General features: G+C 38.7%; 4 protein-coding genes and 1 pseudogene across 6 annotated transcripts; 2 read left to right on the top strand and 3 right to left on the bottom strand.

Moving 5' to 3' along the window:
• Nucleotides 1-2,860: 2,860 nt before the first annotated feature.
• On the bottom strand, nucleotides 2,861-6,423 carry LOC121808820 (putative transcription factor bHLH041). The gene is made up of 8 exons (XM_042209393.1): nucleotides 6,305-6,423; nucleotides 6,096-6,208; nucleotides 5,918-6,033; nucleotides 5,774-5,788; nucleotides 3,996-4,058; nucleotides 3,555-3,920; nucleotides 3,095-3,472; nucleotides 2,861-2,923 (listed from the first exon to the last, which is right to left on the bottom strand). Exons 1-8 carry the CDS (start codon nucleotides 6,421-6,423, stop codon nucleotides 2,861-2,863), a joined length of 1,233 nt encoding a protein of 410 aa, XP_042065327.1.
• A 6,589-nt stretch (nucleotides 6,424-13,012) lies between these two features.
• On the top strand, nucleotides 13,013-15,308 carry LOC121806789. The gene is made up of 7 exons (XM_042206940.1): nucleotides 13,013-13,152; nucleotides 13,319-13,441; nucleotides 13,557-13,639; nucleotides 13,716-13,837; nucleotides 14,472-14,636; nucleotides 14,701-14,794; nucleotides 14,891-15,308. Exons 2-7 carry the CDS (start codon nucleotides 13,328-13,330, stop codon nucleotides 15,099-15,101), a joined length of 789 nt encoding a protein of 262 aa, XP_042062874.1. The 5' UTR covers nucleotides 13,013-13,152; nucleotides 13,319-13,327; the 3' UTR covers nucleotides 15,102-15,308.
• A 2,241-nt stretch (nucleotides 15,309-17,549) lies between these two features.
• On the bottom strand, nucleotides 17,550-19,722 carry LOC121808819 (annotated as a pseudogene).
• Nucleotides 19,723-33,309: 13,587 nt separating this feature from the next.
• On the bottom strand, nucleotides 33,310-37,193 carry LOC121809316 (translation machinery-associated protein 22-like). 2 transcript variants are annotated; one of them, XM_042209877.1, is made up of 7 exons: nucleotides 36,945-37,193; nucleotides 36,753-36,809; nucleotides 36,185-36,243; nucleotides 35,620-35,701; nucleotides 35,447-35,514; nucleotides 35,280-35,363; nucleotides 33,310-33,579 (listed from the first exon to the last, which is right to left on the bottom strand). In XM_042209877.1, the coding sequence occupies exons 1-7, from the start codon at nucleotides 37,090-37,092 to the stop codon at nucleotides 33,523-33,525; spliced, it is 555 nt and encodes a 184-aa protein (XP_042065811.1). In that variant the 5' UTR covers nucleotides 37,093-37,193; the 3' UTR covers nucleotides 33,310-33,522. The 2 variants fall into 2 exon arrangements, with proteins under 2 accessions (XP_042065811.1, XP_042065810.1); XM_042209876.1 differs by having other exon boundaries at nucleotides 36,185-36,246; nucleotides 36,945-37,191.
• Nucleotides 37,194-45,334: 8,141 nt separating this feature from the next.
• On the top strand, nucleotides 45,335-57,549 carry LOC121806349 (zinc finger CCCH domain-containing protein 64-like). 2 transcript variants are annotated; one of them, XM_042206358.1, is made up of 11 exons: nucleotides 45,335-45,459; nucleotides 45,545-45,818; nucleotides 53,100-53,229; nucleotides 53,363-53,479; nucleotides 53,995-54,112; nucleotides 54,291-54,739; nucleotides 54,870-55,155; nucleotides 55,458-55,551; nucleotides 56,542-56,687; nucleotides 57,233-57,374; nucleotides 57,471-57,549. In XM_042206358.1, the coding sequence occupies exons 1-10, from the start codon at nucleotides 45,382-45,384 to the stop codon at nucleotides 57,359-57,361; spliced, it is 1,821 nt and encodes a 606-aa protein (XP_042062292.1). In that variant the 5' UTR covers nucleotides 45,335-45,381; the 3' UTR covers nucleotides 57,362-57,374; nucleotides 57,471-57,549. The 2 variants fall into 2 exon arrangements, with proteins under 2 accessions (XP_042062292.1, XP_042062291.1); XM_042206357.1 differs by having other exon boundaries at nucleotides 57,233-57,549.
• The last annotated feature ends 5,795 nt before the right edge of the window (nucleotides 57,550-63,344 follow it).

Below are 63,344 nucleotides of genomic sequence, written 5' to 3'. Positions count from 1 at the left end.
CTCTCTAGATCATCTCCTCCTTTACCTGGGTTATTGGTGTACCCGTATCATGCTACATAACCTCCATCAAACCATTTCTTAATTTTGAAGCAATTGAGTTTATTAAAGGGCAAATTGCATGTAAAATCATGAACTTTCAGAATAATTTGATTTTTCTCGTGAATTTTAAATGTTGCATGAAAAGTGATGAACTATACTGTACTGTGTAAATTTCTCATCCGACCCGATCCGATAGATTTCCGACACAAACTTATTCTACGTGGCATGCCGGAAGCGTGACTTGACAAATGATAAATTTAGGGTTCAATTCGAATTGTGAATTAATGCTACTTTTATGCTGAATTCGATATGTGAAAATCGATTTGTATGTTTTTATCTGTGCTACTTGTATGTTTGTGATAAGTCCAGGTTCAGAGATTGCAAGATAAAAGATAAACAATTAGAATTGGTGGAGTTTTGCCAAGTGACACCTTCGACGCACCACATAGGATAAGTTTGTTAGGGTTTTGTATACTAGAAATCACCTTTCGAGTGATTGCATACTGTAAAACTCTAATGGTTATTTTCCAATAAATGCAACAGATTCTTTTTGTCATAATGTTGTTATGTTTTACATTTAATGGTTGTTTATTGCATATTTAAATGTATAAGCAAACGTAACAAAGTCTAAGTCTTTGTTTTAGTAGACCGGTTTGGGCGTCGTCCAATTTAAGGTAACACGGTCAGTTCTAAACAAAGAAAAATAAGAATTTCACAACCTAGATAGGCCTAGACTACCTATCGCGAAAGGTTGCAATGTCAGTCCGATTATTTCTAAGCCTTATTGAAATAAGATGACGTTGGTGTGGTATAGCACTGAATGGATCTAATAGCAAGACGAGTCTTTATGCTATCTACTGAAAGACGAGGTCTTGATAATTAATTTCTTAATCAATGTACGTTAGCATTGAGCATACGATATTGAGTATCCACTACTTTGACTTACCAAAGGTGCGGGTTTTTCGTAACCCAACGATCCAGGTATATTGGGTAGTGGTGATCATTATCTAGAGGTGTTAGTATTGCTATTATGTTGAAATGTGAGCGAGGAGAGTCTCGTTTGATAACATCCACAAGAGGAGCTCGAAACAAAGTTTTATTATTCGGAACCTAGCTAATTGGAGTTTAATTACTCTATGAATAATAAATAAGAGTTTCTTGCTAAGTCCACTCTTGGAGAATAAAATATGTTAATTAATTAAGTCCATAGCAGACAATAATTAATTAATGAATGTTTCTATCTTAAGCACGGGAAATAAATTGAACGCGAATAAAGGAAACCCGGAATACTTGTAATTTCGGATTTGGAAAGGCAGTGCAATATTACTTCTGTAGTGGCTGCTTGTAATATTCCAATATAAGCTTATATTAAATTGTGGGTTCAATTTAATTAGTAAAAATCTAATTGGGTGAGGCCTGATCCAAATTCTTCCTTAGATCCCTGACTGGGCCCAATATGTGACTTATATAAATAGGAGAATAAAGGAGACAGAAAACACACATTTTTCCACTCACAAATTTTCGTCCACTCCTTTGAGAGAGAGAAATCGAAAATTGCCTTCCTCCGTGAGCTGAGTTCTGTCTTCGTTATTCAAGTCCTAATACGTTGGTGAGATTTGCCCACACAAATATCGGCGTATAGTCCGGGACACCAGTCAGAAGATCTGAGGTCCTGTATTGAAGATCTTCACGTGGAGACGGAGCGAGCCATCATCAATTCTTGATTGAATCAACGAGGTAAATTGGCTAATTCCGTAGTAAGCATGTTTTAGGGATTTTATATGCTAAAGCATGTTTTAATTCAAGTTATGAGCATGATACATATGAAAATTGCGCGAATAGAATTTGTCTAAATAATCTGCCAAATAGATCAAATTCATGTGATCGGATATTCAACGCACGCTTCCGCTGCCAACCCCTTCAAAGTTAGTGTCGGAAATGTATGAGGTCGGGTGGGATGGGAAACTTACACAATGGTAAAAATTATGACTTTTCATGCAACATTTAAAGTTTACGAGAAGAACCTAACTATTTTAAAAGTTCATGACTTTACATGCAATTTCCCTTTAATAAACTCAACACTTTTAACATTTGGAATACTATGATGCATGGACTGGGATCAACGTTGTTGAAATTGCTCTAGGTTACTGAATCTTCACCATGAAGGTTGTGAAGCTGATTGCAATAGAAAGAATGCTTAGGACTATATATCTATGGATTTGACTCATAAATCTCATAAATATTTCACTTTGACTAAGCACAAATTTTTAAAAATATAAAAAAAAAGTTAAAAGAATATGGAAACAATAGTATTGCATTAGGAATGACTTACTTAATTTCATATGCATCGTGCCGTCGGGAAGATTTATTGGGTGGAAATGATTTGCAGTCTAAAACGAAACTATTAAACAATGAGAGAATAAAAAGAATATCTTTTTTTACTTTAATTAATAAGGGACAACTAACTATAGTGGATCATGAGGGAAAATTAGGCTTTGAGGCCCTAAAAATCCATGATTGCACCAATGTGGTTGGAAATGCAGATGTGTGAATGGGGTTAGTATTTGATCACACTGTGTGGGGTTGTGTTAGTGTGCTAACTAATTTACAGTAATAACTAATAATTTTTAACTCTGTGTATTAAAATTATCAACACAAAGATATAATTATATCAATACAACATGTAAATTTAAATATCAATACAAAGACATATGTTTATCAACACAAGAAGATTGATAAATTTATGTTTTTGTGTTGATATTTTTAACATACAAAATTGATATTTAGTTATTAGTTATTACTATAAAAAGTTAGTATTTAATCACATGTCATCAACAACTCTTCTCACTGCTTCTTGGAAACCAGACTCGTCAAATTCTTCGCCCTACACATAATCCAAATTGAAATCACAAGTGATAAATTAGTTATGTAGACTGGCCATATATATGTTAATGTTGATATCAGAAATAACCAAACCAGAATTTGACTAAACTTTGTGATTTAATTGACCTATCATCCTATTAAAGAATTATAGAATTAATGGGAAATACATTACCTCAACCTTGCATCTAAGGACTAGGCCATGAACTGGAAGTGATTCAACAAACCTGGTATTGGATTGTAGAGATAACAAGCTCACATTTCTTTCCTGCTGTTTCAATAATCCCAAAACCCTAGCAACCAAATCCGACAAGCTGCATTCCCTTGATCTCAAACTAATTCTCAAATCCAAGAATCGCGGTTGTGATGTTGATGATGGAGCCATCCTCTTGATCTCCACACTCACCCTTTGACTACTTGACCCTAATTCTTCCCTTGGAGCTGTGGAGAGTTGCATTTCCAATAAATCATTTCTGGCTTCGAGCTCTCCCAATTGAGATCTCAACGACCTTAAATACTCAGTTGTTTCGCTAAGAAGTGACGCATTGTCCTTCTATATTTGGACAAAAACAATTTAAAAATGAAGAAGATAAAAATTAGGTCAAAGTTTGGATATGGATTATATATAAATATACCTTAGAAACTTGAGGGACTAAATCTCTTAGAATTTGGAAGCTATGGTTTAGCTTCTGTCGTCGCCTTCTTTCTGTGATTGCATGGTGCATCTGAAGGCTGTTCCTCGTATTTAAGTTTGTGAAGAAGGAAAGAGATCTGGTGAATAGGCTGTTGGAGTTGCGATGAGTTGAAGCAACTATAAGGCCGGGTTGATATCTTGTAAAGGCGGAGGGAGGAGGAGTCACTTGTTGCTCTTCTGTTTGAATTAAGGAGTGATGAGTACTGCTAATAAATGGAATGTCTACTGATGATGAAGAAGAAGAAGAAGGTATTTGTTCCAGGAAATGAAGATAAAACCGGCTTTGAATCTCTGATTGCAGATTTACCTTAAAAATGGGATCATAATTGACTAATGAGAGAGAGCAAAAACTAATAAAAAGTAGTAGAGTACATCACATTACCGGAGGCTTAGTTGAGAAGCCTAGCTCAATCTCTCCGGCGGCGCAGCCCATAAACACGACGGTCTGTAATAATTCAACATGAACCATGTTTATTGGAGACTCTCTATCCTCAATTTCAATTGAAAAAGAAAAAGAAAAAATAGATAAATTTAAGTATAAATTGAAAAAAAGTAGGAATATAAGGATAATCATTTGAGAAAAATGTTAGTATTATTTTATGATGAGACTAATTTTTTTGGGCAAATCAAAATGAAAAGATGTGATGATTTTTCATAATTTTTCATCCTCATTAAATAGAAACCAAATTTCATATAGTATTACACACAAAAAATCTCTTTTTTTCTCCATATATATATATATATATATACCATTCTTAAGTGTAGAACCTAGAACTCTACATATTTTATTCATTGGATGAGGAAAAAATGACGGTCAAGATTAAAAATCATACATATTAGACTATGTTTTCACGACATTCCGGACTCAAAATGTGAAAAAACTCACATGTTGATGGAAGAATGAATGAAACGAAGAAGAGTCCATGCATGCTTTATTTTTTCACTTATCTGCATTCACCCATTAATAATAGTTTTGGTTGTAATGGGAAGTTGTTGTGCAAATCAACACCATTGGATTAAAAGATCTAACGACCTCCGTTTGACATTTGTTCTACGTTTAAGAATGGTTCTACGTTTAAGAATGGTTCTATCTTGATCACAATCCTATATATATATATATATATATATATATATATATATATATATATATATATATTTACTTCCTCTATTCTACAATCTCTTATTTCTTTAGCATAAGTTGTTTACTCAACATCATAAGTTGTAAGCTCGTTTTGCTTTTATCAAATGTCCATGTCTTATTTGGGATAATAATATTATGAGCAAAAATAATAATTGCTTGCATAATCTTGCACAATATGATAGTGGAAAATGAAAAAAAAAACCCTTATGTGAACTATTGTGATATAACAGAATTTATACAAGATCGGCGTGGACAAAATAATTGCCAAAGTGAAAATGGAGAGAGAATGATGATTTGGTATATTCTACTAACAGAATTGCAACTCTAACTTCTTATATGAAAAATAAAGTCCAGCTTCTTAATAGCTCACAAACCATATGTTTTGAGCACTAATTTGGCAATCGCAACTGAATATCTAATTTTCGGCATATGTAATTGTATTTGTATTTCAATCGTCGTAATTTATAGTTCTTTTTATTTAGTTTGCTGTTTTTGTGTTTTTTATAAATAATTTTGTAATAATATCATGTTTTAATTAATATAAATAATATTTTAGAAAATATGGAATATAATGAAATGATTGGGAGTTAATGATAAACTATCAAATAAATGTATGTACGGATTGAATGAATATTAATGATGTAGAAAAAAATAAAAATTAACTAAATAATAAAAAAGTGATTGGTTAAATTAGGTTAAGTGATTGTCACTAATAAATACTTTCTCCGTTTACGAAAAATAGACCACATTGTGAATTATACGGATTTTAATGTGGAATTGGTAAAATAAGAGAGAAGTTGTGTTAGTGGAATGTGGGGTCCATATTATTAGTAGTGTTTAATTGTGTTATATAGCAAATGTGGGGTCCTTTTTTAAACTTGGTCTATTTTTCGTGAACAACTAAAAATGGCAAATGTGGTCTATTTTTTGTGGACGGATGGAGTATGATTTGAAGAAAAACGAGTCAAATAAGTATACAATTCCAAATGTAATTGCATTGGTAAAGCCTGAAAGCAAACCTTAATCCCAGCCACCTATTTGATCAACAACACAAATAAAACACACGATTATAAGCAGTACCAAAAAATAGATAAAAATCCTAGTAGGAATTAATATTATTTAAAGCACGTACAATAAGTAATGTAGTGTATATAATATTATACCTGGTAGAATTGCATCTGCGCTGCGTTTTCACTTGTAATTAGCATCGTCGTTAGAAGGTAATCAACGTCCACCTCCATGTACGGGACGTTGTTCATGGAAGCTAATCCGGGCAACCACCTGATTAATTAATATGTATTCAAAACAATAATCAAGCAAAGGTCTAACTTTAATAAATTATTTGCAAATTATCGACGTACTTAATTGATCCGCAATATGCATTGAAAAGCCTTGTAGCAGCAAGGTTCCCAATTTTCTCTTCATCATAAAATCCATCCAGAAATAGCAAACAACTTCATGCATGTACATATAATTTTGTCAATCATATATAAAATCAAGAGTTATATAAAAAGGATGAGGATGAAGATGAAGATGAAGATATATGCGACCTGGAAGGGAGGGATGAATAAGACCAGAGGCAAATGTAAGTAGTAGATGGAAAGGACTGCATTGTATGGCGGAGAAAGGCGGCGCGCTGATCTTCACCAAGGAGAAAGATGGATTCCATTAATGAATTAAGCATTCTTAATTCACAAACTCTATGAAGAGTTTTGTATTCAAATCGCGTCATTTTATGCGTATATATAGCTCTGCAAGATTTGAAAAGTACTTGTACAATTAAGTAGGGTGTAAACAAATTGAGTTTAGCCAGTGTTGGCCAATGAATGCAACTGAAAAGTGGGAAAAGTATGTATATGGAATTATGGATGGTCAAAAGTCCAATATTTTAAGTATGTATATGGAATTATGGATGGTCAAAAGTTCAATATTTTGAAAGATGGGTGTCCGTGATAGTACTATATTATATATATGTCATTAAATACGTGGATCTATCAATGCTCCTGTGTGGTTAAAAGGGAAAAAGGGAATAGAGTGTGTGCACATATATTTCCATTGTAAATAAAAGAAACTACACAAAATTTAAATAATATTTTCCATTGTATGTGGGCCCATAGTAAACTGAATAAAGAAATGAGGGTCTATTATAATTGCTGCGTTTCAAGGGAATTGGTCTGCGTTTTAACCACCACACCTTTTGCTGTATTTTTTAAGACAGCAGAGGATTCATTCCCAGATATTTGTGTTGCTGTGTTTTTTAAGACAGCAGAGGATTCATTCCCAGATATTTGTTTGTGTTGTGATTTAGTGATTAAGTATTAACTTGATGGTGTACCAAAATAATGGATCACATAGATTTAGATGACATGCTCGTCTTCCATTTTGTAAAATGTTAACCATTTAAATACTTCTTTCCATAGTTCAACATAATTACAAATCAATGTTTTCTTTGAAAATCAACTATCTTATCAGCAATTAATTTAATTATAAATAATTAATATAAAGTAACAAGTTATCAGGTTATATAACTCATTTAGCTTAGACTTATATGACCAAAAATAAGCTTCGTACAATATTTTATTTATTTATTTATTTATCTTTCATACTAAACTGCTCCAATATTAGTTATCTTTTGTAATTTCTATCTAGTAAAAAAACTTTATTTTGCAATTATACTTCCTCCATACCTTAAATTTTGTCACACTTTAACCTGGTACGGATTTTTAAAATGTAATGAAAAGTGAGTTGAAAAAGTTAATGAGATGTGAGTCCTACTTTTATATAAACTAGTATTAACCTCCGTGCTATGCACGGGACATAAAAGTTTCAAATAATGAATACAAAATATAATAAAAATATAGAAAAGAAGAACTCAAAGCAATGTGAAGATATAAAAAAAATGTACTACTCCTTAATGAATGTATTATTTATATACAGTTTTAATTTATGATCCAAGTGGAGTAAAAATAATAAAATTAATTACAAAAAGAATATGTGTAACTAAGGAACAAAGAATATAAGTTAATTAGAATAAATATACAAATAAAAAAAATATGTGTGAGTAAAGATCAAAGAGTAGAAATTGGAATAAGAAACGTACAATAACAGTATACTCATATTAGATAATTCAAAAAAATATTTTAATTAATTAACTATAAATTTTAAAATAAATATTAACTAAAACACTTTAAAATATATAATACATATAGAGCAATCACACTTCAATGACATACCACAACTTCGTATAAAAATAGTAGTATTATTTTAATATTCAGTTAAACTCAAGAATAATTAAAACTTTCGGTCATTCAATTGAATCGAATATAAAAATGTCTTTATTTTTATGAGGATGAAATATTAAATATTTTAATTAAATAAATATAGCATGAAAATTAAATTATATATTTGTGTTGCCATTTAGTTTATAGATTAATTCAGAGAAGAAATTATTACAATTGTTTTGTCTAATTCTGGGGTTCCTCTTATAACAATTGTTTCAACGATATATCCGTCCTATATGAATCATGAAGAGTTGAGTAATTGTTTGCATGATCGTGCCATACTTGCTCCTACTTTAGAGGTTGTTGATGAATAAAATTTTAATTTTAACCCAAATAGAAGGCAAATTAAACTCTTTAGCACAATTCCAATTTTAAACTCTTTAGCACAATTCCAATTTTAATTCAAATAAAAGGCAAAATAACAATACATAAACTTAATTACAAAGATGAAATTAAATTAAAAAATATTTATACAAAGTCCAATAAATTAATAGTTCAAAATTAAACCCTAATTTTTAAAACATAAATATAATGATATATACGTAACACCCAATTTAAACTATATTTTTATAAATTTTTTCAAAATCATAAAATCCAATACAAATAAAGCCCAGATAATACATTCCTTAGACTAAAATTTCAACATAAATAAACCTAAATAACAATATACTCCATAAATTAATATTCTCTTTCTCTCAGCGCCGATTGCACTCTCCCTTCCCATCTCATCTTTCTCTCTCAGTCGGCATCGCCGCTGCAACCCTTCCTCCGGCGTCCTCCTCCTTTCTCTCTCACTCTTTTTCGGAGCTCTCTCCTCCCTCCGTCACGCCTCCCTTCTGCTTCCTCCCTCCGTCACGCCGTCCACCCGGCTTCCCTGCCGCTCGTTTCACGCCTCCGCTGCCTTGCTGCCGCCGTTGCCGGTAAAGATCGGATCTTCAAAGTGGCGGCTCACTTTCTCGTAGCCAGTCGCTGCCTTGCCGCCACTGCCCCGCCTCCATCAGCCTTGCCGCCTTCGTCACCCATCGTCGGAGCTGTCGCCGGCTTCCAAGATTCATGCTACGCTGCAATCAAAAATAAAATTTTCAGTAAATCAATCAATAATAATGCAGATTCAATTAAAGGTGTGTGTATGTATAGGTGTTTTATCTTGTTTGAGAAGCTAGTGTTTCATTAGACCAATTTTTTGTCCAATAATATCTGCCTCTTTTCTGTCCAATGTTGCCATTTTTTAAATAACCAAAAGGGTAACTCAAATAGCTTTGAATTTTCCTGCCAAAAAGGGCAAATAAGTCTTTTCATTAAACTGGCACTTTAGATTATGATAGATGTGAATGAGAATGTCACTACAAAAAATGATAAAAAGTTAAATGTGATAAATTTTGCAGGACGGACGGAAATGGAAAAATGTGACAAACTTTCAGAAACGGAGGGAGTAGTTCAAGTTGTTTATTAAGAATTCTTTATTAATTTTTTATAAATAGAGTTGTATTTAAAATGTTACTCCCTCCGTCCGCCATTAAGAGTCTCATTTATTGGCATCACATGTTTTAAGAAATGTTAAGAAAAGCGGATGAAAAATTTGTGGAATATGGATCTCACTTGTATATACTCCCTCCGTTGCCTCATAGTTGAGGTGAAATTTTTCGGCACAAAGTTTAAGGATATTGAGTGTAGAGTAGTCAACCAAGTCTAACTTCTTATATCCCTTTTGGCACATAGTGCAGAGTTGTTAAAGTAGGAAAAATAAATAAAGTAAAAGAGATGAAAAATTGTTAAGTATTTTTAAGTACGAAAATGAATAAAGTAAAAGAGGAAAAAATAATTGAATATTTAATTATTTCCTAAATTAGTAAAGATTCATTTTGCATTTTGGTTGGGATGGGAAAAAGAAAAGTGGATCATAACGGAGGGAGTACTATTTAATGCTCAATTTGTCCCATTAAAAATGAAACGCTTTTCTTTTTGGATTGTCTCATTAAAAATGAAACGTTTCTTAAAATAGAAATAACTTTATATTTTTCTCTCTCTCTTACTTTACCCTCTCTTCTTAAACTCACAAAACAACAATACATAAAATCATGTGCCGAAAAGCAAATGTTTCATATTTATTGGGACAGAGGGAGTATGGCTTTTGTTAGAAAAGATACGCTCGGATTTTGAATTCTTTTAAGTCCATTATTTGGTCCATTTTGAGTGTCAAAGACATGTCTGTTATTTGCATATTTTATCTATTTTTGTATTTTGGCATGTTTTGCGAAAAATGTGCAAAATACAGCCTAAACATATTGAAAGTCAAAGTTGGAAGTCTGGAGCCTTTGAGCCAGCCAGCGACCGCTGGCCGCCATCCACCATTGCCCACGCTGCGGTCCTGATGAGGCTCATTTCATGCATTGGCTTTAGGTTTATTTTACATAATTTTGGAGGAGATAATGCACAAATCGTGAGTTTAAGTGTGCAGGATGGATGTTGGATCAGTTAGAGTGTGCAAACTAGCCGAGCAGACGCAGATTGAGTAAAATAGAGTGCAAATGCAGAAAAGTCGTCCAACTGATCAAGAGGAGTTATGAAAAGGAGCCGTCATTGCAAGGAGTAGGATTGGTGAAGCCATTCCTCCTCTTAGATTTCATCGTCAGTTTCTCTAATGCTTGCATCGATCGTAATTGTAGCCATTGAGCTAACGGATTGACCATAATTGTAGCCATCGATCGTAATGGAAATGGTGTCACTGATGACTGTCCTTTGAAGAAGAAACGGCGTATGGAAATCGAAGAGGTTTTAAACAAGGCATATTCAGAAGACAAAGAAGAGTTCAACCGGACAATGAACATATCCTCGTCTTCGTCTTCCCCATCTGCTGTAATTTTGGGACCAAATGGTACGCTCCCGTCCAAAAGCTAAAACTTATAAAGACCCTTTTTATATAGTATTCTTGTTCTTCCCCCAATTGTGCATCATATTTTTTGAAACTCTGATTAATTTACATGATAAGATTTAGAAAAGAGCGTTTTCTCTAGATTATTAGTGACCGTCTCTTAAATAGTGAGCATAGAAGAATGTCTCGATGATAATGTCCATATCCTATAAATACTTTGTAACGGTTTACATTGTGTATGATAAGTCGTATTCTAGGCCATGATTACTGGTCAGTATGATGAGCTTAACATACGTATTCTTTGGGTGGTCCGATCTCGATCTTGGCAATTGATCTTTTGGTGGTCTTTGAGCTCGGGTCTGGACCCGTAGTAATCTTTTTAGACCACCGCTGAATCAGCAATCCAAGTGACTTGACACATCGTCAAGCGTGGCACAGTCAAAGTTGCCACGTGAGAAATCCACACGCGACACACGCGAAAGGCACACTCCTGCCACAAGCTTGTAACCGCCGACGGTTACGAATGCGCCATGATGAGCCTTCATGGCTTGGTTGACCCTACATGGTGGCTTGGCCTATAAATAGGCTAGTCATTCCACTGCATTTCACACACTGAGTATCCATCACAAGCATACTTCCTCTCTGCATAGTCTTTTCGAAGCTCTGTCCTCTTCCTCTTCCAATTCGCCGGAGCTTGTTCCAACTGCAGTGTTGCAACGAATGAGACGTAGCCGTTTTATCTTTGGGACGACGTGGCAAAACCGAGAACACTACCGGGGCGTATCTCGTCTTGCGGAAAGAGACCTTCCTCGACTCGGCTAAGTTCATCTTTACAGTTTCGAATTTCAATTGTAATTTTCGTTTCTGTTTTTTCTTTCTTCGATCTTCTCTCGGGTTGTATTACGCCCGGTTAGTGTTTTATAGCTATATCTCCAACATTCCATTGATGAAGCTTCTTCACAAACCCATTCTCTTCCTATGAATAGTTTGTGTATTCAAATCACACCATTTTAATTATGTGTATATAGCTCTGCAAGGTTTGAAAAGTATACTTGTAGTTGTACGATTAAGTAGGGTGTCAATAAATTGAGTTTAGCCGGTGTGGGCCATTGAATGCAATAGGAAAGAAGGTAGGAGATGAAAACTGAAAAGTATGGCAACAGGGAAAAGTATGTATATGGAATTATGAATGGTCAAAAGTCTAATATTTTGAAAGATGGGAGTCCTTTATACTATATATATGAGTCATTAAAATGTGGATCAATCAATGCTGCAATATATATTAGCAATAATATTTGGGTGTGTTGTGTTTTAGTGATTAAGTGTTAATTTGATGATGTACCAAAAAAATGGATTACATAGATTTGGATGGCATGTCCATCTTCCATTGCAAAGAGCTTCTATTTTTATTGTAAAGTGTTAGCCATTTAAATATTCCTCGTACTTCTTTCCAGAATTCAACATAATTACCAAACAATGTTTTCTTTAATATAGAGTTGTATTTAAAATGTTATATGAGTATTATAATGATTTATGAATAAAAAGATTTGCAATTAGTTATTCCCTATCCCATGGAAGACCTCTTATCGGGATGTACGAGATTTTATAAAAAAATTTAAGTTTAAGGAGAGAGACAAAAAAAAGTTGTTCAATATTTTAAATTAAAAAAATTAATAAAGTAAAAAATAAATAAATAAATTGCTTTGTGTTTAAAGTAGGAAAAAAGAATAAAAAAAAAGAGAAGATTGTTGAGTGTTTTAAAGAAGGGAAGAATAATAAAGTAAAATAGAGAAAAAAATAATTAATTATCTTCTAAGTAAGTAGTATAGTTTTAGAGGGATGAAAAAAGAAATTCAATCTATTTTAGAGGGACGGAAGGAGCATAGTTTTTTGTTAGTATTGAATAGGAAGCGATTATTACTTCCTCCATCTTATAAAAATAAAAACTTTAGTGATGAAACAGATTTGACTAGTTATGCAATAAACTCAGTGTTAAATTAATGTTCATACTTTTTAGGGAGGGACGGATGGACGGAGTATAAATATAATAATATAAATATAATAATGGGCAAGCAGGTGACGAAAGGCAATTGATACAACAATAATAAAGTAGTAAATGAGAAAAGACGGTGAGTAGTTGACCAACAAAAATGAAATTGAAGGAGAATTGGTGCACACTTTGTTGGATTCGCAACTGTTAAATTCAAACAGAATTTCGTCGCACTTTAATTCATTCTCTTCTCTGGTAAGAAATTAATACTACTCTTTAGTCCGTACCGTATTTGTTTTTTGTTTGGTGGAATGATGGATGATGTTGAATTTAAACGGTTAAGATCGAGGATATTCTTATCTATGCCTCTTTGTTGCATTGGGAAGGTTGAATTTTACTTGACATGTTTGTAAATAAGCAGCAGGTGATAATGCCGCAGAAAGTAACGATACCAAACAAGCATGGCAAAAATCTTGTTGGTTTATTGCATGACACAGCTTCACCGCAGCTTGTAGTTCTCTGCCATGGTTTCCGTTCCACAAAGGTAGCTTTTTTCAAGACATGAATAACCACTGCTTGAAATATAACCCCATCATTTTTCATACCAAATTTATGTATTAGAAACCTGAGTGTGGTTTATGTCATGCTTCCTTCTGCAGGATTACAAAATCATGGTCAATCTTGCTGTTGCTTTAGAAAAAGAAGGAATCAGTGCTTTTCGCTTTGATTTCTGTGGAAATGGGTATCGCTTTGTTAACCACTTCAATTCTTTATTCATTTTCTAGATTCATGTGCTTAATTGATTTGATGATTTGAAGGGAAAGTGAAGGTACATTTCAGATTTGTAACTACTCTGATGATGTTGATGACTTGAGATCTGTGGTTGACTACTTTGTTGGGTTAAAACGCTCAACGATTGCACTTCTTGGTCATAGTAAAGGTATACCCACTGTTTTCTTCTAAATGTCTTTAAATGCTTACATAACAATCTGAAATGTCCAAGATGACCAAGGACGTCGTACTCAATCCTAAAGATGAGAGTGGATAAGATTCAGCTAAACCTTTTCCTTCCATTTTGGTAACTAACTTAGATTAATAGTAATAAAACTTGCATTTTCTTGTGTCTGAATTTGATAGTCAGTTCTGTTCAGTCTTATAATTGCCATGTAACTCATGATTATTTACTCTGGCATTCAATGACATAAAGCTTACTCCTCCCTTTGATACAAAGAGACACAGAGGAAGAGTGTTTGTCAAGTATTTTACTCTGTGTTGTGTCTCTGGATACACAAAAATGTGTGAATTTCTGCCAATAGAATCACTTTTCTTGTCCTGTATTTGTAATTCTTTTCTCTATCACACAAATAAAGTTAAAATCTTACTCTACTCTTCATTTAAACCTACTAAATCTGATAATATCTTAAATGCTCATGATAATGTTTACAATAATACTCATTCTTAATTTTCCTTGAGGATAGACTCAGTGATAATTCTTTCTTCTTGAAGTTTATTCTCTTCTTTCTGATATTTTACTTTGGACAATCTCGAACTAGATAGTGTTTTCCACTTTGCAGGAGGCGATGTTGTCCTTCTGTATGCATCGAAATATCACGATATACCTGCTGTGATAAATATTTCTGGCCGTTATGATCTTAAACGAGGAATTGAGGAATGGTTTGGTAAAGATATCTGGGAAAGGCTAAAGAAGGAGGGATACATAGATGTCAAAACCAAGACAGGTAATTGTTTCGTTTTACAAATTGTGCATTTTTTCAGTAAATAAAGCATAATCTTTTTAAATAGGAGAAGTCGAATACCGAGTCACTGAAGAAAGCATGACGGAGCGACTCAATACAGACATGCACCAAGCCTGCCTTTTAATTGATGCTAACTGCAGGTCAGTTTGATCTCAATTTCTGCTAATGATACGTTTGTTTCTCAATTTCTGCCAATAAAAAATTTTGTCATCTAACTTATCCAAGTGTATATAAAGGTCACTGACAGTGTATGGATCAGCTGATGATCTTGTCCCACTAGAAGATGCAACAGAGTTTGCCAAAGTCTTACCAAACCACCAGTTGAAAATCATACAAGGAGCCAATCATGGATACACTTCACATCAACATGAATTAGTCTCAGCTGTTTTGCCTTTCCTAAAGGAAATCTCTACAACACTATCAACAGGCCAATCCTCCTCAACTTGAAAACCTGTTACTCATTCATCTGCCAGCTACACTTACTACCATTTGTGCTTAATCATTTGAAATGTGTTTTTATCAACGAATGATATATATGTATATATAGCTAATAAGTACACCATTGTTGGGTGATCTGTGATTTCCAGAAAGTCAAGTGCAACTTGGAATTCTTAATTTAATAAAAGGGTGATAGCAAAATTCATGGTTTGCAAAGGAAGTGATGCCGTTGCCTCTATTTTGCATTGTGGGGTGGAATTGCTTAATTGTGATGAGTCATGTTGTTCTCATTGTGGAAATATATTCCATCACTAAAGCAGCACTCTTGCTCAATAATAGTAGGGGATAAATTTTAAGGGATCACTTTCTCTTTTTTTGTTTGAAGAGATTAATGGATACTTTGTTAGTTTTCCAAGAACAAACCAACGCACATGCCTAAATATTTATGGGTAAAATTGAAATTTCGGGTGACTTTAGAAAAAAAGTTCGCTGGAAGACATATTTAATTATTTATTTTGTTATAGTCCATATATTAACTCTTAATATTGACTACTCCTTCTGTCTCTAATAGATGTCACATATTTAACTGGTGCTAGTTTTAAGAAATTATTTAATTTTATAAATGAATGTTAATGGAAAAAATTAACGGAGACTACTTTTATAAATCAGTTTTATAATAACTAAGATATTTACTAGAGTCTAGAAGCAGTTGAGGAACAACGAGAGAGTAAAAAATGAAAGAAGTAAAAACAGTGAGTTGGGATTGGGATTTAAACTCTAGTCTCCCTTCCACTAAAAACACGTTAAGCCAACTGAACTACATAGAATGTTGATTCTCAGCGCTAACATAAATAGTTATATACTTACTTCATTTTTTAAAATTGCTAATAGCATTGGCTTGTTCAAACACACCAACATAATTAACATTTTTAAATACACCAATGCCATTGGCATTTTTCTCATTTACAAATTGCAAAAAAAATGCCTCCCTTCAAGGAATCTTTATTTCAAACTCACCCTAAATTTGAAATTTTTACGGCCGGAACACATTTATGTAGTCAATACAGTCTCTTTGGTACATAGACAACATGTTTTCAGTGCAAAATTGGTAAATTGTGAAAAAGAAAGAGATAAATAGGTATAGTAGGAGAGAGGAAAAAATAGATAAAGTAGAAGCAAGAAAGATAAAAAAAAAAAAAGGAGTAGTAATAAATTGAAAGTAATTAACTTTCCACTTTTATTGTGTGATTAGTTTTTAAGGACAGACAAAAATGGAATGATGAGACTATTTTTTATGGATGGAGGAGTATTAAAAATACCTTCATTGAATTATACTCCCTCTGCCCCGACTAATATGACACATTCCTTGGTCGGCACGAGATTTTAGGAGTTATTGGTTAATGTGTTTAATTGGAGAGAGAAAAGGTGGGTGTAAGTAGGGATATCAATCGGGCCGGCCCACCGGATTTCGAGCCAACCCTACTCGGGTTGCGAGTCAATCGGGTGCGGGCTAATCGGGTTGAGATTTTTTCGGGATATAAAAGTTCAACCCTAACCCTAAACGCTCGGGTTTCTGGCTGGCCCAGCAGGTTAATCGGGTTGCTACCGATAAAATTAACATATGCTCAATCCAATAAATAATGACGAAAATTAGTTATATTTATAAAATATAAATATTTAATTATGATAAATTTGAGATATATACTTAAACTCAAACACAAACATGATCAAATACTAATATTTGAGATTTGTGTAAAATAAAACATAAATTTAAATATTTTAAAGCATGTTTTAAAACATGTTTTACAAGTTAATGAATTAGAAGTTTCTAATTTATTTATTTATTATTATATTAAAAAATTTTAATATATAATTTATATATTTAATATAAAATTGAATGTTATTTTTTTAGTTATCTATATTATAAAAATAATTAATGAAATTGTCCAATTAGGAGTCAAACAAATAGAATGATAGAAATTTTATCGGGTTTTCGGGCCAGCCCATCGGGTTTTCGGGTCTGACCCTAACGAGTTGCGGGTTAATCGGGTGCGGGCTAATCGGGTTGTAGTTTTATCGGGCTAGAAATTTTCGACCCTAATCCTATAAATTTGGCGGGTTATTTGGGTCAGCCCACAGGTTGCGGGCTGCATTGACATCCCTAAGTGTGAGTATTAAAATAGAAAAAGAAAGAGAGATGAATATTTTAATAGGAGTAAGAAAAAGTGGTTGGATATATTAATTGGAGAGAGAAAGTTTCTAAAAAAAGAAATGTGTCATCTTAGTTGGGACAAACTAAAAAGAAAAATGTGTCATCTTAAGTGGGACGGAGGGAGTACTCCAAAATACACTACTTTTCTATTTGATATTTTTATTTGCAAATACATAATTAGACCTTTTAAAACATAGAATTGAATAAGCATTAGTAAAAAAGTACCTACAAGGCAAGGCCGTTGTTCCATGATAAAAAAAAGTAGTAGTACAAAATTCACATGTAGGAAAACTAAACTAAACTAAACTAAACTAATTTTATATAGGCAATTAATAACTCAAAAATCAGATTCCATAACAGGAGTAAAGATTCTTTGGCCAGGAGACAATAACATTCTAGGATCATACTTTTGTTTCCTTTCTTGAAAAGTAGCCCATTTTGACCCATAATGCTGAACCCAATCTTCCTTGGATTCATAATGGGGTAGATACTGCTTGATTCTGATTCCCTCCCTTTGACAAACTTCCAGAATCTGTTTGTTCAGATTCTCAAAAACATGGGACTCACTGCGCTTGGTTGAGTGCAGCAGCCCTAGTGTGTAGAATATGTCCTCTTCTGGCACCACCGCCGACGTCCTATCATCCCATCTGCACGCACCATTACATTATTACATACACATTCATAATTTAAAATTAAACTTTCATTAATAGAGAGAGGGTGAAAGAATACTTTTGTCTATTGAGAGGGTAGAAAAGAATTGGGCCAGATGTTTGGTTTTGTGTGTGAATGAGGTTGAGGATGACAGCAGCATGGAAGTCCATGATTTGGGACTTTGGCAAGAAGAGATTGAGCCATGGATGAGCTTCTTCTTCATCATTATCTTCTTCCAATTCCAAGCTTCCAACCCTATTGAGGAAATCAAAGAGGGGGACATCTTTCTTGAAGGAAAATCCAGGAACAAACCTCAGATCTTTTACCATCATCAATTCAAGCTCCTCGTGAATATTGGTGTAGTATTTGACAAATTCAAGGGAGTAGAGGATGCCTCCGTTGGCCTTCAACAAAGATTGAATCTTGGTTTGGTGGGAAGGTGAGTAGAAGGAAGTGGATCTCCAATTGTTTGGAGGGCTCTTGTCTGTGATAATCGAACCTTCCAGATAGTTTGGCCCATTCCCATACCCTTTCATGATCAGATGCTCTTGGTCGCTCGTGAACTTGCTGAACTCGTCGTATATCAATCTCACCCATTTCGCCTACAAATTAAGCATCGATCATTGTAAATCGCAAATATAAGAGCCAATTATTTAAGATTTAAGAACACATACTCCATTCCTTCTGTCACATTTTGTTATTTTGACTGTCGTTTATATAAAGTCACATTTAGTTACTATGGTGGGTCCACATTCCATTTACTCAAACTCAACTAATTTCTTAAAATTTGTGCAAGTTAAAATGAGACTATACACAGCGAAAGGAGGGAGGTATAGCTACACTCACTGTGGTTGGTGCTTTGTGAAGGACGATTCTTGCTCTGGTTATGATGCCAAACTGCCCAAGTCCACCAAGAACTGCGAAAAATAGCTCTGAATTCATTTCCTCCGAACAACTCACCAGATCCCCTTTTCCTGCGTATGAAATAAATAAACAAATATTTAACTTCATGATTCGAGTTTTGGATTTGAGTATTGTGTGGGGCCAGCCTGCATCCAGAACTCTGAACAAAACTGTCATAGATTCTGTCCGTTATACCTAGTACCTTACAAAATCTTCAATTTTATGTCAAAACACCCAAAAACAAAATAGAAAAAAATAATTAGAGAGATTGAAACAAAACCTGTGATAACATCGAGCTGAAGAACATTGGAAATTTGAGGGCCAAAGAAAGAGGACTGGCCACTAATCCCAGCATTAGAGAGCGTTCCTCCCACGGTGAGGTACAAATAATCGGTCCAAGAAACCGGCGCCAGCCCGTGCTCGAGCCCGGCCCGCAACACATCGACCCACAGCTGCTCTCCGCCCACGTCGGCGTAATTCCTCCCAAGAAACCCTAATCCGGCTCCCGTTTCTCCCCAGCGAGGCCATGTCCACCACCACGCCGCCGTGCGCCGCCGCCTGCCCCCTCACGGAGTGGCCGTGCCCTCTGGCCGCAATGCCGAACGGGGTGGGGCACCCGTTGGACAGCCTCACGAGCTCCACGACGTCGTTTTCGGAGGAAGGGTACAGGACTGCGCGAGGGCTTCGCCTCACCAGGTTTCCGTAGTCGGTCGAAGCTGTGGTAATCGCGTCGGGATCGGTTCGGAGGTCGAGATCGGGCGTGAGGAGGCAATTGGAGAGGGCGTTTGAAATTGGTGAGATGGAGAAGATGATGGTGATTGTTGTGAAGAAGAGGATGATCAGCTTTGGAGAAGAGTTTGTCATTCTTTTTTAATGATGGAGGGAATTTGAATTCAGGTGAGGGTGATGAGAAAGGAATGCTATTATTTATAGCCAGATAAGGCTTGCATGCAGCTTGTTTCAAATTTTAAATTTATTTATTGTTGAGAGACATTTCAAAGAGAGTAGTAGTACTACATTACGATTACGCTTGCTCATGTGACGTGGGTATTGGGACAAAATTACGTAGAGTAAAGGTCAAAAATGACCCTAAACATATGAAGATTTTATGATTTTGGTCCAAAATATTATCTTTTGAATTATTTCGTCCCTCACAAATCAAAACGGATCGAATTTAGTCCTTTTTGGACGGTGCCGTTAAAAATTAACGGTCAACTACAGTTTAAACTATTTTGACTAAATCAAAGATTTAAATTAGAATATTTAATATTTTTCTTATTTTAAAAACAAATTTGACTCTCTCTCTCCCAACACTCTCTTCTATCCTCCTCTCAACACCCTCTTCTTCCCCTTCCACTCCACCACCCTCCGCCGCTGTCGTTGCCCGCTCCCACCTTTGCTGCCGCTCCTAGTTTGCTTCCCTCTGCTCCTTGCTCTTCTCCTGGGCTTCATCTGGGCCATCCGGCACAAGACCAATGTCGAATCCCATCTCGAGAAGATGCAAATTGACCCTCGCTTGCCGTTGCATCGGTTGAATTGGTTGTGGTGGCAGCAATTGTACAGAATTAGGTTGAATTTTTGGGGAATGAGTTGTACGTGAGTAAGTGTTGTGATTAACAATGTCGATCTCGGCGAGCGAGAGGCTAAGCCTCGTGGGCAGATCGGTGAGCAGAGAGCTGGTGTGGGTAGAACCGGAGGTGGAGGAACTGGGCATGGCGAAATAAGTGGCAGAGGTGGAGCCGACACTGACGGATCGCTTCAAGGGGGGAGTCGTCGTCTTCGGTGAAAGAGGAGCACTTGAGGGTAGAATCGCAGTGGTTTTTTATTGCGTTGTCGGTGCGGCCGGAGGGGGGGACAATGGTGGCCCATTTGTTGACGAAACGGGCGTGGGCGTGAATGATGGTGTCTTCCTCATCGGGGTGAAGGCGCGATGCTTGACCTGAGGGGAGAGCTGGTTGCACCGGCGGAGGTGGCAGCTCTTACCAGAGGGGCGGGTGAATGAGGGATTTAGGAATGTGGCGACGACAATAAATCGCGTCGGAATCACCATAGTAATTGATTTGAATTGATGGGCTAGCTTTATGTGTTTGATTTTTGCTATAAGGAAATCTGAAGGAGAAGAACGAAGAAACGTAATCTCTAACCCAAAAAATTAAGTTATAATTTAATTGATAATAAAACGTAATTAGTAATATAATCCAGTCAAAATAGTTTAAACTGTTGTTGACCATCATTTTTAAACGGTGCCGTCCAAAAAATGACTAAATTCTGCCCGTTTTCAATTGTGAGGGATCAAATCATTCAAAAGATAATGTTTTGGATCAAAATCATAAAATCGTCATATGTTTAGGACCAATTTTGACCTTTAGTCAATTATGTATTTTTTAAGATATTGTAAACTGAGTATTTCTAGTCCAAAAATCACATATTTGAATTCCACTAATATACTCCTTTAAGTTTTCCGAGTTGATTAAATAAGATTAAAGTACTAAATTGGTCCAGTATTTGTTAAACAAAAATTTAGTTTTGTATAGTAAGTGTGTTAACTCGTCTTAGACAATATGTTTTGGTCTATATTAATAATTCTCTCAAAAATCAACAATCATCTGTATTTTGATATAGTTAATGAGTGAAATTAATAGATCAAAACATATTGTCTAAGACTAGAAGCTAACACATTAAACAAAACTAATTATCAACTGTATTTTGACATGAATACTATGGACCAAATAGGTTTTTGTGCAAACGTACCAAAAAGTAACACACTTAATTTATAGAGCCAAAAAGTTATTTTAAGCAAATTCAGCGTATGAATTTTAGATTTTAGTCTTTAAATTAATGCTTTACTCATCCTATGAATTGAAGTTATGTTAGTAACTTATACATGCGCTATCCCATATGGTTTGCAACATGACAACATCAAGGATCGGGACTGCATGTGACCAAGAACTCAAAAACAAAAAGGAAAAACATTTACTAGCTTGTGGTAGTGGCACTCTATTTATTTAGTGGAGTAGTATTTTTTTAAAAAAATATTACAGTGTAATCTAATGATTTTAGTAACATTCGTGGTGTTAGGCCGTCAACGCTGACTTGTCATGTCGTCTCGTAATTATTATCTTTCGTGCTCTTTTATTTGGGTCCTATAAATCATCGTATCAATATTTTTTACAGCTCAGCTCACGTATCATCGTGTCCAAATTACCATCTTTCATTGTTAGGCCATCCACAACGCTGTCTCTATACCGTCTCTTAAACCGTCTCTTAACTACTATTTGAGCACTATTTGAGGGCCCCACTGTCCTTTTTTCCTCCATCTCTTAACTAAGAGACGGAGGCTGCAACGCTCCGTCTCTTAACCGTCTCTATACCGTCTCTTAATTACTATTCATTCAATTTAATTTATAATTTTTTTTAAAACCCAATTCAATTTAAACAAACACACTTTATTAAAATTAAAACAATATTACAACTTAACATTAAAAAAGCGAAGACATAATTAAAATTCTAAAAAAATAAAAATGACATAATTTAATATTCTCCGCCAAAGTTTTCCCAAATGTGCTCAATTAGATCCTCTTGGAGTTGGGTGTGGGCGCTAGAGTCGCGTGTCCTTGCCCGAATAGCCAACCGTTCTTGTATAGATGGATGCGCTCCACTTCGCGGCGGACTACTTGCAGTTGAGCTTCCGGGGGATTCGGGGTCGAACCAATTTCCGGCATCGGGTCCTTCGTCTCGGACAATCATGTTGTGCAAGATTATGCACGTATACATGATGTCGACCATGCTCTCCATGAACCACGAACGAGCCGGGGCTTTGATGATGTTGAAGCGCGCTTGGAGAACCCCGAACGCCCTCTCCACATCCTTGCGCGCAGCCTCCTGCTTCTGCGCAAAAAGAGCCTGCTTTGGGTTCGCTGGCCTGCCGCACGTCTTCACGAAGGTCGGCCACTTCGGGTAGATGCCGTCGGCGAGATAGTACCCCATTTTATACCGTCGGTTGTTGGCGACGAAGTTGATGGCCGGCGCTTTACCATCCAAAACTTCGGTAAAGAGGTCGGACTGTTGGAGCACGTTTACGTCGTTGTTCGAGCCAGGGACCCCGAAGTACGCGTGCCAGATCCAAAGTCGGTAGTCGGCAACGGCCTCGAGTACAACGGTTGGGTGGGTGCCTTTGTGGCCGCTCGTGTAGGAACCCCTCCAAGCCACCGGGCAATTCTTCCATTGCCAGTGCATGCAATCGACACTGCCAAGCATCCCGGGGAATCCGTGCACTTGTTCGTGCAGGTTGAGGAGGAACTGACAATCCTCCGTGGTTGGCCTCCGGAGAAATTCGTCACTGAAGGCTGCCCGGACGCCTCTGCAGAAGTTGAGCAAGCACAAGCGCCCAGTACTGTCTCCGATGTGCAGGTATTCGTCGAATATGTCGGCCGTTTGTCCAGTCGCAAGCTGTCGGATGGCTGCAGTACATTTCTGCAGCGTCGTGTGGCTGGGACGACCGACCGCGTCGAACCCTTCTCGGAAGAACTCCTCCCTGGCCGCCAAAGTATTCGCTATGTGGAGAAATAGCGGTTTCCGCATGCGGAAACGGCGACGGAAATAGGTATCTCCCCAAATCGGGTTATCGCAGAAGTAGTCGCGTACTAACCGTGCGGCGGCTTCCTCCCGGTTCCGATTGATGTACTTCCGGGAGCGTCGTGGGGGTGGTGCGGCTTCCTCCGCCTCTCGTCGTCGATCTTCTTCGAGTGATTGTTCCATTAATTGACGCATTTGCTCAAAAGGATCCATTTGTTTGAGTTGATTGAAGATGGAAATTGGAGTGATAGAGAGGATTTGAGAGGAATAGATGTGTGTTTGTGTTTGAAATGAGTATGGAATAGAATTATTTATAGAGTAAAAAAATTAAAAATTTAAAAAATGAAAATAAATATTTAACGGTAATATTACTGTTTGAAAAAAAAAAAAAATTTTATTAAAAATCGATTTTTTTAAAAAAAAAATGAATTATTGCGTCATCAGTGACGACGCCCACTCGCGGGCCAGCGAGTGGGCGTCACGCACGCATGGGGACGTGCCACGTGTCTCGGGCGCGTGGCGAGACAGCTCGTCTCGTGTCTCTCCGAGACGAGCTACGCGACGAGCCGGTCGCGAGCTGGAGACGAGACGGCCGCTGCAATGCGTCTCGCGGGGGTCTCGTCTCTCCGAGACGAGACGCGAGCCCGGCGCGAGACGCGTTGTGGATGGTCTTATGTGCTAAGGAATTGAGACAAACACATGTTCAACAATTAATCAATGTACAAATATTTATACGAAGTTATTTCAGTGGGTAGACAAATTAAATGGTGATCGGAGCTCTACAAAATAATGATGTTGATATATACAAATTAAACAGTAAAATTGTAAATTTGCGATCACACTGACTTGTATTGTTTGTGGGCCTTTGTGATCACATATTTCAATGGTTATTGTTTCAATTGATTCGATACGATTTGGGGTTTTGATGAAAGATAATAGTCATAATTAGGTAGGTTTTCAAGAATCTTTGAATTAGAAGTAGTCTAGATTTGATTTATGAAAGGTGGTGCGTAAATGGGTAAAGAGATTCTCTGCAAAATGGTAGAAGTGAGACGGAACCATCACACAAGATTTTGTGATGGATTGTGAGATCACGTTTGTAGGTATATAGGGAGACAAAGACATGCCAAAGTCAATTTCTAACTATAATTCTTTTTGAACCGTTCGACACACCAATTAATTAATATGTTTGCATGTGTGTTGTGTGTGTGTTTTAATGTTCCTAGCTAGGAACTAAGTTGTGAAACAATATTTGAGATCGACTGAATAATCATTTATTGCCGTTAGATATACTATCTTGAGATAATGTTTGTCGGATGTTCAAGTAAATCATGTTAAAGTTGCATGTAAAAGTAGTGATTAATTATATGATCTAAATTAATCACCATGTAGTTGAAGGATTGATAATTAAGTATTTAATAAATAAAATCCTAAAGGTTTAATTATGTTAAAATTAGTTGAATCTGTATTTATTCCACAAAAAATTATTGTCGTTACCATGTCATGATCCATTGTATATAGCCTATAAGAGCATACACAATGGCTTTCGCCTAGCAATATCACAGTCATAGCTCAGCCACAAACTCCTCCTGCCACATCATCAGCACTAAAAATCATTCTGTCACATCATCAGGATAAGCAAATAGCCCGGCAATAGCCTAGCCACATCACTCCTAATTATATAAAACAAATAATTGACAATCACAAAAAAATACGTAATTAAATTTACGACACAGATACGCGGAAATTCAATAATATAATTTAAATTAAAAAAAGTACATTAAAAAATACATTAATTTTTAAAAAAAAGTACATTAAAAAAATACATTAATTTAAAAAAAAATACATTATTTAAAAAAACGACCTCCGCCTCACTCCTCGTCTCCGTCGCCCCCGTCGCCACCGTCGCCGCCGGTACCCCCCCGTGCCCCCCGGTCTTCAAATCATCACGCATGCTCACGAGCAATGCGTGAAGAAAGCTCTTCTCCTCAGGGTCCTCTGTCGCCTTCCAATCGGCTAAGATCTTGACCATCTGAGCACGCGTTTGTTGACGCACGAAGAATTTGTGATCCTCTGTCGACTGGCCAAGGGGGGATGCCGAATGGACCTCCTGGGACCCCCCGGCACCCCCCCCCCCTCGCCTCCCGTTGCGCCCGCCTTTGACCAACCGGGCGAGTTCGCCAAGCGAACGATGGAGGGGACGGGAGCTCCTGAGCACCCTCGGGGAGGTCGTGAGAACCACCGCTGCTGCCGCTGTAATCACCGGTATAGTTCAGTCGTTGCTTCTTCGGACAGCCAGCGTCGACACCTGCCCGGAACTTCTCGGAGTCGTTCAGCACCTCATAGCGGTTCCAGTAGGTGAACTCCTTATACAACACAGGCTAGGGGAAGGCTTTCTCCGCTATCCTCCTGCAGTCATCCTCCGTTTGGCCACTGCTCTGCATGCGGAGGGTGTTGGCGTACAAGCCCGAAAATCGGGAGACCCCAGCCCTGATTTGGTCCCACGCCTTCCGGCACTCCTCCCCGTTGCACGGCCTCCCCTCCGGGCAAAATGCCTTGTAGGCTGCTGCTATTTTGGCCCACATGTTGACGATCCTCTGATTGTTCGAAGTGAGGGGATCATCGCAAACACTCACCCACGCCTTGGACAGCGCGACTTTCTCCGCATCTGTCCACCTCCTCCGTACCGAGCAGTCGTCCTCAACCGGCTGCGACGACTCGCCGACCCTCTTGCCCTTCCCCTTTGGGGGCCCTGACCCCGCCCTACTCCCCCCATTTGAATGGGAGTTTCCAGAACACCGAGAATATCAAACCCCAACTCCGCTGGGGTCGATGTGTGCGAAGAAGCAGTCAAAAAATCAAAACTGGGGCGATAGACATTTCCCCCGCCCCTCTCCCCCCCGGCGTCCCCTGCGTTGCCGATACCCCTCCCGGCATCATCTGCATTCCGGGTGCCCACCCCGGCATCATCTGCATACCGGGTGCCCACCCCGGCATCACCGGTAACCCCCTCGGCATACTCCCCCCGGCTGGCATCCCGGGCATCATCTGCTGCCACGGGTACATGTTGTAGTACCCGGGCATCGGACCCCATACACCTCCCACGGGTACCGGGGGAGTTTGAGACCCGCTCGTCATTGGAGTACCTTCGTTGTTGTTCTCCATTTCACGTTGTTGATCTTGTATAGAAATTAAGATAGAGAGAGTACTCGTTAAAACAAGTGGTGCGAATGAAAATGACGTGCAAAGTGCGTATATATAGTGTTTCGAAAATTTTTTAAAAAAAAAGAAAATTTTGCTCGCCGATCGCTCGCCGGTCCGGAGCCTGCAATGGCGGCGAGCGGACCGGCGAGCTCATCGCCCACCGCTCGCGAATCGGCGTGCGCTCGCCGATTTTTTCGCCGAAATGGCGCTCGCCGTTTACAATGGTTCGGCGAGCGAACCGGCGACCGCCGGAAATTGGCTAGCCGGTCCGCTCGCCGCCATTGTGGATGCTCTAACTGTGAATGCGAGAACAAGAAATGTTGCTAAAAATGTCACTATCAATAATCGTATTCGGAATAGTAAAATTGGATCAGATATTGCTATAATAAAACTAAAAAGGAGAAGAAAAATAGTTTAGTTTTTTTTTAGCAAAATAGTTAGTTGAGAATTCATATATTCCCAAATCCCAAATGTTGGATTCGTTTATCGGAATAGTAAAATGGGATCAGATATTGATAACGACATTTTTAGCAACATTTCTTGTTCTTGATTCACATTTATATGCTATATACAATGGATAATTAATGACATGGTATCGACAAGAATTTCTTCATTCAACTCATTTTTAGTAATATAAACTGTTGAAATGATTATTTTAAACTATTAAAGTAACATAAATAACATAAGATCGGATATTTGGGGTGTTGAATTGTGTATCATGTCTGCTATGGGCAGTCAACTCAAAATCTTTAAAGAGATCATAGTGCCATTGGTCGATATCTTTAGTTCACATTTTAACCATATGAATTGAATTTGTATACCGTCCAAGATATTGTACTCCCTCCGTCCCAAGCTACTCGCACTTATTTCCTTTTTGAGCGTCCCAAGTTACTTGCACTCTTTCCATTTTTAGTAAAAAATTTCACCTACAGTCGTCATTTTTGACTTTCCTATACACTCATTCCTTAATCTCCGTGCCGAAAAGGAAAGGAGCGAGTAGCCCGGGACGGAGGGAGTACCATCAAAGAATTAAGAGTCTAATTACATAGTTGAATCAAATTAACCACGGGTTTTAGAGCATCCACAATAGCAACTGGACAAGCCATAGCCCAGCCACAAACTCCTCTGTCACATCATCAGCACTAAAATCCCTCCTGTCACATCATCAGGACAAGCAACTGGACAAGCAATAGCTCAGCCATAGCCTAGCCACATCATCAACACTAAAAACAAATAAACAATCACACTAATACGGAATTCAACTTACGACACAGATACGGGAAAATGCATTAATTTCATTTAAATTAAAAAAGGTACATTAAAAAAAATTACATAATTAAAAAAAAAACCCTAACGTCGTGCAGTCCTCCGCGTCCACAACTCTTCATTTAAATCATTTTGGAGTCGAATATGAGCTTCCACTTGGCGCATGTCGGCATGTGCTTGGATGCGGCCGGCTTCATCGTGAGGTACCCCACTTCGTACGTTCGGGGTGGCTACGCCGTGGCTTGGACCTGCTTCGTTATCGTCTTTGGCCCAACTAGTCAGTTGTACACCTTCATCTTCGACAATCATGTTGTGCATGATAATACAGACGTACATTATATCAGCAATGCAGTCGATATGCACAAACGCGTTGGACCCCTAATTGCCGCCCATCGAGCCTGGAGCACACCATATGCGCGCTCCACGTCCTTGCGCGCCGACTCCTGGCGTTCCGCAAAGTAGGTCTTCATCTCATCCGATGCGTATCTGATCGTCTTCACAAAGACGGGCCACCTAGGGTATATCCCATCCGCCAAGTAGTAGCCCATATCATGCTAGTTCCCGTTGGCGACAAAACTGATGGTCGGACCAACGCCCTGGCACTGCTCGTTGAAAAGGGGCGACGAGTTGAGGACGTTGAGTTCGTTGTTCGACCCGGCTACCCCAAAATATGCATGCCAAATCCACAGCCGGTAATCAGCTACGACCTTGAGGATCATCGTGGGCTTCTTTCTCTTGTAGCCGGTCGTGTAGAACCCTTTCCAGGCAGCGGGGCAGTTCTTCCACTCCCAATGCATATAATCTATGCTGCCTAACATACCCAGGAACCCATGCTTCGCCCCGTGCATCTGCATCAGCTCCTGGCAGTCTTCGGGGGTAGGGCTTCGAAGGTACTGCTCACCGAATATTTCAGTCACTCCCTGACAGAAATACTTCATACATTTAAGGGCAGTCGACTCACCGATGTGGAGGTACTCGTCCCACGTGTCTGCCGTGCCTCCGTAGGCCAGCTGCCTGATTGCCGCAGTGCACTTTTGAATAGGTGTGTGGCCGGGTCTACCAGACGCATCGTGCCTGAAGCGGAAACACAAATATCGATGCTCCAAAGCGTTAACAATACGCATAAACAAGGCCCTGCTCATCCTAAAACGCCGCCTGAAAAGGTTGGAGTTAAACCGAGGCTCCGGTGCGAAGTAGTCGGCATATAGCCGCTGATGTGCAGCTACGTGATCCCGCTCAATCAATGATCGGCGGTGGACAACGGGTCGAGGTCGAGGTACTGCCGGCTACAAGGCCCGTTGTAGTAGTCGGTCTATCTCTCGGGATGTACAGTCATCCAAATGTTCGTTCAAACGCCGTTCGTACTCATCAGCATCCCCACCACTACCACTACTACTACCACCCGCGTTACTCATTTCGCGTTGTTGCTCTTGTACAGAAATTAAGATAGAGAGAGTACTTGTTAAAACAAGTGGTGCGAATGAAAATGAAGTTCAAATCGCGTATATATAGAGTTTCGAAAATAAAAACAAAAAACAAAATTGCGCTCGCCGGTCACTCGCCGATCGGGAGGCTGCAATAGGGGCGAGCCGATCGGCGTGCGCTCGCCGAAATTCTCGCCGAAATTCTCGCCGATTTGGCGCTCGCCGGCTGCAATAGTTCGGCGAGCGCCAAAAATCGGCGAGCCGGAGCGCTCGCCTCTATTGCGGATGCTCTTAGTAATTTCTATGTAATATGCGTTTCTTTTGCGCTCGAAAACGATTGTTGACGTACTGCACAAATGAGTTTTACTTGAAAAAAATGACGATTCTTATTCACACCACACGTATATGGCATAGATCAATCTTCTAGTCTAGGAAAAAGAAAGGTGTTAGTAAATATGGAAGCTATAGTATTTTTTAAAATAGACGATAAAATATGCATTTTGTGTGGCCAGAACGGATGCTATCACGGATCATCGAGATAACTTATCTCGGATACCAAACACAAGGGCGGTGTTCCGATAAAATAATACCAAGATATAATGTAGGATTGAGTAGTGAGATTATTTTAGTCATAGGGGGTTTTAGCTATGACTAATTATCTCATGATTATGTATCTAGGATTGAGTTGTGGAATTAAATCTCATGAACCAAATACACTACATATTTAATTCTTGGATACAATCTTACGAACCGACAATCTTACAAACCGAACATCCAGTAGAGTCTAGATAAGCCTCAATTCCATAGTAATACATACATTTTTTTTAAACACGGAGATTAAGAACAATGTGTTTAATGTATTAAATAAAAAAAATAAAGTATAAGAGATGAAAAAGTAGAGAGAATAAAGTAAGAGAGGGAATAAAGTAAGAGAGGGAATTAAGTCAGAAAAAATGTGTTCTTCTACTTAAAAGGAAAATAACTTCATTAATATGGAACGTACTAAATGGTAAAATGACTCCAATAATATAGAGCGGAGAGGAGAGTAATAATTTGTACTGAACTGCGTAAGAAAAGAAAAGAAAAAAAAAGGCGAAAAGTGCGTATTAATCTCCATTCCTGATTGTACCAAGAAAATCTGGGCAACATCAAAAAATAAATCATTCTACTAATTTAAAAGATCTTCGGAATTTCCCACAGATACGTTTCTCAATAAAAGATAATTTCTTTTTACACTTTAACGCTTTCGCTTGGAAATTTCAAGGATGTCAATTCAATTCATCATCAATTCAACACCGTATCTTTTGTTAATCTTTTAAGCTAATTGCTGTACCAGTACAAATCCATATACTTATTTTTTCCACTTTTTGCAACTATACATAACTTTTTCTTTTTTCCGATATTTAAGATTTTACATATTTAGATATTTATTGAATTAGTATATTTTATATAATAATAATAAATAACTATAATATAATTATTTTATTATATTAATTATTATAATTGTTACTATTATCACACGAATAATGAATACTAATTTATTAAATAATTATAATATAACCATTTCAATTATGAATTGTATAATGATACTTAGTAAATAATACTCCATTCATCTATGAAAAATAAGTTCATTGTTGGATAACACGAGTTTTAATATCCCATTTGTTCCATAATAAGAGTCACATTTTGCTATTTCGGTCGTCCCATAATAAGAGTCACATTACTTTTACCATAAATTGTAGGTAGATGAGTAAATCTCATATTCCATTAACTCACTTCACTCACATTCTATTATAAAATCAGTATAAAAAAGTGAATTTCGTATTCCACTAACTTTTCCAACCTATTATTCTTTACATTTCTTCGTCCACACTCCAAATATGACTCCTATTGTGGGACGGATGGAGTAAGAAAATTAGTAAATTATGAGATAAAAGGAGAAAAAGTGGACAAAATATAAGAGAAAGCTTCTGTTTTTTAAATGCTAGCAGTAACATTTTGAAATGCTAGCAGTAACACTCACGGTAAATAGAGGGAAGGCTGAAATTCTTGGAAAGGAATAGATGAAAAATATTGGGAAAAGGATCTCAACCAACAAATCAAGATGGTTCACAATTCACAAATCTGTTAGGTAAAGAGATTTTAGCCAAATCAAAGATTTACACTGTTGTTCAACGAAAAAAGATTTGATCTGATTTAGTGGTGTAATTAAGTATGACTATAATAAGCTATAATAAGCTCGGAAATTGAATGATGATGAGAAATAATCAATAAAATACTTACAGTTCCAGAAACTCCATGGCTACTGCATATAGTAAAAGATAAGGTATGAAGGGAACTTGGATTCCTTAATTGATTTCATCATCACAACTATAGGTAATAAGAACATCCACAACCGTGCTCTTACCAGCGAGCACGGTTGTGGGCCCGGCGTCACTATTCCTGCCTGCTCTCTGGCAAGAGCACAACACCCACAGCTGTGCTCTTCCGCAAGGATGAGCACAATTCAATTTAAAATTCAATTAAACAAAAATATTTCCATAATATTAAAATTCATTAAAAAGCCACAATAAATATTACAAATAAAATAAAAAAGACAAAATTAAAATCCTAAAAATTAAAAATTACATAATTAAACTCCTAAAAATTAAAAATTACATAATTATTGGCTAATATTACCTGTGGAAGACTACTGATCCGGCGGCACTAACCCCAATTGTTTTTGGAGACCCAATATCATGGCCTCGTGCGTTTGAAGTTGCTTGGGGGTCATAGTTGACCTATCGGCTATATTGAGTTGGCCTAAGAGCATCCACAGCGAGTTGTTCGGGGGTGGAGGTGGCGCATATGGAGCGGGTTCGGCGCGACGGCGGTTGGCCGCCACCTTCTTCCTTCCTTGCGGTCGGCGTTGGGAACCGCTCGGTCTGGCGTCGGGGCTACCTAAGTTAGCTCCGGCGAGTTGGCTAGCCACTTCTTCGGAGCAGGCGTCGGATAGGGATACCGACCTTGATCGTTTGGAGGAGCCGCTAGAGGAGGATGTTACGCCTCCCATATACTTCGGGTGCGTCCGCGTATCCTGCCAAATATTGAGGTACTTGAACGATTTGCAGTTCATGGATTGGTAGGTGCTCAGCGCGGCAGTGCTGATGTCGACCTCGCTCCGGCAGCTCCCGACATTCCGCTGTTCCTGGAGGAAATAGCCATTGAACTTGCCAATTTCATCTTTGGCTCGGCCGATGGCGTTGCGCACCATACTCTCGTTGCGCTCGATCGTTTCCGGCGGCCGGTTTTCATTGTACTGGCGAGCGACGCGCCACCAAAAGTGCTCGCCGGATTGGTTAGTGCCAACCACCGCATTTTCGGAGATTTCCAAGTACGCCTTGAACAATTTATCCATCTCCGCCGGAGTGTACTGTGTGCGGACACCGCGAGTAGGAGGAGTCGGGGTTTGGGAGAGGGCGGTCGGCCTAGGCTCCGGTGTCCACCCGTATCGCCCTTCGGAGGCAACCTTGATCGTCGATTGGGTGTGGCCGGTAGCCACCCGGAACGCCCGAACTTTGGGTTTGAGGAGGGGCTGATTATTCCGTTTCCGGACTAGGAAACGGTTGTGAACCGAACCATTCGGGGTTCCAACCGTGAGAGGGCGGGTGGTCATCACCTTGGCCGGACATTGTTATGTTGTAGGGTAGAAGAAAGATTGAGAATGGATATGAGAGAATGAAGATGAGAATGAATATGGGAGAATGGATATGAGAATTGTGTAGTTTGATGTGAATTTTTGGGTGTGAAAGTGGAGGTATTTATAGATGAAAGTGTGTATTTTTGGGGGGAAAAAATAAAAAAAAAAATTAAAAAGTGATAAAAACGGTAATAAACGGATATATTTTTTTAGGAAGTGAAATTTTTTTTAAAATTTTTAATATTAAAAACCGATTTTTAATAAAAAAAAATATATTCAAAGGCAATGACAATGAGAGTCATCTTAAATAATCAAGTACGATTGGACATATAATTATCCATAAGTTAATAAACGCAAAGGTTCAAAGTTTCTTCTCCCTATATAGTCTATAGAAAGCAAGAAAATTTGTCCAATGCAAATCCTCAACTACAAAACCAACTACTTATTTCACTAATACACTGTGAGGATTACAGTTTGCCACATCTCTTCAATCCTTCCTTTACCCATTCCACATCTCTACGCAGCAGGAACCTTTTTCCCATCCTCAATAAAGAAAATTGCAGTCTCTGGGACCTAAAATTCCCCAAAAGTTAGGAAGAGGCATTTTAAATTTCAAGATATGCACCACCAAAAATTAGGAAGTGGCCTTGTTCATGTGACTCGTTTTTAAATTGAAAAATAAGGGATGTGGGATCATATATAGCAATCATCCTTGCTGCTACTCATAAGGACCAATGATCTTTGTTAATAACCAACTATACAATTAGGCCTGCTTAACCGGCCTGTTCCGGTTCTATCCAGTCCGATTTGACCGGGTACCCGGTTACAAATTTTCATGAATTCCGGAATCGAAACCGACCGATTGGTTCTTACCCGGCCAATTCCGGTTACCAACCGGATCCGATTTGTAGTTTTTAATTCAACATCTACAAATATAGCAATTTATACCGAAAAATTCAAAGAAACACACAAAAATACAAATCAACAAGATAACAATATTCATCTTCCAATATCTAAAAACAATAATTCAATAAATACCTAAAAAGTATAACACCTAAAAATCAAAATCAACACACAACAAAATACTAACAAGTATACACCTAAACACATGCACCACACACACACAGCATCTTAAACACACACACAGACGTTACACGCACACACACAGCCCCATGCACACACACAGCCTCAATACAGACACACACAGCCCCTATAAGATAATTGGATACTAATTAATAGTATCTTATAAAATTTAAAATTGAAAATCTAAAATTGATTTATTATTCGGTTCCGGGTAGAACCGGAACTGGAATTTTTGAGAACATTAGAACCGGTACCGGAAAACCGGTTCCCAGTTCCTCAATTACCCGGTCGGTTCCGGTTCCGATTCCGGGTACCCGAGAACCGGAGAACCGATTAGCAGGCCTATATACAATCACCATGACCAATTTAAAGAAAGATTATATTATCAACATAATCAGTATCAAAGCAACAAGTGCCACCACTCCCCTAGGAGGAAGGTTTAGCAATCTGAAACCAACCGCCAAGGTTCAAGCAAACAATGAAGTAAATAATAGCAGAACATATGCCGCACAACAAGCATACAACTCCAGGAGGACATGTCAACCAATTCACATCAATTAGAAATATCTTTCCACTCAGAATTCAACTTAGATTCATAACACAAAAAACAGTGGACACAGTATAGCATAAAAAACAGTGGACACAGTATAGCATAAAAAACAGTGGACACAGGTAATGGATTTAGATTGTGCTTTGAGATTATTTTATTTATTTAAACAAAATAATTGTATATTTTGAGTAGTTTTTTTTAATTTACTTGATAAAAATATGTTGTGTCTACATTTCCGTCGGATGATCTTTGAAAACTTCAATTGATAATTTTAGAACTTTGAGTGCGAAATTAAATTCAGAGTCTCTTAATATACCATTAAAAGATAAGCTTCAAATTGACAAGTTTAGATCTTTTGAGTCCTAAAATGATAGAATAATCCTTCAGGTTCTGAACCTATAGTGAACCTATCTGTCGGTTCGTATACTGATAAAGCTCTTATAAAATTCATATACCTCAAGTGACATATGTGACATTCTACGGTTTTAGCAACTTTGGCTGAAGTTGACAAACATAAGACAAAGCCATATTTTTCAAACCATTGATTATGTATCCTAGATATGCAACACAAGGCAGACAAAACTATTAAAAGATAAATCTTAGAGCACACAATATTATGATCAAGAAGAAATGAGATTACATCTGGCCAGGTGTCTGTTATGAACTCCACTATGTCGTAGGCTATATCTCCTTGAACGTCAATTTGCTCCTTTTCAGTAGGGCCCTGGTGGGAAATACGGAATGAAATGGAGCAAATTATTTCACAGTTGCTCAGTGTAAGGATTTTAATTCCGAAAAAAAAACAACCTTAACTACAGAAGCTCCAGTAGCAAATTTTTTGCCAAGCTTCTTTGATGCATCATTTAGTTTAACACCTGAAAAGTGGCATCACAGAAGTGAGTAAAAATTCAAAAAGATGAGAGGGATATGATAGAAGCATGATAGCGTGAAACATATAAATACAAGGAACATGTTCTTACCAAAAAGCTCTAGGCCTTTTACTGTAGTTATACATTTCCGCTTGTTACGGGTCATCTTTTCAATAATAACTTCTTGTTTCTCCTGTGAAAAACAAATCAGTTATTTCACTCATTCAGTGGCCACATGATGCTCTAAATCCTAATTTACCAACACAATACAAGTAAGCTACTAGAAACAACTTTATGGTAATGAAACACATTCATTAGTCAAAATATGTAGTATAAGAAACCGAGGAAAACAAAGTTTACAATTTTAACCAGTATTTTTATCGTAACTAGCACTAGCATTCACTAGATACAAAATGCAAAATCTTAAGCATCCACCAACAGGCTTGCAATCATTGTTCCATGGATACGTAAGATGCTATTTTCAATGGACCATATATGAACCTGTTATATTGATGCGAGTTCCAATCCAATGACATTTTTCAAGGTCGTTAGTTCTAGCTTTCAGAAGTGGAAAAAGATTCTTTAATAATTGTATTGATTTCAAAAGGAGCTGGCTTTCGCAAACCAATGACATTTTTCAAGGTCTGAGAAGAATGAATATTACTAAAAGAAATACCTTCTTTTTAATCTTCCCACCAGGGAGACGTTTGACTTCTTCCTTGGGTTTTGAAGAACCTGCTGCAACCGAGGCAAGCAATTTAACATACAATATCGTGCATAATTTAATTTTTATCTATAAAGTAAAAGCAGAAATGAGATCTTAGTCATATCATTTGTTCATGAATGCAGCTAAGCATTCAGGACACAACAGTATGATCCCCAATGCAAACAAAAACTTAACCATTAGAGCAGAGAAAGAGAGGTACAAGAAGTTCAAATAATGTGGTGTTCTGTTTCATGAAAAAAATAATTCATACTATCTGAATGCACTCAATTATACTATATAAAGCATATAAACTAACCCTAAGATTCAAGTATTAATCAACTCATGCAAAACCAAATTCATAAAAGTGCATATCGCATCAGCCTCCATGAACCAAGGGAATCAGCTCTACATAGAAACAGTGTCACGGCTTCAAAGAACCGGACTACATAGAAAGGGGGCATCCCAAAAAAAGACAGCAAATACAGCCTAATTTGCAGGAAAATGATAAAACGCACAAGTACAGATAAGTATATTATACCATCGGAAATAGAAGTCGACTGAAGCTGATCAGATAATCCGTCCTTCGCACCAGCATCTAAAAATTGGAAGAAGAAAAATTAACAGAAGAAAAATTAACAGAAGAAAAAGGAATAATAAAGCCGCGAGATTTGAAGAAGCACATCCCAAAAACTAGGATTACTAAATACGAAATAGAATAAGGGCGGAGAACCTTTGACGAGATCCGGATAGAGTTGGGGCGCGTTCTGGATCAACCAGGGCTTGCATTTCTCGAAATCGGGTCCGAATTCGCAGAACTCAGCGGGCAACCCGCATACGCCGCAGTAGAGAACCTGAACTGGTTGTGGCTTCTCCGCCATTACTGATCGATTATGCTCTTACTGTGTGCGTGGGGGCGGTAAATCACTTTTGAGATTGCAATTCTTATACGTAGGAGGTTTGGCGAAGAATAAAGGGACACTTCCATAGCTTTGGCATAAATTCCTTTTGAGGGTGTTTCTGTAACTTTGTCTACAAATCCCTAAAAATCTAGGGAAAATCGGGTTTGTGGGGGAGTTTACACTAAAGATTACGTAAATGTACCCATTTTGTTATCTATTCCACAAATGGGAAAAACGCCAACCACATTGGCGTTTTTATTAGTAAATACGCCAACGTCATTGGCGTGTTTTAAGGTAAAAACGCCAACGATGATGGCGTTTTATACTTGTGCCGTATTTTGGGTGTATGCTCTCGGATTGTAATTACGATTAAACACGCCAACTTGGTTGGCGTGTATAAATAAAAAAACGCATTTGTAAATGGCGTGGTTTCTTTGTTGAAACGCCGAACATATTGACGTTTTGTAAAAGACGCCAACCGGAGTGGCGTATTTACTTAATCATGAAAAACGCCATTCTGAGTGGCGTGTTTAATCAGACTGATATACCAGGCGTTCCTCCCCCAAATCGCGAAAACCTCACAACACACAGCCTTCGCGATTTCTCCAGCTGCGCGCCTTCTCTCCGTGATTTCGGCCTACATTCATCAATCGGTGCTATTCTCCCCCAAATTCATCTATTTTATTCGGTTAGTATGCTTACCTTTTACATAATTATAGTAATTGGTGGATAGCTAGGGTTTGTAATGGGTTGTGAATTGAGTAGAAATATTATGCATTTTGGATTGGTTGAATGATATTATTGTTGATTATTATGTTGGATTGTGTTGGGTTTAAGTTAATTTGTGTATAAATTTGATTATAAGCCTAAACCCTAGGGTTTTTATAGCTAAAAAATTGGGCAAATTGTTTTGATTTATGTGGGTTTTGGTTGATTAGTTTAGATTGTTAAATTTGTTTAGGTTAGGCAAAATTGAAATTGGTAGGTTGGGCGAATTGTTAATTGAAATTGTTAATTTTGTGTTGGTGAATTGGTTTATGATTTTGAATGTGCAATGTTGTGTAACTTGCTTATTTGATGTTGGTGTTCAATTTTGTGATATTGGATTAAATTGTATCTAATTATTGAAATGGTTTATGGTTGGTTATTGTTGAATTTGGTTTATGAAATTGGATTAAATGTTATGGTTGGTTATTGTTGAATTTGAATTATGTAGGTAAATTATGGCATCATCTTCAACCTCTCGTCGTCGGCTTGCATGTGGTCCTGCGGATCCATCTGTATTATATTTTCAGAGACAACACGTCTCTAACAACATATGGGCAGGAGTTCCATCCGAAGATGTACGCTGCCGACGATTTGAAGGAAAAATTTGGGATGTTCCCATCCAGCAACATGTCTTGACAATAGTGGACCAGATGGGGTTTGGGGGTATGTTAAGGTGTGGTAAACCAAAAGAAATTGACCACCATCTTATCACAGCTCTGATTGAACGTTGGAGGCCAGAGACTCACACGTTTCACTTTCCAGTCGGTGAAGCGACTGTGACACTGGAAGACGTGGAGGTCTTATGGGGCCTGAAAGTTGATGGAGAGGCTCTGACAACTTACATCCCCCCGACGGACGCGGGATATTGGACGGACAGGTGTATGGATTTTCTAGGATTCATACCGGAAGCATCCGAGTTGAAGGAAATGGCTTTTAAGCAGACGAGCTTATCGCGCCAATTGAGGATTGAGCTGTCTAATGACCACGAACACTACATATATGCTCAGCGGGCTCGTATCTATTGTCTGCTATTACTTGGTGGTCTGATGATCCCCAACGCCACCGGAAATAAAATTCCGTTCTTCTACCTACACTTTTTCATGGATATAGAACGGTGTTCTACATATAGCTGGGGTGGGGCGACGCTTGCTTGCTTGTACCACAATTTGTGTGAAGCGGCCGTTGGTCAGAGGACGGATGTAGGGGGAGCCTTAACTCTATTACAACTTTGGGCTTGGGAGAGAATCCCAAATATTAGACCGAGGATGCTAGATCCCGTGCATACAGACTATCTACCATGTGCAAGCGCGTAAGTTGTTCATTAATTGCGTTTTTAAACTTAATGTTCATCAATTTTCGTGTTCTTCGCTCATAATTTAAATTTTTTAGATGGAATGGCCCGGCGTCATATGTAAAAGCACCCGGACATTGTGTTGAAAATTTCCGAGATCAGTTCTCCATGATGCATCCTAATCAGGTACTTCATATATTTATAAAATGTTTTTGGTTTTTTGTTTTTTGTTTTTATGGAAATTATTTTGAAAAATTTGTATCACATGTAGTTTATTTGGAGGCCTTATCTCCACCGGGAGTTGCCGGAAAGTTGTGATGCCGGTCGTCCTATATGGATGTCGATCACAACGCTTATTTGTTGGAATCTGGCTGAGCCACACCTGCCACACCGAGTGTTGCGCCAATTCGGGATTGTCCAACCGTATATCCCGGATCTCCCCCGGTTCCACGGTTCTGATTTTTTGAAACAGGATCGCCGTGGAAAAGCTGGTCGGAATTGGGTTCAATGACACGCCAATTATATACAGGAGTGGGACAACAGACACTTTACGATATGGACTGATCTGGAGGACAGTACTGAGCCTGTTGCAACGGAAGAATATATGAATTGGTTTCGCCAGATCACTGTGGTGTATTTAACCAAACCCGGCGTGCATGCTGAAGAGGGATTCCACGAAACCGCATCTTCTCATAACTTTACGGTACATTATTCATACTTAACTAAACCCTGATTACTTATTCAAATTCATATTATGATATGTACTTAACTTTGAAAAATTGTAGGTGGAGACGCTTCACAAAATACGTCACTATCTAAGTGGTCGAGCTGCGACAGGACATTTCTGTCCGGATATGGAAACCATTTCGAGGATGGTTGAAGAAGGACTGCAGATATCCGGGGAGCCTCAGCTGATGGACTACCCTCCTTCGCAGCGCTCTGCAATGGACGTGGACGTACCCATAAGGCAAAAGGCAAAACGACGAACCAAGCAGAAAACCGTCCGCGGAGAGTCGTCATCTCAGTTCGTACACGACTCCGATGACGATTTTGAGGACCCACCTCCACCGAGCTCTGCACTTCGAGGCCGTCATTCTATTAGCCATACCGGTGGTACCGGAGAAGATATTGGCCTCAGTGATGTCCCCGCTTCTCCACCGCGGTCGTCTGTGCAGGAGGATCTTGAGAACGCTGTTGTTCAAGATACTCCTCCCTCAAGGATCCCTAGATCTACATCTACTATTGGGAAGGGGATACGGCGTCTGTTTATGCGGAAACGTCGTGACGATTGAACTAATTTGAATGCTTGATATTACTGTAATTTGATATTGATGTTTTTTCATTTGATTTGAACTCATTGATTTTAAGTCTTTATGATTAAGTATTTGGATGTCTGAATTATTATTTCCTAGTAGAAATGAAAATGAAAACAGGCAAATAAAGAGATATTGGCGTTTTTGTGAATGTAAGTCTTTGTGAAAAACGCCAATGATATTGGCGTTTTTAAGTTAGTTTATATTTTTGCCCGTTTTGTCTACGACGAATGCGGACATTCTGAACAAACACGCCATTCCCGTTGGCGTTTTTAATAAGACGCCATTCCCGTTGGCGTGTTATTTAAAAACGCCATTCCCGTTGGCGTTTTTAAGTGAGTGTGCACGGAACGAGCCAGGCGGCCGAGGTGCCGAGCAGGGGGCCGAGGTGCCGAGCAGGGGGCCGAGATGCCGAGCCAGCGGGCCGAGGTGCCGAGCCAGGCGGCCGAGGTGCCGAGCAGGGGGCCGAGGTGCCGAGCCAGCGGGCCGAGGTGCCGAGCAGGCGGCCGAGGTGCCGAGCAGGGGGCCGTGTTATTTAAAAACGCCAACGGCATTGGCGTTTTTAAGTTAGTTTTTTCGTTGCTCGTTTTTTCTACGCCGAAAGCGGACATTCTGAACAAACACGCCAGTCGCGTTGGCGTGTTTCAGTAATAACACGCCTTTCACGTTGGCGTTTTAAAGTGAAAAGACGCCAATTAAGTAGGCGTCTCTTCAAACACGCCACTCATATCGGCGTGTCCTATAAAAAAACGCTCCCACAGCTAAGAGTTTTTAATCATTTCATCATTATTCAATATATAAGTACATACAAATATTACCCTATACATTAGTCCAAATCTTGCTAAATACAGAAATCCAATATTACACAATGCATACGTTCAATTGTCTCACCTTTTCCGCGTAAAAAAGCTACGGATCCCCTTCCCGATTCTGGCGGTTGAGAGTCTAGACGGAGGAGTCTCTCGCACAACGACATTCTCTAAATCAACCCCAAAATATTCGTCTCGCACAGAAGACCGAGGTGGAGAATGTGGGACATCACTGAGACCGATGTGTTCGCCTGTACCACCAGTGTGGCTGACAGAGTGAGGACCTCGAACTGCAGATCTTGGTGGAGGTGGAGGCATAAAATCGTGATCGACATCATCAGTGTGACTGACAGAATGACGACCTCGAACTGCATATCTTGGTGGAGGTGGAGGCAAAGAATCGTCAGCGGCATCATCTATCAACTGATTATCCATCCTTGGTGGAGGTGGATGCAAAAAATCGTCAGCGGCATCATCTACCAACTGAGTATCCATCCTTGAATGAGCATTCGGGCAGTTGCGCCTGTCGTGACCTGGTTGACGGCAATGTTTACATCGGCGTCGGGCTCGTGGCTGGTCAGCTTCACGGACATCCATCTGATTAGGAATCCTAGTAGTACGGTATCGACCGCGACTTTTAGGCATTAACTGAGCTCGTGAACATTGCAAAGTCCATTCAGGCACGGCCCAATAATCTTGGTGTCTGGGTGGATTGAACACCGTAGAATATTGGTGTACCCAAACACTTGTGCGGTATACGGGATCAACAAGCGACAGCATGTTGTCGTTTCTAAAACGCGCAACTGCCGCTGCATGTGAACATGGAAGTCTCCACATCTGCCACTTTTGACATTTGCAGTGCGAGTCCAAGTACTTTACCTTCCACTTATTAGCGCCCTTTCCACCAATTCGACGCTTTGTTCGAACCACATAATGCCCTGCAATTGTGTTGGGTGCTCTCACATTATGCAATTGACATTTTGCATCATTTTTGCACACCTTTTCATGCGCCCACGGGGTAAGTGGTGTGGCACACTGTGTTGATGCAATTGACCGGTCATTGAACCATTCTATTGTCCTCCAGAATATCATATCAATGCAAGCTTTAATTGGGAGTTGTCTTGCGCCTCTCAACACATTGTTGTAAGATTCCACCATATTAGTGGAAACCTCACCCCATCTTTTGTGTTTGTCATACGCCAGATTCCATTTTTCTAACTCCACGGCATCAAGGTACTGCAAAGCCTCGTTGTTGACGTTTCGAAGTAAACGACGTCTGATCTTAAACTTGCGCTTCTTGGTAGCAATACCAATTTTCCAAACAAGTCTTTTGACCATGATACCTTTGTGATTCTGCAAAACATTCTTTCTAACATGTACCAAGCAAAATCTGTGATGACCCACATTGGGTTCTTCTTTCCATATGGGAGAATTCATTGCATCTATGATTCCCACATGCCTATCAGATATGACACATATTTCATGCTTTGCTACATGAAGTCTAATGCGTTCCATAAACCAATTCCAACTTTCTTTGGTTTCCTCATCAACAATGGCATATGCAACAGGCAAACATTTCTTATTAGCATCAAATCCAACGGCAATAAGAATTTTACCTCGACATCGTCCACGTAGATGAGTTCCATCAACCGTTAAAACTGGTTTGCATAGTTGAAAAGCCTCCACAGCTGGTCCAAAAGCCCAGAATACGTACTTGAATACCTTGTTCATACCATTGCTTAATATGTCATCGTGCATCCATTCCACAATTGTGCCAGGATTTTGTCTTTGCACTTCATTCAAATAAGCTGGTAAAACTTTGAACGACCACTCCCATCCACCGTATACAAGCTCAATCGCTGTCCTCCGAGCATACCATGCTTTCTTGTAACTAACTTTGACATGAAATCTATTTTCAATATCCGCCACAATTGCTTTTACCTTGTAGCAAGGATCGTTTTCTATCTGATGGCGAACACTCAACGCTATCATACCCGACGAAAGATTAGCGTGACCATTATAGTTACGATCCCCCATGCAAGTATGAGCAGTGCTGAACACTCTAATTTGCCAGTGTTCATCATGCTTCCTCAGTGTTGCTCGGCACTCCCACAAACATGGCGGTAAGGACTTATCTTTCGGATTTCCCTGTGGCCACTTACAAACTGCATGCCATCTCTTTCCTTTACTTTCAACAACTGTATATTGTCGGATTTTTTCCAAATGCCAATGAGTCACAGCTGCCTTCAATTCCAACTTCGTTCTAAATTTAGTATGCAAACCGACATTGGTAGGATCCTTTTCACTCCAATAATGCACACTGGGATCATCACGCTCAAAGTTTTTGGGATCAAAACTATCATATGGACCTGGTAAGGTGCGAAAGTAGTTGATTCCAGGCTGTGGGAACTGTGGAACTACTCTTCCTCCAACTGCCCTTCCACCAACTGATGTTTCTCCAACTGCTGTTTCTCCAAGTGGAATGGATGGTCTTGAAGCAACAAATTGTTCATCATCCGACGGATCACCATCTGAGTCTGTACTAACCGTGTCGGAATCTTCAGAATTATAAGGTGATTGTGGATCAAGAAAGTCGGCTTTATCAGGACCTATTATGTCCTCCACCACATCACAATTGTCACGATCCCCTAAATGCACGCCTCCAGCTTCAAAATCTTGTGTTGCAGCTAAATATGGTTCTTCGGCTCTCGTAGACGTACCAACATCAAAATCTTGTGTTGCAGCAAAATATGGTTCTTGGGCTCTCGTTGACGTACCAGCATCATAACTTATGACATGATGACTATGATGTTGAGTAATTGCCGAATACTCAACATATAATTCAATTACACCTCCAATAACCATACTCTCACTAAACATTAGTTGCATGCATACTTCTTCTAGTTGAACACCTATAAACGTGACTCCGGATCCAAAGCATATAGTACGTTTCCATATTATTTGAATATTGTTTTCATATATGCTTATCCCCATCCTTTCACAAATTTTTTCCACAAGGTCATCGTACGAAATTGTTTCATCCAACATAATGAATCCTTTAGCAAAAGGAGGATCATACGAAATAACTGCTCCGGGAATTATCTTTCCACCCCAATATAAATTGACACACCACGTCATACTATCTGCAATAATGTAAAACACAAATAAATATGTATTATTTTTACATTCATCATTATGTAGAGTCAGCCAAAAAATTGACAAAATAATTCTATTAAATACACTACAATATGTATTATCATAACAATCCATAAAATATACTATAACATATAATAGCATAACAATTGGTCAAAATATTTCCATTAAAATATATACTATCATAATAATCCATCAAAATATTAGTGTACCCATAATAATTGGTCAAACTATTATATTAATTACACTACAATATATATTATCACAACAATCAATCAAATATTGGAAGACTAATGTTTAGAAGAATGAGTCTAAAATTTGATATACTAACCGATTAGAAGGACTAATGGTTGAAAGAATTAGCCAAATTCAAAATATCCACGCTTAAATCCACCACCGGGTCGACCCGAGCGAAAGGTTTTTATGCGTTTGGGAAGGGTTTTCGCGTTTTGGGGAGGGAAAGTGTTTATGGTCGCGATGTTGGGGGAGATCTGATAAGGATATGGTTCAACAGAAACACGCCGCTCAAATTGGCGTTTTTAAGCATAACACGCCAACCTCAGTGGCGTTTTTATTAATTAAACACGCCAACTACATTGGCGTTTTACCTTAAAACACGCCAACTTCATTGGCGTTTTTTCCCGCCGCTGTATTTGGCGAAAATACACCTCCAATACGACGCGAAGATAAACGCCAATGAGGTTGGCGTTTTTACTAATAGAAACGCCAATGTGGTTGGCGTTTTTCCCATTTTTGGAATAGATAACAAAATGGGTACATTTACGTAATCTTTAGTGTAAAGTGCCCCATAAACCCGATTTTCCCTAAAAATCTATGTCTGTCCTAATTAAATTTTAATTCTTGATTAATAAAATGGGAAGGGATTGTGAAAATTCAAATTGTGAAATCAATTGAGCTCAACAGCCTCCCTCTCATGGCAGCAGCTCCCCGCATTCTTCTCTGCGGCGATGCCCGCGGCCGCCTCGCCCAGCTCTTCAAACGCGTTTCCTCCGTAAGCTTTGCACTCTCCTACTCTGATCCTCACTTCCGCCAACTCGATCACACGATTTACGCTTCTGTTTACTGCAAATTTTCAGGTGAACAAATCAGCAGGGCCGTTCGACGCGCTTCTGTGTGTTGGTCAGTTCTTCCCCGACGCTCCGGAGCAGCTGGAGGAGTTTAATGACTACGTCGAAGGCCGCTCCAAAATCCCTATTCCCACCTACTTCATCGGCGATTACGGCATTGCCGCCCCCAAAACTCTGGGAGCTGTGGCCAAGGATTCCGCTAATCTAGGGTTTAAGATGGATGGGCTAAAAGTCTGCGAGAATTTGTACTGGTTGAGAGGCAGCGGGAAGTTTCTTCTCCATGGTACTTGTTTAATATCTCCATATATTTTGCTTTTTCATATTGGGTAGAGGTGTGTGAATTTCACTTTGATAACCGTGATATGTTTTCCTGTTTGTTTGTTGTTTGAGACTTCGAGTTTCTTAGCGTTATATAGTTTTTCTCTTGAATGAATATTTATCTAGTCGTCCATTGATCACTGAATGCTTGAGAGAGACATCAGAACAGTGCATCTTTCTTATTTTACCCGTAGTTAGATCACACCTTCTGTATAGTTGACAAATACTAATGAACTTGGATTATAAAGGGTATGAACAATGTATCTATTAGAGACAAGGACAACACGAAATTGACGAGCTTATGGTATGATTCCAGTTTTAATTTGTCTCCTTGAGGAGTGTCATAGTAGTTGCAAAAGGAAGTTCTGAGAGCAAATCATTTTCAAGCTCTTTATTGTCATTTTTTTACCACATTTAGATATCTAACATCACAGTCTAATTAGTGAAGGTTGATTTTGCGCTTGTCTGACTTATGTAACTGCTCTTCAGAGGTATTTCAGAACAAGACAAAACAATACTCTTGAAATTTTGTCAGTTTACTGAGGTTGAGTTTTTTAAAGCTCTTAGAATAGACATTTTCAAGAAAAAGGCTTAAGCACCTTATCTGTAGGTCCCCAATGTTCTAATTTCGGATATTGATCGTAAAAACCATGAACTTTGGGCGGATTTTGGTATTTCTCATGAGTGGTCTAAAAATTACCATCTTCTAAAAGTGTACAGTTCTCCCAACCCGCCCAAATAGAAATTCTCAGGGAAAAATGCATCTTGCGTAGCATGCCGTGATATCTATGTAGCAATGACCAATTGTAAGCCTGAATGACGTTGTTTCACAATCACGGGTCATTTAACTCAATATAAACCCCAATTGTGAAATTGATTCATTTTCTTGAAATACTTTTTTATCTCTCCCAACTGCACAAGGACTCTCTCCAGTCTCCCCAGCTGGAATCTCCCTCTCCAGTCTGCACTGCCGCTCATGCTACTACACCGCCTCACCTCTCCTCACTTTTTTTCCAAATCTAAATTTTGTTTGCTGCCGATTGTTAGATGCATCAATTCATAGATTCTTGTTTTCCTCTAAAATCGGTTGCAAGAACTAATTTTGCTTAAGAGGCTATTGCACTACGTAGAGCTCCTCCCTCATTTCGGCGATTCGATGAAAATCGCAGACAATCGCGTTCGCGGTTGCTCATTTTGGTGTTCCTTTGATTTTCCACAAATTGAGGAACAAATTTATTACAGAATTTCATTTACAGAAGATGTATGCACGGGGACAGTGTTGAGGGCGTGGATCTGGTGGGAGTATGCAATGTTGTATGTAGGAGAGAGGATGCAGTTTCCCTATCTGACGTTAGTGGTTTAGCAATTGTTGATGGTCGAAGAATGTAGAGTAGGTAAAATCCTTTAGAGTTATTGAGTGATTATTGGAGGGAGGTTTGTGGGAATTTGTCTCAGAGTGGGAGAGAAGCAGAACTCCTGGAGTGCATGCAGGTACCGAGAATATTTTTGGCCAACTATGTCGTCAATTCAGAGTTCCGGTGGGGCCGGAGATATTTGATGAAGATGGTTGAGAATTTATTGGTCGCAGTATTTAGACTTCAAATCTACACCATATACACCACGTTGGCAGTGTATCGCCACAAAGGATTAAGTATCGTCGTGGGAAACTGGCACCGTTTTAAAAGATGGTGATTTTTGTAGGAATATATGTAGGTTTTTAAAAGGATTGAATACTTGGATAATTTAGAATCGTGTGAAAACACTTTCAGATCAAGTATTTTGTGGATACAAAATCTATGATCGGATAAGACTAAATTCATCTATCTATCTTACTTTAGAATTTCTGGTTATATTTATACACAACACAACCGAATTAACTGCCATGACAGTTAATTTAACCGCCAAAATGGGTAACTGTTTTGTGCAGTTTTGAAACAAATGACAAACTGTCATTAACTGCCATCATTAACTGCCAAACAGTTGACGTCATTTAAATGTATAACAGAATTATGAACTACTGAATTTCATAATAACCTTAATACATTTAATACCAGCAAATCATATCATTAATATATTATAAAGTATTTAGTAATACTTTCATATAATACACTAAAATTCCAACATTCCTCCCCCATTTTAGTGTTACCATAAAACAAAACAGAAAATAAAATTGTGCATAAATGAAAATATCCTAAGGATTGAATTTTCATCTTAGTATGATAATATACAAATATTCGAATATAAGAGTGTTCTGAGAATTGAACTCTTATTATTACATTGAATATCAGATTTAACATACACACAATTTTCAAACTAAAATCTAAACATGACACTTATTTAAAAACAAGTCTAGTGTCCTTATCCTTCAATGAACATGTATAAAGCTAAGTCCAAAGCTTTACTGGAACAACTTGGATTCCATGTTCATATAGGTAATCTTTTCATCTTGTTCTGCCAAAACATTTGTCAAAAGATTATTAAGAAGTGAAACTTCAACCTCAGTTATGCTGACAGTTGTAAACACATACCTTGAGTGATTAAACATGTGTCAAATCCTACTGTTTGGCTTTCCACATTGAATTTCACATTTAACATTTAGTTAAAAGGAAATTGGGTATCCAAACATTAGAATTATATGGACTTTAAACCCACCCTTTTAGCAGACTTGTGCACTAAGTCTCTTGCTAAACCCTTGGTTAGATGATTTGCCAGATTTTGTTGAGTCCCAACAAATTCTACTGTTATCACACCATTCGTGATCAATTCCCTAACCATGCTATGTCTAACACCTAAATGTCTAGACTTGCCATTGTAAACTTGACTATATACCTTAGCCAATGTAGCAGCACTATCACACCTCATGGATATAGGTGAGATAGGTTTTGGCCACAGAGGAATTTCATAGATTAAATTCCTTAACCACTCAGCCTCTTTGCCTGCTGCTGCTAATGCAACAAATTCAGACTCCATGGTTGAATTTGTTATGCATGTTTGCTTCTTTGATGCCCAAGAGATTGCTCCTCCTCAAAGTAGAAATATCCATCCACTTGTTGAGGAATGATCTTCTAAGTTAGTAATCCAACTAGCATCCGAATATCCTTCTAAAACAGACGGAAATTCATTGTAAGCCAAGCAATAATTCTGTGTTCCTTTCAAATACTTAAACACCCTCCTTATGGCCTGCCAGTGATGAATGCTAGGATTATGAGTATACCTACTCAATTTTCCCACTGCAAATGCAATATCAGGCCTTGTACTAATCATTGCATACATCAGACAGCCAATGGCCTTTGAGTATTCCAATTGCGAAATTGCATTGCCTTTGTTTGGCAATAATTTGATATTGGGATCAATAGGAGTACTAACGGGTGCACAGTCACCATGATTGAATTTCTTCAACACCTTCTCAATATAGTGAGATTGAGAGATAGAAATCTCCTTAGAGGAATTTCTTTTGATCCTAATTCCCAAAATGACCTCTGCCTCTCCTAAGTCTTTCATAGAAAACTTAGAAGATAGAAAATCTTTGGTTTGATCAATCTGATCTTGACTGGTTCCAAAGATGAGCATGTCATCAACATAAAGACAAATGATGACCCCATTTCCTGATTTGTCAAATCTGGAATAAACACATTTATCTGCTTGATTCAGTGTGAATCCATTTGATAAAACAGTGTCATCAAACTTTTGATGCCATTGCTTAGGTGCTTGTTTCAATCCATACAAGGATTTTACCAATTTGCACACTTTGTGTTCATTACCAGGAAGTATAAATCCTTCAGGCCGTTTCATGTAGACTTCTTCATTCAAGTCTCCATTTAAAAATGTTGTCTTTACATCCATTTGATGGATTAAAAGTTTATGAATAGCAGCCATAGCTACTAGCGGCCTTATGGTTGAAATCCTAGCCACAGGTGCATAGGTGTCAAAATAATCTATGCCCTCCTTTTGTCTAAAACCTTGAATCACAAGCCTTGCCTTGAATTTATCAATTGACCCATCAGTTTTCATTTTCTTCTTGAAAATCCATTTACATCCCAGAGGTTTACAACCGAGGGGTAAATCAGTCAATTCCCATGTGTTATTTTGCAGAATGGAATCCATTTCATCATCAATGGCTTCCTTCCAAAATGACACATCTCTAGAATTCATAGCTTCATTGAATGTCTTGGGATCTTCTATGTTGAAACAATAGAAGTACTGAGATTGAATCTCATCTCTCGATCCTTCAATCAAATGGAGCTGAAAATTTCCATCCATGCCCACAGGTTTCCTTGGTCTTACACTTCTTCTTACCCAATGCTGAGTAGAAGGTTCATCAGAATCTTGTTGATCATTCAACATTCTGTTTTCTTGAATTGGGTTTAAATCCTTAGGTCTTGAAATAGAAGTGAATCTATTTTCATCAAATATAGCATCTCTGGATTCCATAACAGAATTCACAGAAACAGCTTTGTTTGGTTCTAGGACAAAGAACCTATAAGCTTTAGAATGTTGTGTATATCCAATGAAAATGCAGTCAATTCCTTTTTCACCTAAGGTTTTTCTTTTAGGATCATTTAACCTGACCACAGCCCTGCAGCCCCAAACCTTAAAGTAACTCAGGTTTGGAGGTTTTCCAAACCATAATTCATAGGGAGTTGCCTTACTTTTCTTGTTTGGTACCCTATTTAAAATGTAACAGGCTGTTAACATAGCTTCTCCCCAAAATCCTTCATTTAAACCAGAATAAGAAAGCATAGAGTTTACCATTTCCTTTAGCACTCTATTTTTCCTTTCTGAAATTCCATTTTGTTGTGGGGTATAGGGGGTTGTTACTTGATGTATTTTTCCAACTGATTGAAAGTATTCAGGGTCATAATACTCACCTCCCCTATCTGATCTAAACACTTTAATCATCTCACCCTTTTGGAGTTCAACCTCTGTTTTGTATATCTTAAATTTGTCCAAAGCCTCATCTTTGATGTTTAGAAGATATACATAACAATACCTAGTTGAATCATCTATGAAAGTAATGACATACCTTTTATTTCCCATAGATGGGGTTGAGTGAAAGTCACATAAATCACTGTGGATTAATTGCAAAGGTTTAGATTCCCTAACAACATCCTTAAATGGGAGCCTGGTTATTTTGGTTAACATGCATGTTTTACATCTGTCATTGTTGACAGTAAATGCAGGAATAAGACTGTTTTTGGACATTTCTACAATTCTTTTATAGTGCACATGTCCTTGTCTTTCATGCCAAAGCTTAGAGTTTGGAGAATTACTAGAAGTGATGACAAGGGCATTTTTGTCTTTAAATGGTAAATTAAGATTCAGCCTAAACATTCCATCACATAAATATCCAAAGCCAACAAATACACCATGCTTAGATAATACATATTTATTAGATTCAATAACTTGTTTATATCCAAGGTTATTTAGAACCGGACTAGACAGCAAGTTTTTCCTAACATTAGGTACATACAATACATTTCTTAACAGTAAACAGTTTCCAGAAGTAAATACTATCTTAATATTTCCTATTCCTTCAATTGATTCAGAAGTCCTATTGCCCATTCTAACTTCAGACCCATCCACATTAGTTTGCAATGATGTGAACCACCTTCTATCCTTGCAAACATAACTTGTGGCCCCTGAATCAACCCACCAATTGTTCTCATCATCCCTTTTATGCATCCGGATCTTGTGATCCAGAGTTGTCAGGTTTGGTTCTACTAGAACTTGCACCATTCTTCTTGTTCTTTTTACCACTTCTGCAGTCCTTCTTAAAGTGACCCTCCTTTCCACATTTCCAACAAGTAAATTTGGATTTCTTGTTTGTGTAATTGTCACCAAAGTTGCCCTTTCTTTTGCCTTTGGACTTGTTACCAGTATCCATCATGTTAACAGATGGATTAACAGCCACACCCTTATCTTTGGGTTTTCCTGTCTCTTGATTCCTTAAGGATTCTTCAATTCTGAGATGGCTGCCCAATTGGACCAAGGAAAGTTCTTCCTTTTGATGTTTAAGGGTGTGTTTAAAGTCCCTCCAAGATGGGGGCAGTTTGTCAATCACACTGGAAACAGAAATGGATTCATCCATTTTCATGTGGTGTTGTTCAAACTGTCCTAGAATCCGGAGTAGTTCATTGTATTGTTCCATAACTGGCCTTGAGTCTATCATTTTGTAGTTATTGAAATCACTTACAAGGAATTTCCGGCTTGAAGCATCTTCAGCCATGTATTTGGCTTCCAAAGAATCCCAAAGTTCCTTGGCAGATTCTGCATTTTGATAGATGTCGAACAGGGAATCATTCATACCAGTCAAGATGTGCCCTAAGCATGTGTAGTCATCAGTTTCCCACTTCTTTCTCCTTCTGGTCTGTTCCAGGGTTTCTTCTTCTCCTTCATTAGACACAGGCATCGGGGTACTCAGAACATACACCACCTTCATTGATGTCAGAAAGAAGTGCATATTTTTCTGCCATCTTCTGAAATCTACCCCTTCAAACTTGTCGAGTCTTGTGATTCTAGATGCCATGTCTCTCACAGTTTCTCCTCTAGTCATCTTGTACAATTTACTTGATCTTTGTAGGAATATATGTAGGTTTTTAAAAGGATTGAATACTTGGATAATTTAGAATCGTGTGAAAACACTTTCAGATCAAGTATTTTGTGGATACAAAATCTATGATCGGATAAGACTAAATTCATCTATCTATCTTAGTTTAGAATTTCTGTTTATATTTATACACAACACAACCGAATTAACTGCCATGACAGTTAATTTAACCGCCAAAATGGGTAACTGTTTTGTGCAGTTTTGAAACAAATGACAAACTGTCATTAACTGCCAAACAGTTGACGTCATTTAAATGTATAACAGAATTATGAAATACTGAATTTCATAATAACCTTAATACATTTAATACCAGCAAATCATATCATTAATATATTATAAAGTATTTAGTAATACTTTCATATAATACACTAAAATTCCAACAATTTTTTATAACAATTTGGAAGTTCATTGGAAATACTAGAATCCACTCAAAGTTAATGGTTTTTAAGACCAATATCCCTTCTAATTTTATGGGTTCTTGATATATGTACCTATAGCATATATGTGACCACTTGATTTATTTTAAGTTTTTTAACAGTTCAAGCATTTAGTTTGTGGGATTTTAAACTTAGTCGATATTCTGCATATCTGTTTACATGTATTTAAGTGCTGAACTGCTGATGAACTACTCTTCTTTAGGTTTATCTGTGGCATACTTATCTGGTAGGCAATCTGCAAACAGTCAACAATTCGGAACATACAGCCAAGACGACATTGATTCATTAAGGGCATTAATTGAGGAGCCAGGAATTGTTGATGTATTTTTGACATATCCTTTTCAGTTTTATCAGTTTAATATAGACCATGAGTAATGCCTTATTCTTTCTTGTCCTCCTTCTGACTCCATCTTTCCTGCTGTTTTTACAATTTACCTTTTGTTCATTTCCTTTACTGGATTTTACTAATGAATGGCCAATTGGGGTCACAAATGGAGTTGTTTCATCTGGTATTCCTTCTGGGATGGATCTATCTATTGGTGATTCAAACATCTCAGAATTGGTAGCTGAAATTAAACCTCGGTAAGGATTTCTGATTTCTCTAAGCAAACATAATATTGATGCCTTGTATGGTTCAAGATATACCGGCCCTAGGTATATGGAGATGCACTTGGAAATTGATAGTAATCAAAATTTGAGTGATTTCGTAGGCTCTATAAAAGATAAGAGTGCAGTTTGTCATTGGTATACTCTGAAATGATCAAGAATATCAAGAGTCAAGAGTGAACCTATTCAAAAATTTCTTAATGAAGACTGAAAAATGAACAAGACATGATGCTACATGAATTCCACTATTTTCTCAATTTTAAGAGTATCGGAAGTATTATAATGGATGCTTATTGGTAACGACTCTATATTGAAGGCCTTTTCATTGTAGCTGCAATATCTGAAAAGGCTCTTACATGATCTGGAAATACGGTTAAATGCTTTTCCTACTGAGTGATAAGCATTGCTTTCTTATGACTGCATTTCCTTTTTCAACAATCCTCAGTAGTTCATTGATAGATTTGCTCCTAATGAGGTTCCTTCCATCATAGCTACCATATTGCAGGAAGTGCTGGTGTCTACTATGATCGTGAACCTTATGCTAACATTGGTGCTGTTCATGTGACTCGTTTTATAGCCCTTGCTCCAGTTGGGAATAAAGATAAACAGGTTTAACCATTTCTTCTATAAAGTGTACTCGGGTTGAGTTGGTTTTTTATGCCATGTAATTTCTGGACATTGGAGTTGAAGAAAATGTTGTTTTGGTCACTGAAGTAAAATCTTCTGTTTCTCCGTGATCCTCTTTTCTATGCCATAGCTCATTTGTTATACTTTTTTTTTTCTACAGAAGTTCATCCATGCGCTTTCACCTACTCCAGCTTCCAAAATGTCTGCTTCTGAGCTTTGCACTAAACCACCAAATACTACTTTGTCTCCATATTCATTAGAAAAAGAAATTGGATCTGGAAACGGAGCCACCAAAAGATCTGGGGAAAGTGTTTCTGATTCCCAGTATTGGCGGTATGATGTCTCTAAAAGGCTTAAACATGGAGATGGTGCTGGCGATAGGTTATGCTTTAAATTTGTATCCTCGGGGTCTTGCCAAAGAGGCGATAAGTGCCATTTCAGGCATGATGAAGATGCGCGGGAACAATCTCTTAGGGGTGTTTGCTTTGAATTTTTAAATAAAGGAAAGTGTGAAAGAGGTCCAGATTGTACATATAAGCATGAATTACAGGAAGAAGGCAAAGCATTGTCTGGCAAGCGATCCGGTTCAGGAACTGGAAGCTCGAACAGGTTAAAGATAAATCCCTGTTTTGGTGTACCATTTAATGTTTGTTGTTGTGTTAGATCTAAAATTCATCTGACTGCATAAGTTTAAGAACATTGTTTATATGCGGAATTATATATGAAATTTGAGTTTCAGGTCCAAGGAATGCTGGTTTTGTTTGTCAAGCCCCAATTTGGAGTCACATCTAATCACTAGCGTAGGAGAACACTGCTATTGTGCGCTAGCTAAAGGACCACTAGTGCAAGATCATGTGCTGATAATACCCATTGAGCATTTGCCAAACACCCTATTTCTACCTCCAGAATGTGAAAAAGACTTATCTAAACTTCGGGGCAGCCTCCAAGCTTGCTTCAAAAGACAAGGAAAGGAAGTTGTTTTCTTTGAATGGGTTTCTAAGCGTGGAACTCATGCTAATCTTCAGGTCCGAAAATTTTTACTCTGTTTATGAGCAAGCATGTTTACGGGCATGCTATATTACGTTGGCTTTTTTGTTCATATGATGATAGACATTGCTTTCTTTCTGTTAGAAATTTCCTTATCTGGTTCCCTTATTTTATTGCATTCCATTTTAAGTTGCATGTTATTATCATCGTTCCACCTACAGCTGACAAGTGTTTGATGGATGTGCAACAATCAGAATTCCTTTGTTTTCTTTTGTCTATTTTCTAATTTTCTGTATCTTTATGATTTTGAATGTTTTATTAACCTTTATCTCCTTTGCAGGTTGTTCCAATTCCATCATCCAAAGCATCTTCTGTTGAACAAATTTTCAATTTAGCAGCCAAGAAGTTGGGCTTTACATTTGCAACCCTTAAAAGTAAGTATCATTCCAATGCTCTTAAATAGATAGTATTTGCAACGTTTAACAAAAATATCCAGACCTTGAATTATTTGCATCTTATGACCTGACCTCTATGAACATTTAAATATGACGTGGAAAATTAATTTTGTGGACGTATTTCTTTGACAAACTATAAATCAAAATCCATATCAGCTCAATCACATTTTCAATTAAATTAGTATAAAAGAAAGAGGCATCTCAGCTGCCTTGTGATTTCATTTTTCGATAATTAGAATCATTATTAACTTCAACTATTCCATAATATTTAATTCAAGAAGATCATCAGCTATATATAGATGGTCTTAGGTGTCTGGATAGTACTATATGCTACCACGTGAGAAACTAACATTATGAAAATCCTAAAACAAGTAGATGTAATTTATGCGTAATACGGGGTAAATATTAAGTGAATGTTCAATATATGTGTGCCGTGGATGTGCATTTTGATTTAATGATACAAACAATTGTATGATTAATGTCTATTATGAAATAGTCTAATGTAAAGAATGAAGCTACTCTTTTAGTCATCATGCCATTGCGTTTGCAATGATATCCATCTGCTTATGATGTGGCTCCATGTTTTAAGTAAGTAAGTTGATAGCCTTTTATAAATACATCTTTACTTGGTGGCTAGAAATGTTCTATTTCATGCAACTGCCAAGTGCCAACACGCCAAGTCCTTTGCTTTAGTAGTACAATTTTCTGGAATCGCACATCTTTGACATATGAATCTCTACTCATTGTAAACCTATTTTTTTAGTGGATACTATTTCAGTTTCTACCAATTTAGACTTGCCCAATGTTGGCTTTCGATCTCCGTAAATTTAATAGATGTTTGGCATCAGCTGTGTGCCTGGCCTTAATAAGGGTGCTCAGCTAGTTTACTTGTTTTTTCATCAATTTTGTTTGCCTCTTTGACATAGCTTAAAGTGTTATTTTTCTGTTATGATTGTCTGATGATTTCAGATGACAACTATATGGAAGCACGGAAATCTCTGGGGATGCATCTAAATAGAAATCAGAGTTTATTTTATGTGGAAGTTCCTGGAGGAACAATTTTGTCACATGCTGTTGAGGAGAATGAAAACTTCCCTTTTCAATTTGGGCGTGAGGTAAACATGAAACTGAAATAGACCACTAACGTGGAACATATATGGGTAAATTATCATTCTTCAAATTACAGTCACGCGTAAAAAACTTTAACAAGAACCTAACGCTTTCAACTTGGGACTATGACTATGACTATGTTGTGCTATATAGAACTATAGATGCACCATCTAATATACGTGCTGATGCATGTTAAGATACCTATATTGAAACTCCGAAACCACTCTCTTCAAATGCCAAGTCATCATAAAGTTCAAGAATCTATTTTGAATCCATAATTTGTTACATCTAATGTATGATTGAATCCAATAGTTATGTTGAAATAAGTCTTGTTCTTGTCGGTTTAGCGTGCAGTTGACAGGGTGATTTCCTGGACTAATCAGCATTCTATAGATAGTACTCCTAGTCAATACATTATACGCTGCTTGACTTATTAAAATAAAAAACTAGGTCTTTAGTGCTTTGTTTTCACCATTTGTTATAAGCTTTAAATTCTGAATGTAAACTATATTAGTCGAATTTGGTTAGCGATGTGGCCTGTCTTGTATAGGTTCTTGCTGGATTGTTGAATATGGCTGACAAGGCTGACTGGAGGAATTGCCAGCTTAGTAAAGATGAGGAAGCTGAAATGGCGGAGAAGTTTAAGAGACAATTTAAGGAGTATGATCCAAACAGCTGATTGTACAAGTTAGGTATACCAGAAATTTGACTTCTCTTCTTCTCGTTTTACTTGTAAGACTGTAGCTTGTCCAACAAGTGCATATGAATTTGACGGACATAGATTGCAGGAATGCAGCAGTTTATCACATACAAAAGGCCTTATAAATCGAAATCGCTTGGCTATCCAATGCCGAGTGTTTCTAGCAAGTGTGTGTTCCATACTCAATGAGGTGGTCCTACGTCCAAAATAGATGTGTGGAACACCCCTAAAAATCATTGATCTCAAACTTGTATGTCTGAAACTATTTTTCTTCTTTTCGTTTTTGTAGACTTTTAGGTAGGCATTTACCAGAAAACTTTGGCTTGAATACACAAACTTTATTTAAAAAATGATAGGGAATGAACAGCAAATGCCAGCCTTGAATTTCTTTTATTAACACTGATTAATCTCTACATTTTTTGAACTATATGTTTTGTTTTTGTTTGACGTACTTAAATTTCTTGGTAAATCAAATGTCGCCCCCTATAAATTTGTTTTTATGTAGTCCGTTGGTGATATTCTAGTTTGCTATTCCTAAAGAGAGAATCTTTGTGCACATGCATAGGAGAGAAACAGGCCGACAACAATGGACTATGCGTTGGTTCAAGGTTCCTTATTTCCAAGTATATTAATTTGAATTTTGAAGGCTTATTATTATTACAGAATAAGTTGATGCAATGTTGTATTTTCATACTGGAAGAAATTTGTTAGTGTTTTTTTCTGTGAAATGGATTAAGCCTGATGTGTTTCAAGGCACATGGTTAAAAATGTGTGATTAGTTGTAAATAACATTTGTTTCCAAAATTAACATTATATTAAGACCTAGGCGCTATTGCTTCATGATTCGATGAATGACGTAATTCATCATTGCCTGAGCGTATATAATTTGGTAAGAAGTTGAATCGGAAGCACATGCAAAAGGGGCATTCGGTAGCCAACAACATGTGCAAAGGGTGGTCTGAGGGCATCCGCAGTGGTGCGGATGTCCCGGTGGAATTCCTCGCGGACTTCTCAAAAACACCTCATGCCACGTCATAAGGACTTCTCACTGCTCTGCCACGTCATACGGAATTCTCACTGCACAGTGGCAGAATTCTCACATTAAAAAAAATTCACAAATTCACAAATTAAACAATTTACGGGATTAAAATTTCAACGCGAATACGGAGAAAATGCAACCACTTTATTTAAAAAAAAACATACTTCATTAAAAAAATTACATAATTACTAAAACAAGTACATTATTTTTAAAATAAAAACCGGCTCCTCACTCCTCGGATTCCCCGCTGCCGAGATTCCATTGATGATTCAAAAGAATGGTATTTAGAGAGAGATACTTGTTAAAACAAGTAGTGCGAATGAAATGAAGTTCAACGGGATGTATTTAATGCACAATACGGGACGTCCGTGCGGAATTCCGTGACAGTCCACGCAATGGCGGACGCCAGGACGGAATTCCGCTAAATTCCGCGGACCTGCGACGTCCTCAACCCAATTCCGTATCCGCGCCCGGTACGCCTAATGGCGGATGTCCGTGACGGAGTTTCGGGACGTTAGTGGGAATTCCGCGCGGAAGTCCGCCATTGCGGATGCTCTGACGGAGGCATATACATAGGTGGAGGAGCGGCACAGTAAAAGTGATGAGCAGAGGCACCCACCCACCCACCTTATACGATATTTCTAATATTGTTTCTTAAGTGATGCATGACGAACTGAGAAAGAAAAGCTTTGCGTGAGCAAGGACAAAGGATGAATAAGTTGTTGCAATCTACACACATATTCTAACTAAAACTGGTACACAAACAAGAACACGCAGTTTCAAAGGAGGAATGACTTTTCGCAATCTTTGTTCCTTTGAAACCGTCGTTGGTAATCTAGTGGCATTATATTTATGCGTGTTTGTCTCAGTTCAATCCCATATTAATGACGAATTTCACATAAATAATTCATCATAACGATTAGTAAAAAATACTTCATCCGACCCATAACAATATGTATTTTCTAATTTTGGAACTCTTTTGTTTCTAATAAGATATACTCATTCTCTACTAGCAATATTTTATTTATTTTTTCTTTCTACCTTTCTTTTACTTTATCAATTTTGCATTAAAATCTGTGCTAAACCCAAAGTACATATTTTTTAGGGACGGACTGAGCAATACGTTGTGTCATCTTTATAGTAAATGAGCCCTATATGATCTTGATGATGAATTCTTGATTATAGTAAATGAGCCATATATGATCTTGATGATGAATTCTTGATTAATCGTTTGTCAACTTAAAACCTGATAAATATATTGAAATAACTCATTTTTATGATTGAAGAGACATGTATATACTTTACCCCTCTAAATTGTGTACCAATTACATTATGATAATTCCATTTTTTTAATTCAAAATATTATCTACAGTGTGTACAACATTCCTTAAAAATGAGTTGGTCATAAGAGCATCCACCGCTTAGGGCGCCCTAAAGCCCGCCCTATGCACTGTCACGTCAGCATTTTTATCCTCCTACCCTTCCACCTGCAGTGGGGCGCCCTAAGGCGCGCCCTAAACATTTTACTATTGTTTTGTTAATTAATTTAAATATTTTCAAATATATAAATGCAAACTTAGAAAAAACACAATGATTAACTAAGAGCAGCAAAAAATTCATTGATTATAAAAAAAAAAGTTACACTGGTTAGAAAAAAAAATTGACTATCCTACAAAAGCCTCAACTTCCGGCTCAACTCATCGATCAACCTCTGGAGGAATTCGGCTCTAGCCGGATCCTTACACTTCATAAGGGCGTTGTGCGCATCCAACAACGTCTGTGCCATCGAGGTCATTGCCAAATCCGCGTAGGCAAGTGTCGTCGGGGTCGGGGTAGGGGTCGGGATTGGCGATGGGGGGCGGCGACCGAGGAGGATGTCGCCTTCGCCTTCCCCTTGTTCTTCGCAGCCTTGACGCCTATGGGACGCCGCCGGGAGGACATCGGTTTGCCGGAAGTCTCTTCCTCCTTGCACGTCTGGTTGAGGTCCACAGGACGAGTTCCGCTTTCGCTGGTCGTGTAACCACCAGTGTCGGTGGTCTTCGTCCTCTTCGCCGCACCGGTGTGCAGAATCCCGCCTTGGAACTTCTGCTTGTCCCTCAAGAGCGCCCAGATGTTGAAATGCTTGAAGTCGTCGTACATGGACTGGTACGACAACAACGCTCTATCGCGCACGTCGCTCAAGCTCTCGCCGCTTCCCTGATCCCTCCAGCACTTCTCGTACTCCACCGCGAACAGGTTGACTTGCTTCTTTACCTGATCCCAGTGCTTGCGGAGCTGCTCCCGTTGGCGCTTGTACGTGCTCGGCGGCTTCGCCTCATTGTAGCGCTCGACGATACGCGAGCTGCTTATGGCTGTTCACGAATATCGGGTCCTCCGATATATCCACCTAACACCTCGCCATGACGAGGGTTTCATCTTGTTGGTAGTTCGTACGGTCAGGGGCGTACTCTTCACAAGTTTTCGGAGGTGGCAACTTGTGCGCCCGGTTCTTGGTCCGCTTCTTTCTGGCGGCGGCGGCGCGACGGGGAAGCGGTGGCAGGGTGAGTTGGAGAAGGCTCCATGTCGGAGAGACCGTACGAATCCGTACTGAAGTCCGGATCATACTGCGTGCTGGCGTCGAACGACCGATATTCGCCAAGTTGTGTACCCGGCCACCGTGCACCGATGCATCGGGCGCGCTATCGTCCGCCCCACTGTGGATGGCCTAAGATATTTTATTGTAAATAAAATATGAAGATGTGATTTGGACGGTCTAATGCTATTGAGACTTGAGAGTGTATTCTCCTATCTTAAAGCATCCGCAATGGCGGACTTCCGCGAGAAATTCCCACGGAAGTCCCGGAATTCCGTTGCAGACGTCCGCCATTAGGCGTGCTCGCCACAGATACGGAATTGGGCTGAGGACGTCGCAGGTCCATGGCGTTAAGCGGAATTCCGCGGGGACGTCCGCCATTGCGTCGACTCCCGCGGAATTCCGCTTTATTTCGTTTTTTTGTAATGTCTATATATACCGTTCGTTGAACTTCGTTTCATTTCGCACCACTTGTTTTAACAAGTTTGTCTCTCTCTAAATTTCTTTTATACAATAGTAATGGCTGGTAGTGGTAGTGGCAGTGGCCATCATGAAGACGTAATGGTTCCGATTTGGGCACGTGTGCGGGAGGCCACGGCGAGGGAGGAACAAGAGGCCTCGGCGTCGGCGGTGCCTCGACCCATTCACCGTCGCACTATAGTACCCCGCGACCACCTCGCTGCCCACCGTCGGTTGTACGAGGACTACTTTGCGCCGGAGCCACGGTTTGGGGAGACCCTATTCCGGCGACTGTTTAGGATGCAGCGGCCTCTGTTTATGCTTATCGTTGGCGCTTTGGAGCGTCGATACGGGTATTTCAGGGTGCGGGAGGATGCAGCGGGTAAACCCGGCCACACATCGATTCAGAAAGTGCACTGCCGCACTCAGGCAGTTGGCGTACGGAGGTGCGGCGGACATGTTCGATGAGTACCTCCACATCGGCGAGTCGACAACCCGCGACTGCCTGAAGTATTTTTGTCAGGGCGTTAGGGAGATATTTGGGGATAGGTATCTTCGGAAGCCTACCCCCGAAGATTGTCAGGCTCTGCTGGATATGCACGGAGCTCAGCACGGCTTCCCGGGGATGTTGGGCAGCATAGATTGTATGCATTGGGAATGGAAGAACTGCCCCACTGCATGGAAAGGGATGTACACTATCGGTTTCAAGGTCAAGAATCCCACGATGATCCTTGAAGCGGTAGCTGACTACCGGTTGTGGATATGGCATGCCTATTTTGGAGTAGTCGGGTCGAACAACGACATCAACGTCCTCCAGTCGTCGCCCCTTTTCAAAGACCATTGCATGGGCGTCGGTCCGACCGTCAACTTCGTCGCCAACGGCAACCAGCACAACATGGGCTATTATTTGGCGGATGAGATATACCCGATGTGGCCCGTCTTTGTGAAGACGATCAGATGCCCAACGGATGCGAAGAAGGTATACTTTGCGCAACGTCAGGAGGCCGCGCGCAAGGATGTGGAACGGGAATTTGGTGTGCTCCAGGCTCGATGGGCGGCAGTGAAGGGTCCATCACGGCTGTGGTACGTTGACAGCGTCGCCGACAACATGTACGCATGTATTATCATGCACAACATGATCGTCGAAGATGAAGGTCCAGCACTGACCGATTGGGCCAATGATGATGCTGATGCTGCGGGTCCAAGCCACGGCGTGGCCACTAGCAATGTACGCATGGGGATTCCCCATGACGACATCGATCGAGTCCGTGCATTTGCCGACATGCACCAAAAACAAGCACACGTTCGACTCCAGTACGATATTATTGAAGAAGTGTGGCAGCGTAGGGGTCGTCGTTGATGTAGTTTTTAATTATTGAAATGTATTTTTTTATTTGGTGAAATGTACTTTTTCTTATTTTAATGGAATTTTTTCCTTATTTTCGTCGAAAAATTAATTACGTAAATTGTTTACTTCCAGAAATTGTTTAATTTGTGAATTTGTGATTTTTTTTAATGTGGGAATTCCGTCAGGAATTCCGCAGGGGAATTCTGCCATTGTGCAGTGGGAAGTCCGTATGACGTGGCAGTGCAGTGGGAAGTCCTTATTAAGTGGCAGGAGGTGTTTTTGGGAATTTCGTGAAGAATTCCGCCGGGACATTCGCACCACTGCGGATGCCCTCAGTGCTACACTTTTTCTTGTGCTATTAAAAAGTACGAAGAGTACATGTCACGTTTCCAATGGAGTGCAATTTTAAGAGCATCCACAACCGTGCTCTTGCCAGCGAGCATGGTTGTGGGCCCGGACCCACTTTTTCTGCCTGCTCCCTGGCATGAGCACAACACCCAAAGCTGTGCTCTTCCGCAAGGACGAGCACAATTCAATTTAAAAT

Source organism: Salvia splendens, chromosome 6 (assembly GCF_004379255.2).
Source record: "Salvia splendens isolate huo1 chromosome 6, SspV2, whole genome shotgun sequence".
NCBI lineage: Eukaryota > Viridiplantae > Streptophyta > Magnoliopsida > Lamiales > Lamiaceae > Salvia > Salvia splendens.
The sequence above is the reverse complement of the archived record's forward strand: the minus strand, read 5'-3'. Positions and strand labels throughout refer to the sequence as shown.

What these genes read in the sequence shown, in the direction of transcription:
- LOC121808820 (XM_042209393.1), bottom strand. Translation starts at nt 6,423, where the DNA reads ATGGAATCCATCTTTCTCCTTGGTGAAGATCAGCGCGCCGCCTTTCTC. An exon ending in GCTTCTCAACTAAGCCTCCG is followed by an intron (nt 3,921 to 3,995) that starts GTAATGTGATGT and finishes CCCATTTTTAAG; the next exon opens with GTAAATCTGCAATCAGAGAT. An exon ending in TAGTCCCTCAAGTTTCTAAG is followed by an intron (nt 3,473 to 3,554) that starts GTATATTTATAT and finishes GTCCAAATATAG; the next exon opens with AAGGACAATGCGTCACTTCT.
- LOC121806789 (XM_042206940.1), top strand. Translation starts at nt 13,328, where the DNA reads ATGCCGCAGAAAGTAACGATACCAAACAAGCATGGCAAAAATCTTGTT. An exon ending in ATGGTTTCCGTTCCACAAAG is followed by an intron (nt 13,442 to 13,556) that starts GTAGCTTTTTTC and finishes TTCCTTCTGCAG; the next exon opens with GATTACAAAATCATGGTCAA. An exon ending in ACTTCTTGGTCATAGTAAAG is followed by an intron (nt 13,838 to 14,471) that starts GTATACCCACTG and finishes TCCACTTTGCAG; the next exon opens with GAGGCGATGTTGTCCTTCTG.
- LOC121809316 (XM_042209876.1), bottom strand. Translation starts at nt 37,092, where the DNA reads ATGGCGGAGAAGCCACAACCAGTTCAGGTTCTCTACTGCGGCGTATGC. An exon ending in CTATCCGGATCTCGTCAAAG is followed by an intron (nt 36,810 to 36,944) that starts GTTCTCCGCCCT and finishes TCCAATTTTTAG; the next exon opens with ATGCTGGTGCGAAGGACGGA. An exon ending in CTGGAGCTTCTGTAGTTAAG is followed by an intron (nt 35,364 to 35,446) that starts GTTGTTTTTTTT and finishes ATTTCCCACCAG; the next exon opens with GGCCCTACTGAAAAGGAGCA.
- LOC121806349 (XM_042206358.1), top strand. Translation starts at nt 45,382, where the DNA reads ATGGCAGCAGCTCCCCGCATTCTTCTCTGCGGCGATGCCCGCGGCCGC. An exon ending in CGGGAAGTTTCTTCTCCATG is followed by an intron (nt 45,819 to 53,099) that starts GTACTTGTTTAA and finishes ACTCTTCTTTAG; the next exon opens with GTTTATCTGTGGCATACTTA. An exon ending in TACATTTGCAACCCTTAAAA is followed by an intron (nt 55,552 to 56,541) that starts GTAAGTATCATT and finishes TGATGATTTCAG; the next exon opens with ATGACAACTATATGGAAGCA.